The sequence below is a fragment of the Cygnus olor genome, chromosome 2 (assembly GCF_009769625.2).
Source record: "Cygnus olor isolate bCygOlo1 chromosome 2, bCygOlo1.pri.v2, whole genome shotgun sequence".
NCBI classification, from domain to species: domain Eukaryota; kingdom Metazoa; phylum Chordata; class Aves; order Anseriformes; family Anatidae; genus Cygnus; species Cygnus olor.
The window spans coordinates 56,031,094-56,103,182 of record NC_049170.1 but is presented as its reverse complement, the minus strand read 5'-3'; the positions used below and the strand labels follow the sequence as shown (position 1 = coordinate 56,103,182).

General features: G+C 38.7%; 1 protein-coding gene across 1 annotated transcript; it reads left to right on the top strand.

The window, feature by feature from the left end:
* Positions 1–19,713: 19,713 nt before the first annotated feature.
* RAMP3 (receptor activity modifying protein 3) lies at positions 19,714–70,856 on the top strand. The gene is given in 6 exon segments (XM_040548708.1): positions 19,714–19,914; positions 31,086–31,172; positions 37,857–37,886; positions 39,764–39,784; positions 39,787–39,895; positions 69,299–70,856. Coding segments are annotated over 6 exon segments (642 nt in total). The 5' UTR covers positions 19,714–19,775; the 3' UTR covers positions 69,555–70,856.
* Positions 70,857–72,089: the final 1,233 nt, after the last annotated feature.

Sequence of the window (72,089 nt, the reverse complement as noted above, 5' to 3'; positions counted from 1 at the left end):
TGAAAATGCATTGTTTTATTTTTAACTGAGGGAGCCCGGGGAGAGTTTATTGAGGAAGGCTGTAAGGTGGCCATGTTATATTAAAAACTCAGTTGTCATTGTCCCTACATTGATCATGTTTTTGCACTAAAAGTAGAGATTATTTGGGGAACCGCACTCCAGGATTCAAAAGAGGCTTATAAGAAAGGCTTTTTGAATCTTGTAAATGATTTGCTGCATGACTGAAAGCTAGTTATTTGACCTGGTTAGTTAATCTGCCACTAAAATGTACATAATGCTAAACTTCATACATATAATATTAATTTGAAAATCAGTCACTCTATTTATTTAAAGTCTTTTGAAATAGCTGTAGTCTACATGTAATGATCAATTATAAAACACTTGCAAAATTTCTTCTATATCTTCAGCTTGTGAACCTGATTTCTTTGCTATATTTATTTATTTTTAAGGAAATTGTAGCTCTATCTGTAACATGAGTTTTCAGAGCAGAAAATGTATCCTTGCCTTAATTTTATTTTATTTTATTTTATTTTTATTTTATTTTATTTTTATTTTATTTTATTTTTATTTTTATTTTTATTTTTATTTATTTTTATTTTTATTTTTTCTTCATTCAATGTATTATTGTCAGACCTGGAATTCAGTCAAATTTAAGAGTTCTAGGGTACTGGTCATCTATGAATGTACTATTTCCCAACTTATGGAAGTGAATTCTTGCAACTGTGTTTTCTCATGCTTTACAGAGTGATCACTTCATTGCTGTCTAGCATTCTTTCAGAGTTTGAAACACATCTGATATAAATAGAGTACCTTTCTGTTTTAGCCACTGAGTGGTACTAAATGGTTCTGGCATTCATCACCTTGACAGCTATTCTTTTGTTAGTGTAATTAAGTATCAGTTGGACCTGCAGACTCATCACAGGGAACAGTGCTATGTTTACTGTAATATGGATTTTTTAAAATTTATTTATATTTATTTCCTATCATTCAGTCCAAGCGAATTTCCTGTTCCTTAAATTTCCTTATAATTTTGCTTGATTTGATTCTTTCTATTAGATTTGCTGGCAGGTTACATTTACTTTTCAATTTTCTGATGTTTTGCTGATCGCTGTGCTTTTTGTGTAATAGTTATTTCATTCTCTTTCCTTCCCTGCCCTAATTCTTATTTTCACTGTCATCTTTTCAGTTCTCTTACCTGTATGCTTTTCACAGACACCTGATCCACTACATAGGCATGAAGCATATGTACATCAGTTAAACAGAAAAATGTGCTTTACTGTCTAGCAGATGAATAACACAGACCACACACAGAGTGACTTGTTCATGAACAGAAGAATTACAGCTTCTTTGCACTTTGTGAGCCATGTGATCTTGTTGCTTTGAATTCATGTCATTAGTTAATTATAATTATTTATTCTCTGTTTGCAGCACTCTTTGTGGGAAAACCTGTTTCCACCAAAATCAAAATTCCATTGAAGACTAAGTCTAAAAATATATATTTTTTCAAAAGTGCACATTCACTAATAAACACAGGAGTGAAAAAAATAAAAATGAAAGATAAACATTGGCTATTTTTTCCCTATCATTTTGCTAACATTGAAATGCTAAAACTTAACGTCTGCTTAGTAAATAAATTATTGATAGTTCACTTTGAGACAGTGACTAAAACCCCACAACTCCTGGAGATGCTTATTAAACAATTATTCTGTTTTTCTTGTTTTTGTTGATTTCCATATTTTTTTATTTAGTTTGTAGTCATTGGACTAACCTTGGTTTAGTCAATTTTGAAAACTAATCTGTTTTACACTCTGAATCTCTTTCTCTCTTATGTCAATTTATAAGTCACATATAACGGCTTCCCCCCTCCCCCACATAGTAACTTTTATTTCTTCTACGGTTTGCTTTATTTTTATTTTTAAATTTAAGCAGAGCCTTTCTTCAAGCTCTGAACATCTTGGCCTTTATCTTTAGTATTTTTATATTTTTCTGTCAAACTCTTTGTTCAGAGAGTCATCTTGCGTTTTGTTAAATTGTATGTCATAAAAGAAAACTGGAAGTCACCTAGTCCAGTCCCTTCAAACTGTTGTGAAATTATTTCCTACTTAGTATTTTTCAATACTTTTTAAAAAATTCCATTTTTAAATATCAAAAGATACAAAGGTAGTAATTCTTTGTATTAGAAAATTATACCATAGTTTCATAGACCCCTAGCTTATCTTCTTCACACTCAACCATTTTTTTCTCATTCTATTTGCATACTATACTTCTAAACTTGTAAGAATTACAAAAATCCGCTTTTTTTTTTTCAGTGAGTTTAATTTTTTTTCAATGTTTAAACTATAGCCATGCCGCTTGCTACTCATTTTCTTTAGTTCTCTGTGGTCTGTTTTTGTTACTAGTATTAGTCTTTTCTTAGCCTCTGTTCAAGGCTTTGTCGTAGTTGATTGTAATTGATTTGAACAATTCTCTTCCTCTGCAAATGTAATTGCTGTCTCTAATACATCTGTATAATAATCTGTATGGTACTGAAGATGACCACTTTTTACCTAGCAAACCTGCCAATCTCTCATGCTTATTAGAAACTCATTTTTCATTATAGCTAGAGTCTCTTACCCTCTTAGTTTTCTGTCTCCCACAAACTAGGCTGGACAGGACATGATAAGAATGGTCCAGGACAGGAAAGACATGTTAATCCACAAGTTGACACTTTCTTCCCAGTATTAAAGCTAGTCACTGGATTGAAGTGGAATTCTACTGCAATTGAATATATATCTGTTAACATATATTGAGGGCTTCTGTTTTTAAAGACGAATGATTTGTGATCACCTTAGTCAGATTCCAGCGTAGGACATACAACAAATGATATCCTTGCAGCTTTGTCTGTATTATTATTCTTCAGTTTCTAGTCTAAACAAGTTGTGTTTAGTGTAGTTAAATGTCTGTTCTATTCCACTATGGAAGAGATTGGATTTCAGGTTATAGTAAATGATTATCAAATTAAATTGACATAATGGCAACAAAAAATAGTACATATACTGTGTTTTGAGATCCTCGACAATCTGCAAGGAAATGTGAAAGTGCAAAGATAATTATCCATTTCTGTGGGGGACCGAAACCAGAAGAGGGAGCAGAACCTCCGTTCATGTGCAATCTCTTCTCTGTTCTTTGCTGTAAGGTCAGGAATCCAATCTCCAGAATTTATGAAACTGGCATGACTCAGCACCCTCTTGAAAAATACCTTGCCCACACAGCTGCCTTGGGGCTTACCTTGCAGAGCAGCATGTCACAGTGTAGGATGTGGTCCTATCTGGGGTTTTGTGCACCTTTCAATTTGATAAAGAAATTGAGGTATCTGCATCCAATTTGGGGAATGAAACAATTGGGGGAAAAGAAAGAAAGAAAGTTTTTTTTTCATTTTTCTTCTGTGAACTTAAAAAAAAATAAAAATTGAAATTACTGATTTATCAGCCACTTAGCTGGTGGGGCTGTGGAAAAAGACAGCACTTCAGTGCAGGTGGAACACATAAGCCATCAGCCCCCTTCCATTGACAAATTATGATGAAATGGATGAAGACACTGAATTTTGTGACAGTTGTTTCCTCAAAGGACAGGCTTTGAAACCTGTATCTTTGTCAGAAAAGCACATGAGAAAGTGAGGCTTAAATCAGACATCCTGAGAGTGCTTTGATGTTATTGCAAATACTGGGAATGTTCCCTCCTTTTCTCTGAGGCACATTGGATATCTATCCAAGTCTTTGGACAGATGGATCTGATAGCGTTAGAGTCTGTTGAACTTTTCTGGAGTTCAAGGGAAAATACCAAATGCAGAGAGAGAGCAAGAGGCAAGCAGGTTATCCACCGGGAGAGGTGGCAGTGCTACAGCACTGGTGGTGTAGACATGTTGAAGGGATGAGGAAGCGAGCCTAAGTCAGGTGAGGTTACTGTTGATTTTTCTTCTCTAAACTTTTGTACTCAGCTCACTTTAAAAAGAATATGTGAGGGATCCTAGCTGAGCTGGAGCAGAAATGAGGGGAAAAAGAGACCTCAAAAGTTATGGGAGTGCATCTGGATATTTAAAGATCTTTCATCATCAGTGTTGTCCCTGTCATTTATAGTGACTTGCAGTGTCTTTAACAGCTTTAAACCTGCCTATTTCTTCCCATTTCTTGTTATTTACAGATAGTAATTTTCAGCTGTTTTCTGCTTTGGTATTTCTATGTTACCCTATTTCTTGACGTGATTTCTTCACAGATATGAACACCTTCACCTCTAAAATAATAGAGGCAATGGATTTTCATCAAACTCTTGGTATCTTTACTAGGTAAATTATTACCTTTCCCAGCCTTTAAATGCTTTCTGCATGGTGCTTGCATTTTAATCAGTTGACCGCTTGAACACAGGTGTTTCAGCTGTTCACTTCTAAAGCAACGATATTCAATAGCAAACAGAGATCCTGAAATGCTTGTAGGGCTGTCTCTATTCGAAAAGCTAATTTGCTACAGTAGGCAGTTAATTCTGTCTTTCTCTCTTCTCCCTTATATTAATTGTTTAGCACTATAATAACACTTGTAAAAGAAAAGTACATTAAAGATAATTTGTTGTCTGAGATACAGCTGCATTGATGCTACTTAATTATATCCAAGGAAAAGTACCCTTTGAAATTTTTACAAAGCAATCTTAAAATATCTCAAAATAAGATGTTGAGACTTCATGCAGTAACATCACGAGCTTATCAGCAGAGCACTGTTGCTCATTCAGAGCAAAAACTAATTATGTCTTTTTGGATGAACGATGAGTAAATCTCCACCTTGTTTTCAACTTTAAGATATATTCTGAAACCAAAAATATTTGTTTGCACATCTAAAAATGCACATCTGCACTGGATAATAATGAAAAGTAGGTGATAGTAATTTGTTGGTTTTGTTTCTAAATCATTTGTAGATTAAATGCTTTCAGTCAGAATTTTTGTCTTTCTACTTGTCATGGATTTGGCTGGGACAGAGTTAATTTTCTTCATAGAGGCTCACACAATGCTGTGTTTTGGATTTTTGATGAAAAGAGTGGTGATAACACACTGATGATTTTGGTTGTTGCAGAGCAGTGCTTACACAGAGCCAAGGACTTTTTAGCTTCTCATGCTTCCAAGCCAGTGAGGAGACTGGGGTTGCAACAAAAGCTGAGAGGGGACACAGCCAGGACTGCTGACCCAAACTGGCCAAAGAGATATTTCATATCATATGATGATGTGCTCTGCAATAAAAGCTGGAGTAAAGAAGGAGGAAGGGTGTGGGTTGGGGTGCAGGGGACACGACGACATTTGGAGTGATGGCAGAGTCCAATGCTTGTTAGTGGTTGCCTTTGCTTCTGCTGTTTGTTCTACTCCTTATTTCGCTTTGCTGTGCCTGTGGACATTTTGATAACAGCTACTGCCATGAGCCTGGGCTGGCAGACAGCCAGGGCACTGCTGATGTCCCTTTGCTGCTGTACTGGACAGGCTGGAACTCCGGACTGATCTCGAGTCAGAAGGACTGTGACCTGTGGATGTGCCCACGTGGGAGCATGTACATCCCGAAGAAACTCTGGCCATGGATAAGTCCACTCTAGAGCAATTACACCTCGAAGCATCTGTGGCTGCAGAGAAATCCGTGCTGCAGGAGGTACACCTTTCCGTGTCCATGTCTGTCAATATAAGGCCATGAAGAATACCTTGAAACATCTGTGACCCTGGATAGGACCATGACACAGCAGGTGTCTGAAGGGACCTCTGAAGGGACTGTGGCCAATGGAAAAGGCCATGCCAGAGCAGGTACACCTAGAAGGTGTGCACTTCTATGAAGAAAATTAACTCTATCCCAGCCAAAACCATGACACTCCTAGTGCCTCTGCTGTGGACTGTGGCAAATCACTCACTGAGATACTGCCTGCTACTACCTTTTTACTACCTTTTTTCTGTTGTCTCCTTGGACTAAAAACTCTTTTGGGCCTGAGACTGAGATTCAGAATTATTTCAACCCTTCAGAGCTCTTTATTTGTAGGAGTTTTTTAGAGACTGATAGACAACTTAGTTTATGCTTCTTGTGATTTTTTTTAAATTTAATTTAATTTATTTTTTTTTAACATCAGCTAACCTACTCCTGCTGAAGCAGATCAATGTGTTTCACTGATGTTTAGTAAATGATATATTCATTTTTTTTTTCTGCAGTGGATTGGTATTTTATGATAATGTATATAGATGTAGCTGTTCACAGACATGGCATGTATATTGAAGCAAACTGATAAAAATGATTTGCATGAATGTTTTTCATATTATAATACTGCTTTTCAGGCTTAAATTCTGAAATTCTTTCTCACAGTATTTCCACCTAAAGGCAGAAGAATAAGGAAGAGAAGTCTCATGGGAATACACTTCTTGTACAAGTCACAACTCAGCTTTTAACACTCAGAAGATTTAAAACGAGTTTATTCTCTCTGCATGCTTAGTCAAGTTGCAACTCCAAACCTTTCATGGCTTGTTTTCCTTCACAGAATCATAGAATGGCTCAAGTTGGAAGGGACCCTGAAGATCACCTAGTTCCACCCACCCCTGCCATGGGCAGGGATGCCACCCACTAGTTCAGGTTGACCAGGGCCTCATCTAACCTGGTCTTGAACACCTCCAGAGATGGGGCATCCACAACCTCTCTGGGCAACCTGTTCCAGTGCCTCACCACCCTCTGAGTGAAGAACTTCCTCCTAACCTCTAATCTAAATCTCCCCTCTTTCAGTTTAAAACCATTCCCCCTTGTCCTGTCATTATCTGATTGAGCAAAAGTTACTCTCTATCTTTTTATAAGCCCCCTTTAAGTACTGAAAAGCTGCAATAAGGTCACCTCTGAGCCTTCTCTTCTCTGGGATGAACAGCCTCAGGTCTCAGCCTTTCTTCACAGGAGAGGTGCTCCAGCCCCTTGATCATCTTTGTGGTCCTTCTCTGGACCCATTCTAACAGCCCCACAACCTTCTTGTGGTGGGGGTCCCAGACCTGGATGTAGCACTCCAAGTGGGGCCTCACAAGGGCAGAGTAGAAGCGGGCAATCACCTCCCTCAACCTGCTGGCCATGCCTCTGGTGATGCAGCCCAGGATGCAGTTGGCCTTCTGGGCTGCAAGCACACACTGTTGGCTCATGTCAAGCCTTTCATCCATCAAAAACCCCAAGTCCTTCTCTGCAGGGCTGGTCTCAATGAGTTCTTCTCCCAGTCCATACTCATATCCAGGACTGCCCCAACCCAGGTGCAGCACCCTGCACTTGGACTTGTTGAACCTCATTAGGTTCACACAGGCCCACTTCTTAAGCTTGTCCAGGTCCCTTTGGATGGCGTCCCTTCCTTCTGGTGTATTGACTGCACCACTCAGCTTGGTGTCATCTGCAGACTTGCTGAGGGTGCACTTGATCCCACTGTCTATGTTGTTGATAAAGATATTAAATAGTACCGGTCCCAAGACAGACCCCTGAGGGACACCACTCATCACCGGCCTCCACTTGGACAGAGAGCCACTAACTGCATCTCTCTGGGCACGACCTTCAAATCAACCCCTTATCCACTGAATGGTCCACCCATCAAATCCATATCTCTCCAATTTGAAGACCAGGATTTCATGTGGGACTGTGTCAAAGGCCTTAGAGAAGTCCAGGCAGATGACATCAGTTGGTCTTCCCTTGTCAACTGATGCAGTCACTCCATCACAGAAGGCCACCAGATTGGTCAGGCATGATTTGTCCCTGGTGAATCCATGATGGCTGTCTCGGATCACCTCCTTGTCTTGCATGTACCTTGACATTGCTTCCAGGAGGACCTTTTCCATGATCTTGCCAGGCACAGAGGTGAGGGTCACCAGCCTGCAGTTCCCTGCGTCCTCCTTTCCACCCTTTTTAAAAATGGGAGTGATGTTTACTTTTTTCCAGTCACCAGGAACTTCACCTGACTGCCAGGACTTTTCAAATATGATGGAGAGAGGCTTGGCAACTACATCAGCCAATTCCTTCAGGACACGTCATCAGGCTCCATAGACTTGTACTTGTTTAGTTTCATCAGGTGGCCTCGAACTTGCTTGTCACTTACAGTGGGTGGGATTTTGCTCCCCCAGCCTCCATCTACAGGTTCAGGGAAACAAAAGACTTGGGAAGCCTGACTGGCAGTGAAGATTGAGGTAAAGAAGTTGTAGAGTACCTCAGCCTTCTCCATGTCTGTTGTTACATGTTCACCCTTCTCATCCATCAGAGAGGGCATTGATACCATACACTCTCCTCAGCCTTTCTTTTCTGAGCAATATACCTATAAAATCCCCTCCTGTTATTCTTTGGATCCCTTGCCAAGCTCAGTTCCATCTGTGCCTTGGATTTACTGATCCCATCCCTGCACATCCGGACAGCGTCCCTGTACTCTTCCCAGACCACATGTCGCTGCTTCCACTGCCTGTGCATTTAATAGAATCATAGAGTCATAGAATATCTGAGTTGGAAGGGACACACAAGGATCGAGTCCAACTCCTGGGTCCCCATAGGACCACCCAAAAAATCAGACCATGTGTCTGAGAGCATTGTCCAAATGCTTCTTGAACTCTGTGGGGATCGATGCTGTGACCACTTCCCTGGGGAGCCTGTTCCAGTGCCCAGCCACCCTCTCTGTGAAGAACCTTTACCTGATATCCAGCCTGAGCCTTCCCTGTTGCAGCTTCAAGCTGTTCCCTTGGGTCCCATCACTGGTCACCAGGGAGAAGAGATCAGCACCAGCCTCTTTGCTCCCCCTTGTGAGGAAGCTGTAGACCATGATGAGCTCTCCCCTCAGTCTCTTCTTCTCCAGGCTGAAAAATCCAAGTGACTTCAGCAGCTCCTCATACACCTTCCCCTCTAGACCCTTCACCATCTTTGTTGCCTTCCTTTGGACGCTCTCTAACAGCTTTATGTCTTTCTTATACTGTGGCGCCCAAGACCTCACACAGTACTCGAGGTGAGGCCGTGCCAGCGCAGAGCAGAACAGGACAATCTCTTCCCTTGACCGACTAACAATGCCATGCCTGATGCACCGCAGGATATGGTTGGCCCTCCTGGCCACCAAGGCACACTGCTGGCTCATGTTCAGCTTGCTGTTGATCAAAACCCCCATATTCCTTTCTGTGGGGCTGCTCTCCAACATCTTGTCACCCAGTCTGTACATGTAACCAGGGTTGACCCTTCCCAGGTGCAGAATCCAGCACTTGCTCTTGTTAAACTTCATACGTATTGTTGGTGATTGCCCAGCTTTCTATTTGTCCAGATCTCTCTACAAGGCCTCACCACCTTCAACGGAGTATACAGCTCCACCTAATTTGGTATCATCTGTGAACTTGCTCAAAAAACCTTCAAGTCCTTCGTCCAAATCATTTATGAAAACATTGAAGATGACTGGTCCTAAAATGGAGCCCTGGGGAATCCCACTAGTAACAGGTTGCCAGTCTGATGTAACCCCATTTACAAGAACCCTTTGGGCCCAACCCATCAGCCAGATGTTCACTCATCTTATTATTCTTTTATCTAACTGTATCTGGTCATTTTGTCCAGAGGGATACTGTGAGAGACGGTTTTGAAAGCTTTACTGAAATCCAGGAAGATTACATTGACTGGCTTTCTTTGGTCAACTAGCTGGGTGATCTTTTCTAGAAGGAAATTAAGTTTGTTAGACATGACCTTCCCCTAGTGTACCCATGTTGGCTCTGACCAATGACTGTGTTGTCTTTTAGGTGTTTTTCAATAACTCCCAGAATAACCTTCTCCATAATTTTACCGGGCACTGAAGTGAGACTGACAGGCCTGTAGTTTGCCAGGATCTTCCTTCTTGACCTTCTTGAATATTGGGACCACATTTGCCAGCTTCCAGTCAGCTGGGACCTCTCCAGATTCCCAAGACATTAAAAAATAATTGAGAGAGGTCCCACGATGGCATCAGCCAGCTCTGTGAGTATTCTGGGATGAATCCCATCAGGCCCCACTGGGCTTGGATGCACCCAGGTGGAGCAGCAAATCCTGCACAAGTTCAGTTCCTTAATTTGCTTCTTGCACCTCAGTTTGACCATCAGGCCCTTGCTCAGCCATCCAGGTTGTCTCCCCTCGCTGCCCACCTTCTAACACAGAGGGATAGAGAGTTCTTGTGCTCTAAGAAAAACATCCTTAAAGAGTCGCCAGCTCCGTTCAGCTTCCTTGGTTTGATCCATTTAGGTAGTTCAAAGGCACATCCTTTTTTTAGAGGAATTGTTTTTTCTCTTATCAATATAAATATAGCTGCCGTACACAAAATTTATCAAGCAGAGAAGTATTATAAAGAGAATTTAAGAGATTGGTAGCAATATATTTAAATGCTGAGGAGCTTGTATTTTTTCTTTATTGACATAATATTTCAAAATCTATATGTCTAAAGCATATGTTTTAGTTCTTGCTGTTATTGTTTTGGCAGACGAATATAGACAAACAAAATATTTGTATCCCAACATCTCACCAGCTGATAGGCAAAAGCAGTGAATTATAACAATAAAAATATGATGACTTGTAGCTATTTAATACATTATCTTCATATATCAGTGTATGGTATCAATGTAACAATGTTGGCAGGAATGGTAAGAAGAGAGGTGTTTTGAGGAGGTCAGGAAAAGAAATGATACTTGAAAAAAACTCCCTGAAATGTAGCCTGTGCTGAAGAAAGACCTTTGGATCCTTGTTTTTGATATTTGGAGCCTGAGTTCATGTTACAGGGCCAGGTTACTCTAGAAGCTCATGGAGTATTAAAAGGTTTCATGACTGCTCTTTAAAGAGATTGTTGATAATAGCACTGAAATTAGAGCCCATTAATGGATATTTTAGCCAGTGACAAAGGATGCCAGTCCTTAGCCTGGCAGACCAAAACTTATCAGTAATGTCCCTTTACTGATGTTGCAATTATTTCTCTAACACAGAAAACAAAGTGAATTCCATCATCTCCTTTGTCCTATGGCCCAGCTCTCTCCCACCTAGACAGGTCACTATTTCTTGATACTTTACTTCCAGAGTCCACCCTTCCTTTTTGGTAACAACACGGACATTGCATTAGTCAGCTACAAGCTGTTCCTTCATAGCTTCTTACATTTCTTATCTTTGCTTGTTAACATCTCTTACAACAATATTGTTTTTGCTGTTCCCTCGAGCTTGTCTCCTTTTGTCCTGGCTGCAGGTATGCTGTTTCTAGTTGCTATCTTCAGCTCATGCTGAAGACTTATGATACATTAGACTTACACGAACTGCTGTTATGTGAGGGTTTATTTACGCTAATCTGGGATATATATATATATAAATTATAAACCCACAGACATACATGCATACATTGAAATCTTATATATAGTTCACTGATACCATATGGGTAGGTATATATGTATATATGTATTAAGTGTGTGTGTGTGTGTACTTTTTCCGTGGTTGTTTCTAAGAGGTGATTATGATCATTTTCGTACGATGAGTGTGGGCAGAAGGAAAGCTGTGTTAATGTGAAAACAATGTTTTTCACTATAATAAGAACAGCTCTGTTCTGACAAACTCTAAAAATTCTCATTTCAGATGAGAAGCACGCTGGGGCTTTCTTCTGCGCCTGCTGTAACATCCACAATAACAAATCAGCTAACTTCCCTTTTCCCTCCTTCTACAAACCACTCAACAAACAAGGCTTATGGGAGACAGACCAGCAGTCATTCTTCATTTAAAGGATGTGAAAAAACTTGCCGGGGTGATTTGTCATGAAGTGTATATTCTGCCTCTGTCAGGTAACTAAATCTTTACTCCCTATACAGTACCCTTTGCTTAAGTGATATCTAGCTGAGGTTTTAAAAACTGTTCTACCCTGCTGAGTCAGTTACTTTTTTTTTTTTCAATTGTCGTGGGGAAAACCTTCTCATTCCATGTGGTTTAAACCAAATCAAGATCAAAGTGCTACATTGATCTGTCAATAACATGAAATTAAGCAGCAATCAGTGAACTATTGCTCTCAGGATCAATATTAGTAATACAATAGGTAACCTTCCAAACTGGACATATTAATGTCAGTAAACATCAACAAATTTCTAAACATCCTTTATAACAAATGCAAAATGGATTTCTTAAATGCTAGTCCCATGCTAGAGATCTAATAACTGTTGCCCTTCACTGCGCTATGCTGAGACCTAAAAGGTGTCCATTGCATCTTCAGTGTACTTTGGTACATGAGACAGACTGATAGCTGCATCTAGATTTTTATCTACTGATGTCCACCACATATAACTGTGCTTTTTAAGGAGTTTTCAGAGGCTATAGTGAGGTTTGACCAATTCCTGTATTGGGATGTCATGCTCTAGGGTAGTTCAGAAATAGGTGTTTGATCCCTGGTTCCTGCGTATTAGCACAGAACAAACTCTGAATTTACTTGCTGAACTCAAGGGAGAAGGGGAAAATACTCTGGCTTTAAAATCACTCCATTGTTTTAAACAACTGATCACTAAACTTTTATTTTTAATTTTAATTTTTATTTTTATTTTATTTTTATTTTTTAATGTTTGCACAGTAGAGGGAGCTGGAAGTTTTAAAGATATATTCAGTGTGTTGTTGCCTGTAAAGATAAGACATGTGGGTGGAATAATGCATGAGGTTTTAACAGTGCAGCTCAGGAAGGTGATGGACATTTATTCCGAGCCATTAAGTGAAGCGAGTCAGAGGATTGTGAGTTAGCGGCATTAATGGCCTTAAATGGCAGCACTACTACGAGTAGAGGCAACATGCTGCTCAACCATATGATTTGCAGCTGATTTTATTAAACTACAGCTTGCCTTGCTGCTGTTGATGTTCACAAATATTTATTTAATGGAACAATTTAAATGAAAGACATGTACATATATGAGAAAATTTTCAGTTACATTTTTATGATTTGAAATCCAGATTTTTTTTTTTTTTCCGTCATCTTGTATTTTAGTTTCTGTCAGGCTGGTTTCAGTACAGCCTCAGATTTGGTCTGTCAGAGCTGCCATTATAAAGCCACATGTACTTACTCGCTCCTGAGTCTGTTTCCTTGAAAATGATCCAGGTTAACCTCTCATTTTCCTGCCTCTGTAGGATTAAACTATCTATGCTAAACCCATTTTGACAAAACTGGGCAAGGGAGAAGCTGTATGTTTAGCTGTGCTGCTAGATCTGGAAGAAAGTATAAACCAGTCTTATCTCCTGCCTTCCCAGATCTACAGGCACCTCATATGCTCTAATAAAAAGTACCTTGCTCAATGTTTATTTCCAACACATTCAGGAATGATCAGGAATGATCAAAGAACAAGTAGTCAAGTTTTCTTCATTGTAATTTCTTAGGAGTCTCTAAACAGATGCAGAGGAGTATGGGGAGACTTCCCTGCTCTGCTGAGGACAGAATTTCTTTCAAGTAATTTGGCTGTATCCCAGCTTCTTTACTAATTACAGAGAGGGCCAGCTCAATCTGCTTCTTCTCAGGGTGCATCTGCTGTGTGGCACTACACCTGTGCTGGGTGAGTAGGCAGAGCAGGTGGAGGATAGAGACCTCATAATACAGCTTAGGCACATCACGCTGCATCTGGCCAAAGCCATTGTGATCTTTGTGGGTGTGAGTGCTTGTGGCACTACCAGTTGGAGGAGCCTTGTTTTCCTTCATGACCTCTGTCTGTTTAAGGATTAGAGATGCATAGGGGAAATGTAAGTGTATAAAGGTGTTGGCAAAAGGTAGAGAGGGGAGTATTTTGAAGGAGTTTTCAAATAAGGACGAGTTTGAAAAATGAATTTAAGCAGCAGGATTTTCTTAATGTGAGCAGGTGAACTCGTGGCTTAAATTACTTTGAATTCAATTAGCAGGGGATACAATAGAACAAGAACTCTAGCAGCATGGACAGACAGACATTAAGTAATAGGAGAGGGCAGCATGAAAATAATCAAACCTTTGGTACGTGAACTTAAATGGGACCACAAAGTTAACTATATCAACGGCTGGGGTGTGTGAAAGACAGTGATGATGACAGTGCTCACCCAAGTGGCAGAATGAGGCTTGGGGGATGAACAGCATGCTGGAACAGCTCTGAAGAGCTGCCTCTTGACCAAGTCACCTCACAACTAGCAGTGGGATGTCTCAAAGGAGACATTAGGATGATGGTGTGAGAGGCAGCATTAGGCAGAGAGGAAGAGGTCAAGATCGAAGCAGCAGATTGGAGACTAAGTTATCCAGAGACTGTGGGAAACAACAGGGAGCCAAGGAGACTGAGGAGAGAAAAAGGCTGACTGGAAGATGATAGAGTGACGTTTGAGAAACAGACGGAAAACTAGACAACAGTTATGAACAGATAGAGCTGTCAGGATCCTGAATTCATTAACAGGCCTTAATGAACCTTGCCCAGGACCCACACATCCCCTCCTCCAGCCTTGGGGCTGGGAGCACACCTCTCTGGCTCAGGCTGAAGTGCCCCATCCTGCCCTGAGCCCCACGGCTGGTGGGCCTGGCCCAGGCCTGCCTCTGGCCCCATCTCTTGGCTGGCTTCCTTGGCCAGGTCCTGGACACAGCTGGGGCTGTGCCGGAAGCGTGGACTGGGAGGGTGACACACTTGGTGGTGTAGGAGGTGGTAGAGTGCAACAGGGCAGAGCAGTAAGAAGTGCCGTTGGAAAAATAGTGGGAGCAGCATTTTGGAAACAGAAATTATCATTTTTCTGTCGGATTTCTGTATTTTGTTAGCTGTGTTATTAGAATAGATTGCTGTATAGTCTATTATTTAATCATCGTAAGTCACTCATTCTTCTGTTTCTTTGCAGGTGAGTACAAGAGTGACAGTTTATGCTGTTACCACAGGGTGTCTCTCCCTGGTAAAGTTTGATATCCTATCTCTTATGACCCATATGATCTCTGGTCCAATAATTACTTTCTCTTTTTTTAGTTGAGATAACTCACTTCAAAGGATTTCTTTGATTAAATGTATCCATTAATATTATCTCTAGAATAAAAAAGGAAATGTGCTTCTTTGCATAAATCTTCTCAGTTACTGCTTAGACAGCATATTTTTCTATAGCCCTCTAAGGAAGATAAGCGTCTTTTGAAGTTTAGTTTGAATGGAAGCCCTTCTATTAATTAATGAATATTTGATAGGTTCCAGAATTAATTAATTGAAGAAAGTAAACATCTATGGTATTACTGCAGGAAAATATATGCACATTTCTTACACAGACTGATTTAATGTAAATCCATGGAACCGTTCACCTGAGGAACGGTATCATTCTTGGGCTTTCTGAACCCATCTCACAAACTATCACAATGCTACCCAAAATGCTGATTTTGTATTTAGTAAAGTAGACAAACTAAAGAAATGTTGTTCAGGAAATCTTGATTTTTGTTCATTTTAGTAATTTCTTCTAGGAAAGAAAGAAATGTTAAATGAATGTTAAAGGAAATCCTTTAAGAGACGGAATTGCTATCTCAACCCATGAAAACAGCTTTCTTTATGAGATCAATTGTAGACACTTATTCAGAGTTAGATTACCAATGTTATGAAGAGCAGATGAAACAAAGGTGATCCAGATAGAGGAACAGCTGGAATGTGGGCAGAAGACAGGGCAAGTTAAAAATATTTGGGAGTAATACTGCCTTTAAAAGTAGTTGCCTGATTTATGGTGTGCACTAATAGATACTTTTGGTTAAATATTTATGCTTTTTTTTCTCCCACAGGCACTTTAAGGACTTTTGGGAAAGTATAATTATATTTTGTTCTGGGGTATTCTGTCTGGGTTTTCTTTGATATGTGCATTTGTTTTAACCTTAGGGATGACTGAGGCAAATGACAGACTTGCAACAGCAGTGCAAAAAAACACCTTGCATGTGTTCAACATTGCTTGACATCACTGTGAACTTTAAATCTTGGCTCTTGGTCTTGGAAGATTTCATGTTTTCTGATACCTCTTACTTCCCCTAGCACAAGGCTGTACTTTCCCCTTGTGGCTCTTCTACACTGGGATTTACTTCAATTGTTCCAGTGACCCTAGCCAACATCAAGCCATAAATTCCACGTGACATCATTGAGCTGCAACTGATTAATCAGCCAGCTGATATACTAGATGGAGATGCTGTGTGTGCATGTGTCCTGTTGGTACAACACCTGCTCTGCCTATCATCCACTTACTCACATCCTTCCTCTGATTTAAAAATCTCAGGAGACAATGGCAAGGATAGCTTTCCTTTGGAATATTTTACTTCCAAAATTTTTTTTTTTTGTTATTGCATGAAGACAGTTAACATGCTAGAAACCTAATAAAATAATTGTGTGTTCTGATTTCTTAGAAATAAGGTTCAAATTTTCAAGGTTCAAGGCTGTCATGTAATAGCTGGATTTGTAAAATAAAATGGTCGTAGAGATGCTAGATAGTCACAGCTCAGCACCTCTGAAATTGAGTGCATTTTGAAATATGTATTGATTGGCTAGGTACTTAACTATGAACTACGCTCAAATGACAGAACACATTCACATGTGTCTTAAAAAATGTGACTTTTTAGAATACTGTCAAAGTAAGTTTGCTTTTCTAATCCACATCTGCTTTTATGAAAAAAAAAAAAATGAAGATCCTTACACACAAAAATGTCCTTTTCTTCCCCTTCAGATCAGGTCATATAAGCATAAAGAGTTTCTGCTCATCAAATTTGACTGACTTAAAATAAATTTACCTTTTCTATGCACTGTGGTTTTCCATTCATAGGGAGAGGCCTTTTTAACAATGTCTGTTGGCATATTCATACATTTCCTATATTGGTGGTAAAAATACAAAAGAAAACATAGGTGTGAAATTGTGCAAATGGAATACAGAGGAGGAAATTATTTTAACGACCTGCTGGTGCCTGTTGTTTTTTTAAACTGGTGGAGTAGGAAAGTCACATTCCTAGGAGCAGAGAACGGGAGAGCAAGATTACCTACATTAGTTGAGAAACACAGATGAAGTAAACCTGCTCTTTCAGTCCTCACGCCAGTGAGCAATTCTAATAAAATATGGCTTTAAAATCTTAATGCAAAAATGTTGTGTTAGAAGAGTACAAAAAAACTTTCCAGTCTGTAACCCAACGAGGTATTTCTTCACACAGGCAAGTGAGACTTGAGGCTACAGAGAAAGGTGATGCTTTTCATAGTGTAATATCTCCAGCTTTTTATGTTTTATTTTCTAAGCATTTTTTTTTTTTTGTTGGATCAGTTCAGGCTCTGGAGCATGAGAGTTTACTGCTGTATGTAATGCTGCCCTGAATACCCTTGCGCTTACAATAACAATGGTCCTATATGGCTTGGCTCCTTCTATCTTTTTTGTCTTGGACTCCTTGGCAACCTTCAGTGCTGAAAAAACTAGCTACCTGTCTATTGCTTTTTTTTTTTTTTTTTTTTTTTTAACTGCAGGGTACATGAAAAAGGGTGACCTGCATAGGTGGTGTTTTGGGACACTAGGACAAACTATGGTTTTGAGGTTATTGCAACTGCATATTGTTGGGGTGGGGTTCAGAGCTAAGCACAGCAGAGGGAATTTGTAGTGTTTCTTATTTGAATTGGATTTCTACTGGCACAGACACATGATGTTAGTAAGGTAGATTTGCAGAATAAGAGTTCACAACCTTTCTGAAGTAAACTTGTTGGCATTACTCAGCTGAGGGGGAGAGACAGTCTTAATGAAAACCTTTAAATGTCTTAAGTTGCCTCTTACCAATGGTTCTAACCCATTGACACTTTTGTTCACGGGTACACCTGTGTATCACACATACTTGCTTTAGTTCATGTTGCTGAAGATATCACCTAGGATACTTGGCCTGGTATATACTACAACCTGACTGTCTCTAAATTAGTGCATTTTCCTATATATTTTAGCTATTTTTCTACCTTGAATATTTGCACCTTCATTCAGTCTGCTGCAAGCATAAAATGAGAAGTGCTTGCTGAACCTTGCTAGCTGAAAGCAGTAACTTTCACTTGTAAAATTTTTAGATTTCTCATCTGAAGCATATGAGGTTGATGAATACAGATTAGAAGAAAAATTAGTGGTGTTATTTCCATATCCTATGTGACAGAAATATTGGCAGTATGCTGTATATTGTAAAATATATTGTTGAATACACAATGCTGCAAATTAAGCACATGTCATAACGCTCTTGAAGATCAGTCCAAATTCCTGAAAATACTGATTGTAACTTCAGATATTGCCTGTAACTGACTTTATAAGGGGAACCAAGATCATAGTGATAGGAAGGATGCTATACTAGGTCTGTGGTGTGAGGAGCTTCGTGCTTGTCACTGTGCTGCGCTCTGTACTTCCTCTGCTCTCGCAGCTTGCAAGTGCTCCTGGCAAAGCACAAGTGGCAGCCCCTGTGCAGAAGGATGATCTCCTTGAGCTATGGGTAATTTATGGCTTATGGCATTTTACAAGATTTCATTTCAGTTAAGAGGAAAAAGTGACACACAAATAGAAGGTTTATTATAACTGATGCACTTAAATGTCTGCAGAGCTATTTCAGCACCTTGGAATCACAGCCTTCTCTGTGGCTTCCCAGGTTTTCCATTTTCTTCAGCCTAGATAAACTCATCAATAAGAGTAACTCTCAGTTTGTGTATTCAGTAGCTTGCACTTGGATGCACGTGCAATGTATAGTTCTGCCGTTTTTGGGGTCCCACTCTCCAAATGCATTTGAAAGCACTGTTCTAGGCAAGTGCTTGAAGTTTTCGGGAGTGAAATGACTGACATAGGTGCTTTTCTATGTTCTTGTGCACAGCATGAAAATCTTTCTGAAATTTAAAGTTTTTCTGTGCATTTGACCTTTAACAATGACCGTGATTTAATGTTCCACTGAAAGGCAGTTACTGAGGTGAACCGTTCCTTGTGCCTAGAAACACAGTGACTTTTTTATTTGTACCTAGCAGTACAAATATTTTTAGCTAAGAAAAGGTTTCTTTAGCAGCTTCTCAATCTGTTGTTTCTTGCTGGAGATGGTAAATTACTAGAGAGAGGAGAGAACTCAAAGAATAAAGCCTTTAAGTATTGATGAAAAGGAGGAGCCTTACCATCCTCCCTCTGTATAGTGCCACACAGAGATGAAATAGAAACAGAAAAATAAGCGTTTTTGTAGAGCTCCTGGCCACTCTGGCTCTGTGTGGGGTTAGGCTAGCTCTCTGCCCATGTTCAACCGTAAATATTAAGCAAGTTAACATGTTGGTGCTGCGTAGGCCAAACTGCAAGGGCTGTGGGTGGACTAAGGCAGGTGGCCTCCAGCCCCTTGTGCTTTCAGCCAGGCTGTGGTGGCAGGAGAGGAAAGGCTGTTCCAGCTCCCCGGAGCAGTGGAGTAGGTGTCCCCGATCTCCACCCCCGCCCCCCGACACTGAGGGGCTGGGTGTGTGTGGGGAGAGACATTCCCCACGGGCAGGAGGGTGTCTCCTCCACCTTTGGCTCAGGGGGGTGGGAATGGTATTCCTGTGCTTGTCGTGGCTTTGGGAGGTCCTGGAGGCACAGACACGTACCCGCGCACACATGCACGCGTGTGCACGCAGAGGCACACGCGCACACTCATGCACATACCCCCACGCCCCACTCTTACGCACATACAGGGACTCCTCTCCCTGCCTCCACCCGGCGCATCCCACCGGTGCAGCCCAGCCCAGCCCGGCCTCGGAGCCGCCCCCCCGCTGCCGGCAGCCCCCCGGGGGCGGGGAAGCTGCTCCGCGCCCGCCCGCGCCGCCGCCCGGGGCTGGCCGCCGCGGCATGACAAGGAGCCGCCCGCGGGGGGCTGCGGCTGCCGAGCGGTCGCCCCATGCGGCTTCTGTCCCCCCGCCGACAAGCCGAGCCGGGATGGAGGCGCCCGGCTGCTGCCGCCGGCATCTTCCCGTCCTGCTGCTGTGCGGTGAGTCGGGGGGGCCGGGCCGGGGCGCCCCGGGGCTGGGCGCTGGATGCTCCGGGACGCAGCAGCCCCGCGGGGGGCGGTGGGGACCGGCCGAGCATCCGCACGGCGCGGGGGTGAAGCTCGGAAAAGGGGCTGGAGCATCTCCTGGGGAGGGAGAGAAGGAAGGGTCGCCTGCCGCAAGGCTCTGCGGGGGCCGAGGGTGCTGAGTGCGGTGCGGGAGAGCGCTCCCCGCCGCGGAGCGGGGTGGGCTGGGGTAGAGCGCAGCATCTGCTCCGCTGGTCTCGCAAACAGCTTCCCCCTGAGAGACGGACCCGACTTGGTCAGCCCCGCGGAGCCCGAATCCGACCCTGGGGGAGGCAGGTTTGGTCGCGGGAGAAGGGGAAAGTTTGCAGCTGCCGATGAAGGGGGTGCTGTTGTTAGAGCACTGAGTTACAAATGGGCATTGGTTAGAAGTGTAGATAGCCTTCAGCTCTTTTGCTTAATGTAAGATTAACTTTATTGCTAGAAACGCTTGTGTAGTGCTTTTTTTTTTTTTTTTTTTTTTTGTTCCATCAGGTATCCAGTATAGCTAGTGTTTGGACTCCCAGATATAGTGTGTTGCAGTCAAGTCAAAAGCTGCTGGGAGAAGGCATTTCTGACCTTCCCTCTACAATAAACCCAGAGATGAGGTTAATTTCCCACAAGTCACAGATAGTGGAGAAGAAAATCAGACCTTCTAGATTTAGAAGGGTTATCTGAGGACTTTATAACTTTGCTCACTAACTTCACACTCCTACCAAAGAACAAAGCTAGTAAACACTGGACAGCTTTCTATAAAAAGACCCACAAATAAATGAGTAGTTGTATTGATAGTGTTCAGTAGCATTGTCTTACATGTTCTGTCAAAAGAATTACAGGTCAAATACATAAATTTTCTGATCTCTGTGGCTTGAGAATTGCTAAAATCTTATATTGATCACTCATTTTATTTTTCTTTACTTCTCATCTGAAAAGGAATTAAAAAAATGGCTAACACCTGCCTTGACAGATGAAGATTTATGCAGTCTTGAAGTTAGGGAACCAAGTAGTAATTTTATTTATTTATTTTTTGACTGTGGAGACATCCTGATGTTTCTGTGACTTTTACAAAACAAAATTACTTACTGAAGATTATTTTCAGAGAATGAGTGGAGTGAGGGACAATATCCCTGTAGCTCAGAAAGCTAGCAGACATTTTTTACCAGAAACACAGGTAAATCAATTGCGCTAGACATTTTTGTCTGTGCTAGTTGCTTTCTTAAAAGCATAACAGCAAAGAAATGAGTTTAAGTATATCTGTTAACTGATAATACATCACTTTTGCTTTAAGTTGGAAAGGATAGATATAACCAAAAACTAAATTAAATCAGAGTAATTTCCTGGTAGAAGAGCCTTTTGGGAGCCTTGAAAGTTTTATGACATAACATGAGGAAAGCTTCTAATAAGGAAAGCCTTAACAGCTTGAAAACTAAACTTCAAGCAATGCAAACATGCTTTTAATATCAGTTATTTCAAAAGGTTTTTATTTTGCTTTCCTCCTCATTTTCTAATGGCTTCTTTTGATTAACCAGAGACCCATGAACTCTCTGGAAGGTGAAGAGTCTCCAGTGTTAGCTCTCACTGAATTCTGTAGGGAGCTTGTCTTGGTAGGGACTGGGACCTTCTCCCAACTCAGTACACTGCTTTCTGAGTGTCTTTCCGTCTGTGGCTCTGAAAACATTATCACTATATAGAATCATCGGCTGTGTTGTCTTTCCTTGCAAAGATGGCAAAAACAGGCAGTGTGTTTGCTTCTCAGAAGCTCAGAAAATACAGGAGAAGTTGGGTTTGCAGTGGTGTGTGTATGTGTCTGCTGGTGGGAAGGAATCTGTGAACTGAGGTGGCTGGCACAGGAGCACGTAATTGATAGTTTCCCATGAGAGTGTAGATGCTTAGAAGGTATCTGTGGATTGCAGGATCTGGGGACCTGGGAAATAATCATATTTAAAAGAATCCAGTAGGATATTATGATATTCCACTTCTATGTATGGAAGCTAAGGCAAGGAAACTTAAGGGCTTGACCAAGACATTTAACAGACTAAGTAGGCTTTTTATACAAGTAGTTGTTGTTTTGACATCCCTGTCCAAAACTTTGCTCCTTCATCGTTTGCATAATGTCCATATTTCAGTGGTGTTATTTGTATATGAGTTGAAAGATGCTATCAGAATAAAGCTGGAAATTTTTCTAAATTCTAGAGGAATCTTTCTCAGTATGTGTATATATACAGCATGTGTATGTATACATACAGAGAGATTACAATACTTATCAGGAATAGTTTCCTATGCAGATTTCCAAGATTGTATATAGTTGTTCACATTCCATAATCCTGTTTCTCAGCAGAAGCTTAACATCTTGGCAAGAGGTGAACAACCGGACGGTTAGAAAGCTGGGAACAGAGACTGACTTCAGACGCCTGTTCTTACTATTTTTTTTAAAGACCATATCTCATCCTGTAAACAATCCTGGAAAAAAAAATATATTAAAATCTGAATTTTGTAAGGTCCTAAGTTCCCCTTGCCTGGAACACAGTGTCCATAACTCCTAGGAAGTTTGGACTCTGATGGGGGGGAACACAAATGGGAAACAATTTTGCTAGGTTAAAGATTGAAAACCAAATCAACGTGTGTGTTTGTGCGTGTGTGTATTATTTCTTTATAAATCTATCATGCTGTTCTGCAGCTGCAAAGGGTGGGATGAAAAAAGGGAAAACCAGTGTGGGAGTGCTGAATTTAGTAGATCCAGGCGGGTGTGCGTGTAAAACAAATAAACCTTTGCAAGGCAGAACATCTGCTTTTGAAACAGAACAGAAGGTTATAAAAAAAATACTTCTCTACCAAAATAAATACTTCATTTTCTAAATATATGATTTTCAACACCAGATGAACAGGAAGATCAGCAGACCCCATCAACATCATCTGAAAGCAAAGCATTAAGCGTATAAGCAACCTGTATTCCAACTTGTTGTTGGATCCATATGTTCTTCCCACTGTCCTTCACCCTTTCTGTTTCTCCTGATCCCTTTTCTTGGGAAAGTGTTGTCCTTTCACTGAGGTCTGCATGGACAACGGGAGACAGGTTCATGCTATGTGCACTTGACAGCAGTATTTACTGTTTGAGTTCAGTTATCTAAAGTTTCTGGGGGTGGACTGTAGGTGGTAGCACAGAGCATCAAATGCCATTTCCAACTCTCGGTCCCAGAAGCCAGTAGGGATGATACCAAAGGGTTTGAAGGTAACTCCAGATTGAATTTGGGTTGGAAGGAAGTGCGCTCTCTCAACCCAATTTACACCAATCTAAGTGAGATCCAATCCTGAGAACCGTTAAGGTAGTAAACACTTCCTCTTGAATTCGTAAGATTTCCCTGCCTAAATACTAGTTCAGTTTCTAAATAGCTTTGAGGTCTGAGGCCCTAGATTTTAGGTTTGTTTTAGCCATATCTGCAAGACAAACTATGAGAGGCTGCAAACTGAAGCTAGAATTCTTTACTGAGATAGGCAGGTAGCACTATAGGTGAAGATACACAAGAACCATGAGATTTCAAGAAAAGGGTCATGAGCAAGAACAGATCACCTCAAGGAGAACTGTGGGAGGTTTTGCCAATTAAGTTGTATTTAAACATTGCAGCAGCACCTGTTTTTTTTTTTTTTTTTTTTTTTTTTTTTTTTTTCCAGTTTCTCCTACCTCTCCATTGATAAGAGATGATTCATGGCTTGGGTTAGAGTCAAATGAATCAAATTTCAGTTTTTCCAACTCAGGAAAGAAACAAAGTGAGGGTGTCCTTTAGAAAAAACATTTGCTACCATCTGTGTCTTTGCTGTTGAAATTAGTGCTTGAGAGAGAGGTACAAAGAAAGCAAAGCGTGTTTTCATTTAAGGCTCATAAAGAGATTAATTTTCACAAACATAATGAAGCCTGTTTTAATTCAACCTTTTTATTTTAGCAAAAGCTGTTGCATGAAACATCCTATTTCAGAATAGAGGTATATTATTTTGTGTTTTATGAAAACAGCCTGTACTTTTTTTCTAAAATAGTCTTGTATTGAGATAACTGGAAAATAAATGAGAAAAAAAGACATTATTTTGGAGTGGCTGTATGCGTAGAACAACCTAAAAATCTGCCTGAAGCTTTTGGGTCATTTGGGAGGAAGATATGTGGGTATGAGTATGAGGAAAGAAGTGAGTAGAAAGCAAAAAAGGAAGTCTTCATTTCCAGAAATTTTTAGGTTTGATCTGTGTTCATATTTATGCTTCCCTGAGGCCAGACTGAAGAGAGGAAGCAGTTTGGTTCCTCTCAAAGGGCTTTAAAAGAAAGTGTAATGGTGCTGTTTAAAATGATCTGAAGGCTAGAGAGGGTCCCTGCCTTTATCTTGAGAGCAGCTTGACATGACCTACTATATTGGCTTGAACAAGGGGCATGTCTGCATAACAGCTGGTGGCCTATATTTAGCCCTGGAATAGAGAATTTTATCTGTGTGAAGCAGACGGCCAGATTTATGGCCTTTTGCAGAAAGGATTTGTTTGCTCCACCTATGCTCCAAGTGAGACTCTGATCTGAAGATGATAATGTGATAGGCCCTGCTGAGGCCATAGCACAGCATTGGGCTGACAAAGGCACATCTTGTTTGCATCTAACCAGATTAAGCTGAGTAAGCAAAGGACTATGCAGAAGCACCGCACCCTACAATAAAGCATCTGTTTTATTACTTTCACACCCTAATAAATGTGACTAATTTGCCCTTATTTTGGAGAGCATGATATGGGGAAAAATTCTTCAGGCAGTGTGAGAGGAAATACTGTAATTTACATCAGCCAATAATGACTGTCACTTTTCGTAGTAACTCAGAGTTTTGTTTCCAAATGTTGTAAGTGACCAATTTCTTTTGTTCCTCTGTGTGCAGAGAGATTAATGCTAAAGACTGTAACGTTTAGAAAATATTCTTGCACTTTTGATTTTTCAAAAATGCTTAGTTCGAGATGTGACAGGATATGCTACGCTTGGTCTGTGTGGCCCTCCTGCCTTCAATGTCAAGGAAAAGAGAGTTCACAGCTGTTGGGTGTTGTGAACAGACTGGAAGATACTTGGACAGAAATAACACTTTGTAGAAGCCATTCAAGTGTTCATTAATAGGACAGAAAATCTGGGTTTTCACCAAGGCTTAAGCTCTTGAACTTTAGGTTAGAGAGTACTGGGACAGAAGAGGCTTAGAAATTGTTGGATTTGATCCGTAGTCCTCCCTGTTGCTCACCCCCCTGTGCCTCTTTGTGCACTGGAGAACATCATCGTGGCTGTGAGGAAGATGTCCTCACAGATGTGGTAATAGAGAGGCTATGTGGATGCCCACAGTCAGTCTCATAGAAGAGACTCCACTGTCTGTGGGGTACCTGGACACATTCTGCAGTTTAGAAGTGAAGGGGACCCTTTGTTTGGAGGGTATCTCAACCTTGCCATCTGGTTTTGCTGCCTGGTAGCTGCTTGGGGCTGTGGAGCTAATTTCTTCATGTTTGTGTTTGGCAAGTCACTGCAGGTGTTGCACAGTCCTTCCATGCCTCATGAGTTCATGAGCTGTTCCAGCTTTACTCCCAGCAGATCTCCACATATCAAGAACATAACTTGTCTAATATAATGTTAGAAGAGATTTAAATGTTTAGCTATGTTTACTACGTACAGCATTAAGTTCACATCTTCAAGTGAAATATGAAAAAAATAAAACATGTTGGTTTTCAATTCAAAGACTCTGAGAGCTGGAATTTCCATGGAGTCATTGGTTGTAATGCAGTACGTATGAAATCTCCTATATTTCTGTTTTAGAAAAGCACATCAGTATATAGTTTTGTTATAAGCTAAGTATCACAAAACAAACAAACAAAAACCTCACACACAAAGTAAACTGAAACTTAGTACTTACTGTATCATATTAAAAAGTCATTGAAATACCTCCTTCCTTGTTTTTGATCACTGGACCTAGGCTGGATTTGCATTCCGGCAACTCAGCCTTTGTCATTAGGTTAATGATGCTGCTGAACATATTTCCAGGAGGTTGTTCGGAATAGGAAGTGTTATGCCATAAAATACTTAGCGATGCACAGTGAAGTAGAGCTAGTATTGATGCAGTAACGATGGGTCCAGTTTCTTTTTACTAGCTGTAATGTAAACCAGAAACACCAAAGGAAGTCAGAGCAATTTGAAGGAAAGGTGAAAGGAAAATTAAGCTCCACAAACTATTTGTGTTTTCTTGTCTTTCTGCATTTCAAGATATTAGAAAGAAATCTTAATGCTCTTCATGCATTAAATTATATATTTTTAATAAAAGGAAAAATCTGTGTGGTAGAGTAATATTTTAAATCTGGCATTATTCAGTGGGTTTTAATTAAAGGAGGCTTCAACTCTATCCTTTTCTTGCTTTCTGTCAGGGCAGTACGGGACACATAGACTGCCTAAAGGATGTTTGTTATACTTGTCTTCTGGAGATTTGGGCTGTTGTGTGCTTAGACATTGTTTGGTTTCCTTTTCCTCTGAGCTACTTCATACTTTATCATGTAATGAATTATAAAAAACCTTGCCAAAGAAATAAATATTGGCAGAAACAAAAAAATAAACATCTCCCATAGGAAGTGGGAATTCTCCATCACTTGCAATCTTGAAATCTACAACTGGAATATTTTTGAAGAATATGTTTCATTTGAGCAGAAGTTATTGGCTTGGTGTATAAATTATTGGAAGAAGCTCTTCCCTACTTTCTTGTACTGATTTCTTACATGACTCAAAAATGAGGATAATTTTCCTCAGACTTCAGGGAAAAAACAACTTCACCTCAATATGAGACCAAAGGAGGGGAAAATTTCAGACCAAGAAGAATGTTTCTGAGACTGTGAAAACAGGCAGACTTAGATAAACTGTTTTGCAGCTTCACTGATGGTTTGTGCTTAAGAAACTCTTATGGTGTATGGTTCAATAGAGAATAACAAATATTGGTCAGATTATGTCTACGCTTTCATTTTAGTTCCCTTTTTTGGGATGAAAGATATGAATACACATTGAAGTGACAGGAATTGTATGAAGCACTCTTTTCTGTAAGTGAGGGTGAATTAAAACACTTCACTTACCCCTAGTACAGCAGCAAAGAGTTATAGAAACACTCTTATAGTGATGCAGGGAGGCTGGTTTTGTGCAAAACTAAGCAGTCGGCTCAAGTGCCACTAATTAAATTCCCAGTTACGAAACCAAAGTCTTAGCAGTCACACAGTACAGTTAGCTCCGATGCTTTTTGGAATAGCAAGACATATATATTTTTTTGCATCTGAATTTATGCAGATGTTTATTTGTGCAGTCCCCAAAATGAGCTTTTGTTTTATTCTTAAATTACGGAAGAAATTCTTAATTATTTACGGTGTCAAAGTTTGAGAAAAAGGCTATGCAAATGAGGTTTGGATAATGAAACAATAGGGTTGCTGTGCATCAGGGAACTCTGGATGATGGATCAACCATCACAGAGCTCAGAAATGTGTAAATTTGAGAATCTCAGGAGCCTGCTGTTCAAGGTCGGTTGTGTTCAGTGTTTTAACCTGACTCCATAAATAATTTCTTCAGTCCCTAGCAATTCTTTTACCTTAGGGGACCCAGTGGGAGAAATACTTTTTGGTATTTTTCCCTACAGTGTTTACCCGTGATAGGTCCTGAGGGAATGGCATGAAGCTGTGCTGGGGAGGTTCATATTGGATATCAGGAAAAGGTTCTTCACTGAGAGTGATCAGGCACTGGAACATGCTCCCTAGGGAAGTAGCACACCAAGCCTGCTGGAGTTCAAGAAGTATTTCAACAATTCTCTCAGACGTATGGTTTGATTTTTGGATTTGAACTTGATGATCCTTGGGGGTGCCTTCCAACTTGGGTTATGGTATGATTCTAGAGTTCTACAAGCTCTGGAGCACTCATAGACTACTTTGTCTCCTTAAGAAAACAACCTCACACTTGAATGGTCAACCCAACTTACTCTTTCATGGTAGGCGTAGAATTCAGTGAAAATGTGACTCTATTGAAGCTATGTTGGTAAAATGACACAACATGGTAAGTAACAGTATGAGGAGAGGAGTGCGTGTAGCATCAAGACAAGGTGGATTTGCATGGTGGGGTTTTTAGTTGTCTGGTCAGAATGTGAAAAAACATTTTCCCAGGCCTTCTGTGTTGGCAGTATCTTCATTTAAATGTTCTGTCTGTCAAGGGAAGAAGAAACTTTTAATGTCTTCAAGTATCTCACGGTTTTAAAGACTTCCTCAGGAGGGAGTGTGCCGTGACCCTCGTCTGTGAAACTTACATGGGTCATTTCCCCTTCACAAGGTTATTTAAAAGAAAATAAAAGAAAAAGTCACTTAACCTCTCTTGGGCTATTCTAGAGAAGCAGATTAGAGTCCTTATTTGCCTTGAGGGACTGGTGTTACATCATTCACAGGTGGATAGGCTAAAGTCAGTATGGTGCTGACCTTACGTTTCCTTATTATAGGGAAACTTTATGTTCCATCACATTTTCTTTTGTCTTTTCCTGCCTCTTCAGCTAATGACAGGCGGCTGAGTTGCAATAATGAGTACCCATTACATCAAATACATGCTTCAAGGGTGATCAGATGCTAGTGTCAGACAGGTCCTGGATATGCATACTGCCTTTGGTGGATATCACTGTTCTCAGACTGGGAGAGTGTCTCTCCACTGTAGTTGCAGGTTGGATGGCTTTTTTGGGGAGTAAATCTGAACTGTGTTGCCTCATTTATTGATGTACCTTTTCTATTAATTACACAGCAGACACATTTCACCGCTAGCTCAGGCAGAGAGGGATTGTCATGTACTTCAGTTGCTCTGGCAACATTATCTGAGAGAAGGGGATGGCTGTGTGACAGGTTCTGGCACAGGACTGCTGTTGGGGTGACACTGTACTCAGTGTGATATTGATTTCTGTTTCTGGCTTTGGACAAATTTCCAGTTCCATCATTATTTTCATAGTTGATGTGAAATGGAGATTGCAGTAGCAGTTCCTCACAAGGCTATAATGAACTTGAAGTGCAGACATCTAGGGGGGAAAACAAGGTTTTCACCTCCTCTTGCTAAAAGCATATTTATCTTTGATCATAAATTATTAAGAGCTATGATTTGGTTGGTGAAGGGATTATAAATCTGTGTGACTAACACTGTATCCCAAGACCCCAAAGATTAGGTCTCACAGAAGTTTAGATGAAAATGAGCCCAAGGCTTTTGCAAGGCCTGTAGATACATCCTGAATAGCATTCCTTCCTAACTACCCTAGGAACAGGGGGCAGAAGTGAATACAACCAGAGATGGTTTGGATTTGTTAGGAAAAGCTGTTCTTATCATTTCTGCAGGCAGTAGGCTATAGCACTTCATGAGGAGCATCGTCCTCTGGAACCTTCTTCTGGCCACCATACATTAGGTCATGGTCCCTGTAATGTTGCTGATTATCATGTTTAAACATTTTAAACAGTTTCTAATGCCATGAATTTATTTCTACTATGGAAACAAATATACTGTTTTTATTCTTCTTCAGTTTTTCCCCTCCGGGAGGATCTTGAGTTAGGGTTTCCTTCAAGGAGCACATTGATTTATACCACTCTATTAAAACAGTGTGAAGAGAATTTACTTCAAGCGAACAGTTCTGCTTTTGGAATATTTAGTTCATCTACTGTCTGAAGATCAGTGGTTGTAAAAAAATACCATTTTATCAGTTACACAGTGCTTCATCAAAAACATCATAATTGGACAGGAAAGAGTTGAAGAAAACATTTGGCATTTCACGTTGAGCCACATGACTTCCATGTAATGCAGATCTAAATATTTGGATGATTGCTAAAAAGTCTCTCTCCTAAGTCTGTTGTTGAACTGGTATGCTTTATTTAAATTAAACTATTTATTTAAATACCGCACACTGGCTATATATTTATTTAAATAAAGAAAGCACACTGGTTTCAAGCAAAATAGTAGAAAACCCATCGAGCAACTCTGGAAGTAGAAGTAGGCTGTTCAGAAAGTGTCAAGTACAATTTATATGCTGGCAGCAGTGCTTTAAGCACTTTACAAAGGAATGTGAAAGACATTTGTTTTTCTGCTCTGAAAAATTCACAATTGAAGTATGAGTTCAGAATAATTGGCACGTTTCTTTGTAGTCACTGGAAAGCTGGGGAACTGAACCAACATGAGACTGAACAGTTGATGCCCTCAGTAACGTTCCCTGTTGATTTGCACTGATGAAATGAAAAAGCTTAAATTGCTTCCTTTCATGCTTTTCTTGCTCTGCAGGAAGAAGACTCTAATGTCCAAAATTGTTAACTGTCTGAAATTACTTTACCAATTCAAAGGCAATAACATAACGCCTCAAACCACGATAAAGTGCAGCACTGAACTGCACATTTAGTTTTAAATATTACATTTCTTTGACTAATGTCTTCCACGCAGTTGACACAAGAAAAGAAATATAAAGTATTAAAAAGGTTTCAGCATCAAAGCAAGGAATAATGCAAAGCTGACTTCTGTGTTAGCCTTCATCACTGGGTAACTTCCTGGACATAGAGAAACTTCTTTAAATTTCCAGGTCGTACCCTAGCCAAAACCAGCTGCATCAGTTAATTGTATCTCTTCTGCCTACATTCCTTTAACAGACCTGGTAAACTGTTAACCTGGATTAAAAAAGAAGAAAAAACAAAACAAAACAAAAAAAGAACTGAAAAACAGAACTATTTGTCCCACACGAGATCTCCCACTCACTGTCAGCACTGAGAAAATTCCTGAGCTTTCGTTTTGAGTTCAGCCCAGTAAAAATCTTTTCATATGTGCCACATTGCATGCTCACATCCCCTAGTTAGCCCAGTGTTGCTTCCCAAAACCAGATTGCTTTGTAGTGTGTTACTGACATGTAGGAGGAGTCACAGAGAGCTGGGATGATATTATACTTTACTGATGCACCAACAGATTGATCTACCCTGTTTACCTTGCACCTGCATGTCCACGTGCTGATACAGGCATGTTTCTTTTGGGGACAATTTTGAATGCAAGTTTGACACTTTTTTTTTTTTTCCAAGCACTATATTTATTGCAAGCTTCTGTTTATTTCCAGCATCCTTCCTGTGTGTTGGATTCCTGTCATTGCTTGGCTCCATGAACTTCAGTTGCCTCATTTCCTCTGCTGCTTTTACACTATATGGTGATGTTCCTGTGTCCTGTCCTTGTCCACCCTCCCTGTCCTGGTCCTTTTATAAGGAGAAGTGTCAAAAGTACAGTTAGTAACTGAGAACAAAAGGTAACCTTCTGAGTCATATATACTGTAGTGAGGATTATTTAAAGATTGGCAGGTGGGACTTCAGTTTTTGTACCAATAGCATTATTTTTCCTTTTGTACTTTTACTACACCTCCTAGACTTGAAACAATGCAGACATACATGTTAGTTTCCTCTTAAAGGGTGGGCCACCTGAGAAGATGTGGTTCATTTTACTGTATGTGCTTACATTTCACTGTATAGTAGATAGAGATACCCAGCTGGACCACTTTTTGAATGATGATGGTGAAACAAGTGAACAAGTTCAATTGCAGTTGCCTTGCAGGGTGGTGAGACCTGGCATGCGCTGTCAGGGAGCAGGAGAGCAGGGCTGGCCCTGGGTGGTGGAGCAGGGGGCTGCAGGTGGTGCAGAGCTGTTGGGAAGGCCCTCGCTCAGGGTCAAGTGAAGTGAAGGCTCTGGGAATATCTTTGACTTGCTTATGTCCTTGCGTAACAGAGCAGAAAAAAAAATACATAGGGAGATGCAAACATTTTGAAATTCTAACATCCTAAGGGGGGAAGTATTCTTCTAATTAGCTTAACCAGGTGGTAGATTAATACATGACATATCTATGTATTTTAAAAGGTTAGGTTTGCTTTTACAGCCTTTTCCTAACACGTGTTCTTACCTGTAACTTCCTGTTGTTTGTTTCTTGTGCTGTAGGGTTTGAATCACATTCATTAAGACTGGGTAGAAGGCTGGACTTTGCTTGCCACTTGCTCATGTGCTTGTCAGGACTGTCAGGCATTATAAGTCCCCTGAACAGCCTCACCAGGTCCCCCTGAACCCTGTATTGGTCTGGGGGGCCGCATTCACTGATGTGCACCACAGGTGGTCTGGCCCTAGCACACGTTCTGGCTTGCTGGCAAGCAAGCCTGTATGCATTCCTGTATGCATTGTGAACCTAAGTATGACTCACCTTGTCTCCCATTCTGCCTCTGGCACTATTTCCTCATTTATGTCCATGCTCCCTGTTTGTCCTCTGCCATGCTGGGGCTGTTGGCGCAGCACATTATCCACTCACAGCTCTGCCCTCCTGGTTCAGGCTGGGGGGGCAGCATCCCATTGGCAAGGGTATGACCTGCACCATGGTCACCCCAACTTGTCCCTCTCACACAGCCCCACTCCTGCTGATCCCTGATAAATGCCCTGCCAATGCTGTGCATAATCAGCCTGGCAATTGTGAGTGGTCCCTGTGCTTTGCCTGAGAGCTCACATCAGAATGGACAGCCCTCAAGAATTTTTGCTTTCCTGAGTGTGTTTCAGGCTTTTTTCTTAGAAGAAGTTTATGCTTTGCACATCTATGTATAAATTTAATGCTATATTATCACTGTTTACCTCTGTTGAGGGTTTACATCCTGGTGGGATTAGCTGGAATAAGAACTGGGCTCAGAGAAGTGATTCACATTTAAAAAAATAACCCAGAGCTGGCAAGTTTGTGGGAGTATGAAGTAGGCCTAAAAGGACAGTAGGATAAAGACTTAGATCCTTAAGGATGGGCTGCAGCATGGAGAAGGACCAGTCAGATGCCTAAGGCACTTGAGCAAGGTGTATGGTGTGTTCCTGGGAGCTATATGACCTTATGCTTTCACAGCCCTTTGTGAAGCTAAAGCTGTAAGACTCCTTCTCTTTGAGCTGTAGTCAGTGGCATAGCAGGTTTAGCCAGATCTGTTTCAGCAACTCGATTATCATGTTTGCTTTTGCTTTGGGTAGATGGATAGTCAGCATAGCCAGAGTCAGATCCTTAGCGAACCGAGATGATTGAAACTCAATGAGCGTGTCTTACATGCTAACTAAGGATCATCCCGTTTTCTCCCAACAGCTGGTGCAGCAAACCTTAGCTTGTAGCTGGAGGCACAGAAACGATAAGTTCTTTCATGTTTCTCTTGCTGTCAGGACATGTTCTGCTCTAGGGAGCTCCATGACCATATTCTAACTAAGTGTACTTCTGCCCTTCCTTCCAGAACTGTGCTTGAGCTGGCATTACAAGCCTGCGTGCTCTACACAATGCAAAATTGGAATAGAGGACGTATGTTCATCTGCCTTTAGGAAATGCTACTGTTGATAGTTGGCTGAAGGTAGGTATGGAGGTTATACAGGGAAGTATATTTGACGAAATATATTGAAGGTTTGTCTTACAGTCCCTCTTATCCAAAGATTGTAATTGGGAAACTTTTTTTTTTTTTCTCGCCAAGACACGCCATCACCACAGAAAAGTTGTGGTAAAGTGAGGGGTGAGATAACAGTGGATCCAAAGTTTACTCAGATGTGAGCTGGCTCCTTCTGTCAGCCGGAATCCCAGGAGGGCTCAGGTGCAGGGTCATCATAAGCTTTCCCATCAAGTTTTCAGGACTGCTCAGCCTCTTCATAATCTGAGGTGTCCTGAACACATACATTTGAAAAATTCTCCCATTCAGGGCTTGTAGAGAGCTCTTTGGAAGGCAGACACATGACATTTATGTTAGCTTATCTTTTCCTTCTGTATTTATTACAGACTCTAGTGCAGTGAAGTTCTTGAGCTCATAAATGCCCATGACAACAGATAAAGGAATCCTACCCAAGCTGTAGCCAGTATTTTTGTGGTGTAATAGGGTACTTGCTGATATTGTGTCAGAGCATAGGTGAAGTTATTTCCACATGAATTTTTTATTAGATTAGCTACCTTAAAGTGTCTGTGCATTCCTGCAAGAAAACGTGTAACAGCATAACTTTGGGTTTAAATAAAAGATTGTTGAATTTACTGGCTATGCAACAGGTAACTTTATGTAACATTGAAATAAATACCTGGAAGAACTTTGGTACAGTTCTGTAAGGTTGATTTGCTCAGTATTTAAAATTAGATTTATAAAATAAATGTGAGTAATGAGATTTGATCAGTATGAGAAAATTATATTAATAGAATTTTCAAGTCTCTTCTGCATCTCAAACAACTTACAGGTGCGTGATTGTAGCAACAGATGTCATTTCAAACTGTGCTTTTAATTGCTGTTATGAATTGTGTGTCAGAGCAGTTCTTACACAGTAATGTGCTGCTATCAATAAAACTTCAGATTCTGGAGAAAGGTAGATGATTGTTTAGTGGGTAACATCCAATATTGGTCTGATGTCCAGAAATGTAGTTTTAAATTATATGATGGTGACTGTCAGGATCCTCTTTAAAAAGAGGTATAGAAGTAAGTGGGGTATTGACTTGAGGTTCAACTTGAAGTCATTTATTTTTTATTTTTTATTTTTTGCGAAAAACGTGATGGAGAAGAAATACATTTATGGATCAGACCACAGAAATTTCAAAAATTTCAAAATTGTATCCCAGACACCATATGCGTAGGATTACACTGCTGTAATTGCTGGTGAAAAACTGCACAGCGGTCAGATAAAACAAGAATTACTTCACGTGTATTTTGAAGAAGTATTGGAGCCTCTCAAAAATAGTACTATCTGTCTTGTCAGTAATTGCAGCATTCACAAGAAATGTTAAGGCAAGGGAAAATAATATTCTGACATTTCCTTCTTATATACTCATACAAGGTCTTCAAAATTATTATTACAAAGTGGTTAGTGGAACATGCAGTAGGATGTACACACAGCAATCCAAAGGTTGTTTCTGATCTATGAAATAGTTGTCATGTAAAGGCTATAAGTCTCTGAGAAAAAATAGCAATGAATAATAACAGTATATTAGAAAAATAAACATAAAGAAGTATTTATCCATCTCACAGCAAATTAAGTTTCTATACTTGAAACATTATAGACCAGTTTCCCTCTTATGTATCCTAATGGTGAATTTACATATTGCTGTGAATCCCATTCTGACTTTCTTTTTTAATGTAAAATGGTGTCTGTTTACAGAAGGATAGTATAGATAATAAGAGGCTGCAATATAGGTCTAGGATTTTTTTTTTTTTTAATGTACAAGAATTTGAAGTAGATTGCTAATAAAAGCTTGTTATATTTTTTGGTTTTCTTATTTTCTACTACTTTATCATAGTTTGCTTATCTTTTTCTTATGAAAGGCTCTTCAAACCTATTTTTCCTCATCTGTACTTTGCTGGTGTTTTCCTTCACCTCTTTCTCTGGCTCCAAGTTGATGGTCTTGTAGTATGATTCCACTAACACTAGGGGCAATCATACTTTCTATTACAGTATGGAGAAAATAGAAGAAGGCCATTGCTGTGATCTATTATTGACATGATTTAACATGCAGGCAACTAGTACAGTTAAACTGAACGTCCTTTTTGTTGGTTCAGGTAGGAGTGTATGGGGATGTATTTTGGCAACTGTTTATTTTGGGATTATGGCAACATCTTCTAGCAGCTGTGACCCACTCGTTTTCCCATGTGTTATGAGATATGACATCAGTCTTTCAAGAAATAAACTGAACTTCACCATTCCTAAAAAGGGCTGCCTGAAGGGTCATGTTTTTTGTGAAAATTTTCACAACCAACAAAATGTAGTCTACTGATTGAATCTTTTTATGAGTTGAATATCTGAGAGCAAAGAAAACAATGAGGCTTGAGCACAATAGCATGTGCCAGTGTTTGTTGTTGTTTTACCCTTATCTGAGTCTATGTGGACTCCTTTGGTTTAGTGTACGTGTGAAACATCCTGTGCTACTCTGTTTTGGTCAGATCAGAAAGAGCAAAAAGCAAGTTCTTCGGTGACCAGGGGAATCTGTGATGAGACCACAAATCTGTGAGCCTTTATTCTGTACTTGGTTTATCACAGCTTCCCTGCATAACACTGGAGAAGTCACTCAACCTCTTGTTTATAAAACACGGACACATTTTCCCTTACTGGTTTTCTCTCATTGTAAATTGTGTTTCATTTACCTCACCAAGGTATTGTGAGGATCACTGCAGCAATAACTATGAAGGATTTAGATATCAATGGTCGGAAATAATAGAGTAAGAATTGCAGGTGCAGTCTGTGGTCATCAAGGGGACCATGTATGGTCATCTAGGTTATTTCCTAAAAAACAGGTGGGTTTGGCTTCCTCATAGAGTGTGCGCTTTAAATTTGATCTTCAGTTTTCTAGACTTGATAAAGCACATTTTCAAGTACAGACTAAAGAAAAAACTATGCAGGGAATCAAGTATATTACTAGTATAATAACTAATACCCTTGGGGAAAAAAAAAAACAAACGGGCCTTATTTATGAAAGAGATACAGCCATCAGAGTGTATAATAATGTTTCATCTGTGTGTTTAGATGCAAAAAAAAAATTCTAATACATGGATTCCTGCTCTTCACAGTTTCAGTACATTCTGGTTCATTGGTAACTAATGCAGAGATTATTGCTTGTCTGGAATAAAAATATATTCCTGGTAAGGACCTAAATTTTTCTCAGATGTATGTATGTAACAATTCACTTTTAACAGTAGAGAGCTTGGCATATTTCAGTGAAGGCAAAGAATCAATATGATTGGAACTGATATTCTGTGACATATATCTTGGTTTATTTTATTGGAGTTACATGCTGGTTCTGAAAAAGGAGCAGGAGGCAACCATCTGTGTGAAATTATTCATTGCATTTCTGATGTAAGGTTAACACTATAAATATTTGCCAGCATTTTTTTTTTTTTTCCATAGGAGATCAAAATAATTGAAGCCACATCCCTCTTAGCTATGTTTGTGAAATTCAAAGTGTGGCTGGTGCTGTGCTAACACAGTGGGCTTCTGTTAATTTCATCCATCTGGATGTAGTGCAAATTGCTGATCAGAAGACTCCTTTTGTTGGCATAGTCTGTGTTTCCTTTTGGATGCTCTTCTGACATACCTGGGTTAACATGACATCTGCATGAGATGCTTAGGGATTTTGAACTTTTTTTTTTTTTTTTTTTTTCAAAATGCATGGCTCCTTTGTGTAAAAGGTGGAGACCATGAAACACAAGATTACATGTTCCCAAAGGGAACACATTTATGATTGAGGATTCCTGATGAGGGTGGGTGAGGCACTGGAACAGATTGCCCAGAGAAGCTGTGGATACCCCATCCCTGGAAGTTTTCAAGGCCAGGTTGGATGGGCTTTGGACAACCTGATCTAGTGGGAGGTGTCCCTGCCCAGGACAGGGGTAGTGAAACTTTGATATTTAAGGTCCCTTCCACCCCAACCTATTCCTATGATTCTGTGCTTGCTTAATTTTAATAACGAAGGGATTTTGCGTACTTTACAGTTTAGAATGTGCAGTTGACCTACATTTCAAGTAGATGTGTTAGCTTCTCCAGCTCTTTCATGTCAGCAGTCTCAAGAAACTAAAAAATGTTGCTGTTCCTAATCCTTTACATTGGAAATTACAGGAAAGAGTGGTATAGGACAGACCCATAACAAGTCTGCATGACTCTCCCATTTAAAGGATAGATAAAAAGCAATTTAAAACATAATGTTCTCTAAGTGTTCATTTTCCTTTCAAACTTACTCTTTAATAAACCAAAACTAATGTTCAAATTAACATTTTGAATATTCTGATATTCTGTTGAACTATAAATTATGTTCAAGTTTGCTTGTATCTGCATTAATTCTTTAGATGATAGAATGAGCTATCTAACTGATCTCTCTCTTTCCCCCTTCTAGTTAATGGTCTAATGACGCTTGGATTAGCAGGTGAGGGATTAGCAGGTGAGCTTTACTTCTAAAATTCAAAGCTTACAAATTTCTATTTGTCAGTGACAGCCATTTGAGAAGCACTTCCATTTTATCTCATTTCAATTATTCAACCGTCAAGCATTTTTTATCGTTGGTCTTGTCCACTGGCTGTATGACAGGGAGTGTTTCAGTATTCTGTAAAGGTCAGTCTCAGTAGAGATGGTAAAACTGTAAAATTATTCATAATTTTGAATCCCTTTGGCCAGGGATTTAGACAGGCTAGTATGTTGTCATATTGTTACTGTCAAATGTCTCTATCAGAACTTTTCTTACAACCCTGCAAAATACTGAAGTTCTAAAGAGAGCCAACCAAAAATACCAAGGCTATGGAAAATTCATTTTAAAACACTCCATTGAGAAGGAGCTGGAGTAAATTGTCAGTGTACATTATGTAATGGAGAAGAAACTTGTATTCTGTTTGATTTATAGGATTATAAATCAAGCGATAGTTGGCAGTTTAGATTGCCCTGCCAGGAAAGTCTGCATTGCCTAACTTTTGTCCAAGCATCAATGCAGGATTTAAGTTGTCAGACATAAAACTATCATATCTGGTTTTGAATTCTGTCCAGCTTAACATTCATCTGCACATCTAGCATTGCAAAGTACAATTTATAACTGCTGCAGATTGCCAGATGTATTTGTGGGAATGCTTAAATAAAAAGGTTCATAGTATCATGTTAACTTCCAGAGGATAAAATTACACTCGCCTTATTTCACATTGTCACCATTTTTGTCGCTATTGATTAGTAGTAGATCTGATTTTTGTCTGACATTGACAAAGGCTTTGTGTCAGCCGTGAGAGCTATGCCAGTCACATGTGCTGAAGGAGGTATGGGCAAATGTAAAGGGTTTATTCAGATAGTCCCAATTAGTAATCTGTACACCTGGAGAAGTTTGTGGCCAGCGTGAAACTGTAGGCTTAGGCTCTCAGGTTTAGATAGGCTGTCTAGTTATGAGTGTGCTGTTGTTTGAAAGCTTGTTTTCATGCTTCCAACAGATATGATAGCTGTCTCTTGATTTGCACCTGGAATTAGTGAGTTGGTGACTTCACCATCTGAAGTACTCTGTGATAGCTTGAGTTAAATCAAAAGGCACTCCTGTCTGGGCTCTGAAGGAGCCATCATTTTCATGACTGGGACACGTAACATGCACTTGAGGCTGTTTTACAGTCACACATCCCATTTGAATGGAGATGTTCAAGTTTCTGATTGACAGGTTAGTCTTGATATGAAGTATGAAACCAACCATCTAGTCGCAGTAATTTTGGACTAAATAGTAAGCAACAGTACACTGTTGAGAGTGAGGGCTGTGTCTGACTTCTCTTTAAGTGAAGACTTGCATACTTCACCTGACTGTGTTTGGCCAACACAACATAAAAATTAGAACATAATTAGAAAAGAGGGAGAAGTTGGGAGAAACTTTGATTATCATTGTGAAATTTCCTGACAGCCTTAAGTTACTAGTATTTGTTATTTATGTAACAACTGTGAATGAAGTAACTGAAGCTGAGGAAAGAGATAATGAAAATGAAAACCATAAAGCAGTACTTGGTTGTCAAGTAGGCAGCAAGTAAGATTCCTTTTTCATGGAAGAAGGTAGGATTTCAGGTCCTCTGGAGCAGCAGAGGATGAAGTAGGAAAAAGCCACCAATTCTCTTCAGGAATGATGGGATCCTACTTTCAAAGTAACTAATACAAGGAAAAGAAGTGGAATGTTAGGTTTAGTTTCCAACAGAAAGAGGCAAGCAGAATTATGTGAAGGAGTTTGCAAATTATGTGTTCGTGCTTCTTCTATTTCAATATTTGACATTTAAGGTGCTTTCTTATCTTACCTAGGTGCACATCAACAGACTAAAGTCGCAATGAATCTCTCATGTTAGAAAAGTTGCCTGCCTGTGGAAAATTCTTTGAAGAGATGATGAAGAAAGTGGACTCCAAAAAATGGTGCAACCTGACAGAATTTATCATGTAAGAGTTAGTTTGAGTTTGATAGTTCTCACTATAGAACAATATTTGTCCTTAAGAACAAACAAACAAAAAACCCTGATGATCTCAAATACTTAGAACAGTGAACAACATAATACCTAATAAGGATGTGCAAGTTCTCTAAAACGGAATAGTTTGGACATCTCTATTTTATTCCTCACATATACCAGGCTAGGCTTACCAAATTTGGGCAGTTCTTTTCAGGAAAAAGTTCTACTCAACATAAATGATATTGAAGTCAGTGAAAGGTGTTTTTGTCTTAGCCATTCACTTGCCTTCATGTTATCATTCAGTTATGACAACAGTGAAAATTCATGATAATGCTTCATGAAGAAATAATTCCACTAACACTCCTTTCTTCAGCTTTTCATGTCAGAGGACCTTTCACAACAATTTATGTTTGGTTCTGGATAGCTTATCAAATAATGGAAGCCAGGATTTATCGTTATCCCTAACGCATGTAAAATATTCGTGTTCCAGATAAATTAAAATCCTCCTGTATTTGGTTCCCACTTGCATAGGGCTAAGCTGTAGCTCCTAAGCCCCTGCAATGTGGCTACATGAACACAGGTAGACCCATTTAACTCGAGTGTGCATAATAGAACACATTAATGAAAACTAACCAGTGAGTTAATCAACACTAGCTGTATTATTTTTACCTCAGGCAGTTTGTTTTATATTTACTTTATATTTCATTACATTTTAGACAATGTTACTTAAATCCATGTTTTTTTTTTTTTCTTTTAAATTACTAAAGCAATGTACTTTTAAAATCATGCAAGCCTGTTTTCCTCTGTGCAGTTCCCTCTTCTGATTTCCTTCTCAGTAAGATGACAATAACATTTCTTCGTACACCAATTCAGAAATCCGCCTCTTGTATGAAGCTATCCTGTCCAAATATAAATGATGTGTTATATTGAAACTGCTGCAGTTTGTTTCTATGCCTGCCAGACAGCGTGAAGAGTGAGTGTATTTTGTTTGAGTGACCATAGTACTGCAAGACTGACAGCAGTGAGGTTATCTTATCTCTATTTCTGTTTTGTAGTGCTGGAGCTATTTAGACATCCCTCTACAAAGCTGCACACTTCAAACTCTACTCTGGAGGAAACTCACAGGGCTTGTGTAATTTGTGGCATTTTTGGCTTTGTGGAGCATCTGCTCTTTGATGCATGTCTGCTCATGCATAATGCTTGGTTTTCGGAAGTGCTGAGTACCCTTTACACCAACTGAAATCAGAGGAAACTGCAGGCTGTTCAGCACTTCAGAAAACGAGATTCAAATGAATTAGCTCTGGTGTGATACAAGATAGCCTAAAGCAGAACATCTTACTGATTTTGAAACAGCACTGGTGCTGTTTTGGGTGCTGCTCTCGAGGCAGGGTAGTCGCAAGGCAGCTGCTGCCGCATCTGCCCCAGGTACATTCTTATCTCATATGGTCTCTGATCTTTTCTCCTATTTAGTATCACCTCATGTGTATTATGCAAGATTTTAACCAACTGATAGACATGGTAGATAATGAAATGTACTTCAGTGCTATGTGCAGTTCCCTATGTTTCCCTACAACTGATATCCATGTTGAGATGTTCCACCTGTTGACAGTATTTCATAATTTAATCTTACAACTTAGATGTTTTCCCTTAGGACTTTTATTTGCACATGGTGGGTGACTTTACAACCTTTCAGGCTTTTAACGGTAAAGTCTTAAAGCTCATGGCATTGGAGTGAAAGATACATTCATGAATTTCCCCTCTAACTGTGGGAAAAAGCACCAGGAGGTAAGGGAAGTAAGCCCTTCTTGTCCAGCTAGCAAAAATTGCATTGAAATCTGACAAAGGCATCTGTATACAAAGAAAAAGTCTTGCAATACAGGTACTGCAAGTACAAATACCTCTATGTTATAGAGCAATAACTTTAATTTTGCAACTCACAGAATTATAGAATGAGTTGGGTTGTACTCATCTAAGTAAAAAAGTAATTTTACTTATTTTGAAGGAAACACTGGTAGTTTGCCCTGTTTGATCTCCTTTACAAATGTATTATAATCATGAAACTGAGTTCTTTGGTGATATCTGTTCATATTGGTAAGTATCCTTAACTAATGGGATTAATTGCAGGAGAGAGTGATACTTATAGGAGTCAAAGTAGTAGACTGCCTTTGTTAATGCAGGTGAAAAAGCAGGCAGCTTTTTACACACCTTGTGCTAAAATTTCTTCAAGAGTTTAAGTATTCTGGTGCAAGATTTTCCAAGGTTTGGAGGTGATTGATGTTTCTGAATTCTCCTGAAATTCAATTAGTTAAGAACCCTTTGATAGGGTTAAAAATGCCTTTCTTCTTTGTGATAGTGCTTCCCCTTTGGTGTTATTTTCATTGCCTGTACGAGAAAATTCCTGCTGTTATTTTTCCTGAAATTACCTGTCAGTCTGAAGCTTTCCCCATTTTTCCTCATATGCAGCACTGGAAGAAGAATGCCATCAATTAATCTGCATTATTTCACTGCTTGGCCAAACAGTTATGAGAGAGATTTCAGTGACTTCAATTTGCTGTCACTTAATTTTACTGCAAGATTTTCTGACAGCTCTGTTACTTATTTCCCAATTTCATTCTTAACAAACTTGTGTTCTTTAAAAACCACACTTTTGGCTAGTTTTAAGCAGACGATGCTGTCATGTATGGCAACTGGTACTGGAAAACAAAATGGGACTTTTAATCTCTGAAGCTGATCCTGATCTTGCTGAAAATGTATAGCAATCACATATCAACTACAAAATATAAAGATACCAAGTAACATTTTACAGAAGCACTGTCTGGTAAAATTTTCCCCATCAGTTTTCCTATTTTTCTGTGAGGATTCATACAGAAATTAGGACACACATTCTCTGGGCCAGATTGTCAAAAGTTTTTGAAATCTTAGATATATTAAGGGTCCAAGTGGGGTTTTCAAATATTTTCAAATTGTTTAGACACATGGGTTTCAGTGGTTCATGTTTGGACACTGGAATATGAAGGGCAACCAGAAAATAGAAAAGTAACCCCCCCGCCCCTTTATTTAAAAAAAAAAAGAAAAAAAGAAAAAAAAGAAAAAAAAAAGGCTGGAGACCTTCACTGACAAAAGGGAAGGGGATCAGTCATTCACAGTTTTGTTGGTGCTTTTATGTTATTCAGAAATAGCTCTGAAGATAAAACATGACTAGGTAGTTAAAATGGCAGGGAATTATAGTATGCAACTGAACAATCTGGTTGATTGATTGGCTGCTGTGGTAACAAACGCTATACAAACGTAGGAAATACAGATCTAAATGGCATGTCAACGCTAAAAACTTTAGTACCAATTTATACTGAAAAGTGACGTATATAAAGAGCTTTGATTAATTAGAAGCTTTTACTTAGTGTATGATATCAAGCTTTGCTAGATTAATACGTGCTATTGGTTAATCCTGCACTGCATTTCTTAAAGACAAAGAGTTGTACTACTTTTTTTCACACAGACGCATCCAGTAACTTGATTCAAAGAACATTCACTAAAAAAAACTGTCCAAAATAAATGGTATTGTAGCAGTCCTGTCACCTTTCCTGATTTTACATCATTATCATCTCTAGAAATTAAGTATTTTTAGTGATAGTGATAGGGCTAATGGCATTTACATACTCATGTCATTTACATAGTCCTTTTGTTTACAGATCACCAGGCACCTCTGTTCAGAAGTATGTGGATTTCCCATTGATTTGGGCTTGTTATTTTTTTTCTGCAATTAAAAGACTAAGATACAGAGAAATAAATAATCAAGGGGTCACTCCTGGAAAAGTGAAGATGGCCACAATGTAGCTATTTAGGCATAAGCCATCTCCTTTCTCTAATTCAGCTGTTAGAGTTATGTTCATTTTATTGAGCTGCCAGAAGCATCCCTCTTTAGGCAAAAGATGCACATTGTGTTTTGGAGACACTGAGAAGCAAATGTCACTAAAGAGTGCAATCCTATAACCATCGTTTAAGCAAATGTATTGGGAAATAAAAAAGAGGGCAGGATGCTGCATGATTCTGGACAGTGAAAGATACAGTGAAGAGAGTATCCTGATGTTTCCCATTAGAGCTGACCAATTTCTCCGATGTAATTAGGGACAGTGGTGACAGATGAGTCCAGAAAATGATCTTCCTTCAAAGAAATTCCTTTCAGCAAAGACAAATGGATGCCTTCTTGTTTTGTATGTGTCTTTTGCTGCACAGTCACTCATCTTGTATCCTTACACATTTTGTCACTCCAACAATCCTCTCTTAAACTGAATTTCCAGAGAAGCATGGCAACTTGGAGTTCTAAGGAGCACATCCCAAAACTAATTTCTCATGGATAAAAAGAAAACTATGGAGTGCTTTTTTTTCCAGCTGAAACAATAAATGAAATAACAATTCATAAGTTAATATCCAAAAGACAGTGTTGTTATGAAATTCCCAGTGTTTGAATCTGCTGACCGTTTCCTGAGGGGACAGAGCAGCCTCAGTAACATTTATTTGGTATTGGACTGAAATTGAGAAATAAAGGATTTGATTGTTATCTGTATTCTCTGTGTTAGTCATGTGTCATCTATTTCAGTGTAGGGCATTCTGTTATTTGAAGCCTATATTACTGTTGCAACAATCATCTTGTTGCAACAGTCACATACCTGTTTCCCTGGGAGCTCCCAGCCAATCATTCTTTGTTTGCCAGTAGTGGATTAAAAGGCTAGGAATGAAACAGCAATTTATGTTTTGGAAGAGAGTTCTGACAGAGTAGTATATGTAAGGAGAATCTTTTTTTTTTTTTTTTAATAAATTATAAATATTTTTATTTTTATTTTTTATTTGTTATTTCAGCAAAATAATTAATTGCAACAGACTTGTTCTTGCTGTTCCTATGTTTCTTTTGACCCAATCATGTCTGTCTATGACCTAGAGAGCCCCTCAGTTTTGCTGAGATATGGCACTGCTTTAGGGCACCTGGAAGGTGTTACAATTCAGATTTTTTCCAAAGTTTTAAATTTGAGTCCTTAGCAGAAGAGGAGAGGGAAAAATCTGTCTTTAGCTACATGTCTAGAGCTGACACATTGCAAGTAAACGTGTACCTGATGGAATTCTATGCTTTGGCATGAGCATGGTCTGAGGTCCATCCCCGCCCTGATCAATTGTTTTCTTTCCAATACAGCCTCAGTGTAGTTTTCTGAGAACCCTTTACATCAAAAATGAATTGCATAAACAGAAGCAATAGGCTTCATTCCCACTGAAATTTACTAAGAAGATCCACCCATGTTCTGTACAGATGTTTAAGATTTGAAAAAGGAATTAAGGAAAAAAATATGTATATGACTAGAGCCAAATTTGATCTAATCTTCTGAAAAAATAATCCTAAAGCTGTTGCTCAATTTTAAAGTTAACATAAATTTTGCCTGTTCAAGTATGACCTAACTAAGCTAATTATAGAAGTGACTAGTTTGCAAAGAAACATAGTCAAATATTAAAAGAAAGCCAGTTGACATTAATATCAATGAGAAAACAAACTGTAGAAGGAAACGGGATGATATTATATGCCCCCAGTTCTTAAATCTTTGAGTTAATAACCTTTCTTGACTGAAGTGGGGCAAAAGCCCTCCAAACTGAGACATTTTCTTGGTCAGTTGTGAAGGTTTTCTTCATCTTTCGTATTGACTGCTGCAAGAAGTCTCATCCAGATGCTGACTGGTGATCACATCCAGCTGCTCACGTCAAAACATCTGTAGAAGAGGAATATCATGTGAAAATCTTAGAAAATCACTGGGTTTGTTCTGCAGCTAAGGTGAGGGACTGATTCAAGTGAGATAATTCTTTTCACAATAGCATATCTCATACTTAGAAAGTGGATACCTTAGGCTCGTTCTTTTCAGCATTATAACAGAAACATAAATTCTGGATTTCTGCATTTGTATTTCTCACATAAAAGATGGAAAAGAACAAAAATGATTGGTAAAGCAGGAGTATACTGTAAGTAAAGACCAACTTTTTGAAACACTGAGTGCACGTCTTTGGTGTGAGTGCAGGCTCTTGCTCCGGTATAGACCTGGTCACCTACATACCTACATCTTAACACTGGCAGGGCACCCCTGAATGAGAAGAGCCAGTTATTAGGAAACACTGGCTGCGGGGTCCTGAGGTGGAGGTGGGACTTCCTGGAGCTGAACCTTAGAGCATCCAGCACGTGTGTGATTTTAGATCCAGAATAGTACTGATTTAAAGAGAGTACCACTCTTCCTCAGTTGTGACGTTTAGGGCTATGTGTGCATTTTTGTGTCAGGATTTATATGTCAGTAGACACGTTAATACAGTGGTTATGGTTTAATTTAGACAAATTCATGCTAAAATGCTGCAAATCACAAATGTGCTTGCATAGCAAAAGTTCACTGTATTGTTGCTGGGTCCCTGGATCATCTTCTGCAATGTTTTTGAGTAACATTCTATATGTCTGAAAAGAATTATCTTATTTCCCTGAAGATTTATTGGGAAGAGAACCAAAATTCCTTATTTAGCCTGCTGTAAACCTTCCCAGTTTTGTCATCCCAGATTTCATAGAAGAAAATACTCTTCATCAGCTTAGTGTCTCTGTGGAGGAAGGTTAAAGAAGCCTGCAGTTTATGTGACCTCTTATTATATGTAGTTTATTTACCTTTAAATGTTTTGTGCTCTGGTATAGAAAGGAGTGTTGTGATACAGTGTTATTTTCTTTTTTAGTAGGGTGGTCTTCCTTCAGGCTTCCTCTATAGACATAGTTGCTGCTTTTTTTTTTTTTTTTGAGCTCTCAGTGAAATGCAGATAACAATGATATTTCATCTGTTCTCCCTGTGTATTTCTTTTTTGCCTCTTTAGATATCAAAACTTAAAATATTTTATATGAAAAAATCCTTCTAAAACCTCCTAGAGGTCATGGCAGCAGAGGCAAAACCAGGCTGGTAGTAATTGCCCCCAATAACCTTTTATGTTCCTTCTGGGACTCATGCCTTTCTTATCAAAAGCGAAGAAAGCAGTTTATGAATTATAGAATCATTAAGGTTGGAAAAGACCTCCAAGATCCTCTGGTCCAACTGTCCCCCTACTACCAATGCCACCCACTAAGCCATGTCCCTAAGTATCGCATCCAACCTTTCCTTAAACACCCCCAGGGATGGTGATGCCACCACCTCCCTGGGCAACCCGTTCCATTGTATGAGTACTCTTTCTGAGAAGAAATTTCTCCTAATTTCTGACCTGAACCTCCCCTGGCACAACTTGAGGCCATACCCTATAGTCCTATCACTAGTTACTTGTGAGAAGAGGCTGGCCCGCAGCTCCCCACAACTTCCTTTCAGTAGTTGTAGAAAGCAATAAGGTCTCCCCTGAGCCTCCTCTTCTCCAGACTAAACAACCCCAGTTCCCTCAGTCACTCCTTATAGGACTTGTGTTCCAGGCTCTTCACCAGCTTCGTAGCCCTTCTCTGGACACACACCAGGGCCTCGATGTCTTTCTTGTAGTGAGGGGCCAAAACTGAACACAGTACTTGAAGTGCAGCCTCACCAGAGCAGAGTACAGGGGGACGATCACCTCCCTTGTCCTTCTAGCTACACTATTCCTGACACAAGCCAGGATGCCATTGGCCTTCTTGGCCACCTGGGCACACAAGGCCACACGCAAATTAGTTAGGTACTGACAAGTAAAATAATGGAAAGGGCTATCACATCTGAGCAGTTGTGTTGCTGTCTTGCTGGTAGCTGACAATTTTTCATTGCAAAAATAGTAATCTATTATTTAAAAATGGGAAATAAAAAAGACCTACAGTTTCTCAGTAGACTGCCAGATGCGGGTCTGTGCTGAAAATGTGTGTGTTCACCTACTGTTTTTGGTCAGCTCTAAATGTGAAGGTAATGCAAAGTCACGGCTTTTCCCTGAATGAGGCTATATTAGAACATCTTTAAGAGGAACTGCATTTCACGTGAATCTCCATTACTTCCATATAAAAGATATTTGCTTTGTTTGTATCGTGTAGATGAGGGTATATCCTGATGAATGTGAATAAAGTGGTTAGTTTGAATTCAGAGACCAGGATTCCTTATTAGGCAAGAATATTATTACTGCATAACTGTTTTCCTCCTGATAGATGCAGTGGCTGAAATATGGTTTCTTAACACAGTTATAAATTCCTTCACTACATAGGAGAGGGAAAGACTGTTTATACAAGTCATGGCTGTGAAAATGAATCTAGGTTTGATAATTCCAGATGAGAGGTTTTTCCTCTCTTTAGTATAAAGTTATGGCAATGTGCTCCTATATGAGTCTGCTGTGGCCACCTTACAAGGTGATGAAGAGCATTCAAAAACATCAGTTTTTTAATGAACTATTCCAAGTATGACTTCTGAATTTTAAGAATTTAATAAGGAAACTGGCATTTATGAATGCTGTGAAAACCTTGCAGATGGTTTTGCTTATAAATCCAAAGCCATGGCTGGGCTGCAGCATACTGTAGAAACAGCAATAAAATCATAGAATCTGGTTGTAAAAGGCCTTCATGATCATCAAGTTAAACCTTCAACTGATTCCCATCACTAACATCCACACGTCTTTTAAATACCTCCAGATATGGGGACTCCACCACTTCCCTGGGCAACCCATTCCAATGCTTGCACACCCTTTCTGTGGAGAAGTTCCTCCAAGACTATATTACACACTAGCAAAGTGTTTTTTTTTTTTTTTTTCATCTGATGTGATTTCTTGGGTTTTCCAGTTCTGGACACTGAAAATCTTACTTTTTGCAAAGAAAACCTCTTTGAAGAGCTTCTTTGAAACAGGTAAATGGTTTGAATGAAACAGTATAAGGACAAATTGACCATTTTTTTGGGAGGCTGCACAAACTTCCAAGAGTTCAGATTTGATTAACCAAAATAATCTTATTTGTTACATATATACCACAATATATGTTACAATTGCAGTCTACAAAAGCTTCAGTTCAGGGATACCACTACTGAGGAATGGATAGAAGAGAAAATGATTGGATTTTTTTTTTTTTTCATCCAGGATAACTATTTCTTTCTTGTTAAACCACTGGAAACTCTAGGTCTGCAACTGAGATAATTATGATGACTATTATGCCAAAGTGGTGTGCTTTTGCTGCCCATTCTCCATCTCTATCAAGGTTGTTAAGAGCTGAGACCTTCCTGTTCATCATTTTGCGGAGACTTTTGCAAACCTTTGTGAAAGGTTTAACAACCTATTAAGAAAAGAAAGGGATATTCTGTGGCTGCTACTATGTACAGAAGAAAAAAAAAAAAGGACATTTTAATTACCAATAGTTGAAAACTCATCAACTTTTAATGTCAGATTTCAAGTTTTCAGTTTCAGTTTTTCAAGTGCTTTTTTCAACAGGTTTTGACATTGGTTATGTTTATTTTCCATGAGTCAGTGTTTTAAAAAAAGAGAGAATGAAATCTGGCACTTGTCATTTACCAAAAGGTCACCAGTATAAATATTGGTAATTTCTTCTTAAAGTTAGCAAGGCTGCTGTGACTTAAATTGATCTGATCATATAATTCTGTGATTCTGTACTTGTCCCACCTTGTGCATGCAAGTTACCAGCCATTAGTCAGATGCATCCACTGTGGCACAGATCAATCTGAGTCACAGTAGCCTTGCTAAAATATTGTAACTGGTGGTCTTAACTTCACCACTGTTAAAAACTCTGTCAGAACAATGCTTACTTTACCAAATCATTTAACAAATAGTTTAATATATAAGAACATAATGATCCTAATGATTAAAGTCACTTGCAAGAAATAAGCAATTTAGAAGTGATGTTGGAAACCAATCCCCACTTAAATCTTATGATTGTCAGCTGATATGTCCTTTCAACATCGTTCAACATCGTTCATGCTATATTTGAATTTTATTGTGACAAGATCATAGAATCATAGAATAGTTTGGTTTGGAAGGGACCTTAAAGATCATCATCTAATTCCAACTCCCTGCCATGTGCAGGGACATCTCCCCACTAGACCAGGTTGCTCAAAGCCCCATCCAGCCTGGCCTTAAACACTTCCAGGGATGGGGCATCCACAACTTCTCTGGGCAATCTGTTCCAGTGCCTCACCACCCTCCGAGTAAAGATTTTGTTCCTAATATCTAATCTACATCTACCCTCTTTTAGTTTAAAACTGTTACCTCTTGTCCTGTTACTGTAGTCCCTGCTAAAAAGTTGCTCTGCATCTTTTTTATATGTCCCCTTTAAGCACTCCAAGGCCGCAATAAGGTCTCCCTGGAGCCTTCTCTTCTTTAGGCTAAACAGCTCCAGCTCCCTCAGCCTGTCTTCATAGGAGAGGTGCTCCAGCTCTTTAATCATCTTTATGGCCCTCCTCTGGACCCATTCAAACAGGTCCATGTCTTATGCTGTGGGCCCCGGAACTGAATTCAGTACTCCAGCTGGGGTCTCAAAAGGGCAGAGCAGAAGGGGAGATTAACCTCCCTTGATCTGATATATATATATATATATTTTTTTTTTTCTGTGCGTCCCAGGATATGATTGGCATTCTGGGCTGCAAGCTCATGTTCAGTTTTTTGTTCACGGATACCCCTGAGTCCTTCTCCACAGGGTTGCTCTCAATCCACTCATTGCCGAGCCTATATTCATATTTGGAATTGACTTGACCCAGGTGCAGGACTTTGCACTTGGCCTTGTTAAACTTCATGAGGTTCATATGGGACAGCTTCTTCAGGCTGTCAAAATCCCTCTGGATGGCATCCCTTCATTCTAACATGTCGACAGTACCACTCGGGTTGGTTTCATCTACAAACTTACGTGGCTGCACTCAATTCCACTGTCCATGTCATCTACAAAGATGTTGAATAATACAGGTCCCAGTACAGACCCTTGAGGCACACCAGTCATCCCTGGTCTCTACCTGGACATCAGGATGTTGTCCACAGAGTTTTGAATGTGACCATCTAGCCAATTTCTTATCCACCGAGTGGTCCATCCATCAAATCCATGTCACTCCATTTTGTAGACAAGGATGTTGTGTGGGCAGTATCAAAAGCCTTACACATATCCAGGTAGATAGCAAAAATGTTGAATACCTCAACCTTCTCTGTGTCAGTTGTAGACAGTAATCAGTAACAGAAAACTATCTGCATAGATCTTTTTATTAAAGATATAAGCAATTATATTTCAATATAAGCAATTTGTAAAAATTTTGTCTAAAGTTATTTCATGGTAAAATAATGTGGCATAACCGATAGACTGGTATCATTTATTCAATACAAATGTAATTCACAGCATGTTTTTAGAGGCAATGAATATGCAGAAGAAGATAAATATGTTATGAAAATGAATACTTGATACAAACGTTTGTGGTTCTTCTGTTTTCTTTTGCAAGACAGTTTCTACATTCTTGTTTTTCAAATGGATCCACCATGAATAATAGCAATAAGATTAACTCAGCAGAGGCAAAATCTGGATTTTCTTGCTTCAAGCTAGATGTGGTATTAGTCATGTGGTAATCTGTTGACAGCACAACGAGGTATGAATTAGCAGTATCCATTTATTCTGTATTCAGGGTCTTGTTTCAATTACAGAATTTTATTATATAACGATACTTAAAAAAAAAAAAAAAAAGTATTGTACATAGTTAATTGACAAGGTTCTGTTTTTTCTGTTCACCCTTGCAAAATGGTATGTAATTCAATGTTGGAAAGTAGTTCCAAGACAAGAAATGCTGTGTTCTGCACTCTTAAAGAGATCAGTCACCTTTTCCAGCCTATTGAATAATTTGCAAAGGGCAAATAGATGTGTTACTAGCTCCATTGATTATCTTGATGACAATGTATAAAATGACTATAGTCACTAGGAAAAATGATACCCAAGAGATACAGTAGCTTTGTAAAACTGAAAAAGAAATTCTTCTATGGTAATAGCTGAGTATATAAGGGGTGGAAAGAACAAAAGTTTCCAAGGCATAGTGGATAGGTGAACAGTTAAAAGCACCATTCTTTTCAGCTTCCAAGAAACCAATGTTTTACATTTCTCTGGGGTATACAGATCTCCTTCACACATTTCTGCTGAAGTTACCCATTTCATATTAAGGTGATTATCATTTTGTGAACTGTCCATGGGCAGATAGCAATTTTAAAGAAAATGTTTGTTATTCAAACCTGGAAGTGAAACCACTGTTTCATTAATTTTCTAGATAGTAGCAGTAATAGTACTCTACTATGAATAGTAGATTTGAAGTTTAAGATCTGTAATCTTAAGATCTTAGTTGCCTGACTTTTGACTCTATTATTTATGGTACGATTTGAGCAGAAAAAAACTGCCACTCTCCTCCCAAAACAAATGCACTTTGTAATTAGAGGAATTTTATCTGTATGTATAAAACCCATATGTTTTTCTTAAAAATCAGAAAAAATCTATATTCTTATAGTGCTCAAAAAAATCAAGTAAGGAGGGGTATAGAAATTATGATGGAAAGTTCTGCTTAGAAGCAGATTAATTATTTTTGTATTTAGTTTATTTTTCACCATACACACATGCAGCAGAGGGTATTTCCTAGAGTCTTAGGCCTGGTTGAACTGTGATTTGTGTTTTACAGCTGGATATCATCAAATGTTTCTCTCCCCTGATTCCACTTTAAGATATGATGCTCTGGAGTTACAAAAGGCGTGTGCTACTTTGGACTAAGTGAAATCTAATAACAGCTTCTACTCAGCAGATGACACTTTAAAAATGGAATCTGAAGCAGTTGTTTGTAAATGAAAGCTGAAATGAAAGTGGAGGGCTCCCATGCCTTTTGTTCCTTCTTTCCCTGTGATTTTTTTTCTCTTGGTCAGAAAAATGACTAAATTCACAGGTGCTTTTTTGAATATCTGTCTGGAGGGCCAGCTGTGTAGTGCTGATCTGGATTAGAGCCACATTTTTTCTACTTTTGAGTCAGTTTCATTCATCTACATGGAAAGAAAAGCCTAGAGCTGTTGCAATGATATGAGGAGTGTGCTGAGAATTACTAGCTCAGAGCAATACTACTGGGTGGGGAACTGGCTCTTTCCTCATGACTTTGGCTCCTCCACAAATGTTGGAGGACTGTATTGGACCTGAATGAGTGTTCATTTTGTAAACATTGGTGGAATACTCATTATAGTATGATTGCTGGAGTTGGAACATTTTGAGAAGAGTGGTGTAAAATAAGCCCTTATTTTCAGCAGACTTTATGAAGTGAATTATTAAAGTTACTGATGTGTTTAGGAGAAAGCAGAATTGCATCAGCAGATGTCTGATGCTAGGGACTGACCTGCATACCTGCATGCAGTTAGTGCATTTGCAATCAGGTTGATTGGAGGGATAATTGTGCAAACAAATGGTGACTGATTGTAATATCTCTGGGAAGGAGGTAAGCTTGGGTAGGTACAAGGAAAGCATATTGTTTGGATGTTTCTCTGTCATTGATGGTGGCATATTTGACCATAATTCTTGAATAACTAGCTTTTTGGTGATTCTCTTGATTCAGGTGTGGGATTCATCTATCCAGTGTACTAGTTGTCCTAGACTTACTTCCTAGCTAATAGAAGCATAAGGAAGACATCTTAAAAGAGATCATGTACGCCATGCCCTACAATTATTCCAATGTCTCCACTGACTATAAGGGCATCCCGCTTTATAAGTGTGTGGAAGTTTGTTTTGAAATCTAACCTGACAAGAAATAGTGTGAATGTGTCTTCAAGTGGTGTTAGTAGCTTGGATCACGGACGTTGTCAAATTAGCAAGATCTTTTTCTCCTTCATTTTATTTTCTCTTTCTTTCTTTCCTTCCCATGAGCAAAGTTGTACAATATTTGCTTTTAAGCAAGTTTCAGTGCAGGACCAGCAGAGAAGATGAGCCCACTGCTTCTCAGGCTTCTCATCGCCTTCATGCTTGGGCTTTTGAAGGAGGATACACACTAGAAAACAATAATGATATTCTTAGTGAGACTGAAGGGAGAGGCAAAGCTGGTGGGAAAGAAGAAATTATTGGTCTTCATCTGCTTTTGTCTTTACCTTGACATATTATGAAATAATCTGAGTTGTATCGAAATAGCTGTTTTTAATAGAGAAAAAGCAGATGAGGCAGCTGAGAATGTGCATCTGTGATTTTTGGCACTGAGAAGTATTTATTAGATGGTCTGATTACCTGGGTCCGAATTCTGGTGTACTTCCTGGTTCCTTTGATAGGTTCTAATACAAGGATTAAAATTTTAGATGTAAAATTTTAAATACTGATGAGTATATTGACACAAAAACACGATTGAAATTCTTTACTATGAGGGTGGTGAGGCACTGGAACAGCTTGCACAGAGAAGCTGTGGATGCCCCATCCATGGAAGTGTTAATGGCCAGGTTGGATGGGGCTTTAGGCAACCTGATCTCGTGGGAGGTGTCCCTGCCCATGTCAGGGAGGTTGGAATTAGATGATGTTTAAAATCCTTTCCAACCCAAACCATTCTGTGATTCTATGATTCTAAGATGTATTTGAATGCCTGTGCTGGAAACATGTCATCTCCTTTCATGAGAAACCCAAGAAGGTGAAAGGAGTTCAATAATTAACCAAGGTGACAATAGTTTTGAAACTTGATCTTTGAAACTTGGTTTTAAAGTCTTCATTTAATTTACAGAAGCACAAGCTTGAATTGTTTGACTCCAAGGGGTAGATATGCAATGCTTCATGCTACTTGTAGTGAACTGACGTCTGACATGTATGTTTGTGGTCTGGGAAGCAGTACAAGTTTTTAAGACCAGGGTGTTCCCTAGCATGTTATCTGGCCAATTGTATTCTTACATAAAGGATATTTCAGTTGTGCTAGTTGGAATTGTCACACATTAACCCTGTTAATTTCAGAACTATACCTCACTTCTTTCTTTCCTTTCCTCCCTTTTCTAGTTTTTGTACTTTACATATGGGTGTGTCTTGTGGATATACGTTTTTGGAAAGTTAAAAAAAAATCTAAAGAAAATGCTCTGAATTCAGATACTACTTTGAGGGGAAAAATTATATTGAAGATATCATGTTTTTACATAAAAAGTGTTGCCAAGTTTGCACCAGACAATAAGAGGGTGAGACACTAAGAAATAGTGGACAAGATATTTGATGAGCACTGAAAACACAGGCATCAATTCTTGACAGAGTTTTTTGGTATCCATCCAAAACGCATAAGTTAGAGATCAGCGTAAGGGACTAGTCATACTGAAGTAGCCACTCAGCATTTCATGGGTATTGAAAAGCAAACTAAAAAAGAAGACAAAGAGTCATATAAAAATGTATATCTTTGGAAGTAAACTCTATGTGGGTCTGTAAAGATTCTGATGTTTTGTCTTGTTAGCATGTCAGAGTTGCAGGTGTGCATGTGTTAGCAGATCATCTGAGCAAAAAAGCTGTTTTCTAGTAGCAGGCTGTTCATCTTTCTTGAGGTATTGTTCCTTGGCAGAAGAACTTTGCTGCTGGGTTTGTCCAGCAGCAGGTAACACAGTTTTGTCTCTCGGAATTCAGAGGTTGGAGACTGTTAGTGAACGAAGAGGTGCCTGCAGCAGTTCAGTTCCCTATAACTTGTTCTATGTACTCGTTGTAATTCCTGTTCATTAGAGATGTGTCTATCAAAATTGTAGCATATGATACCTTGAATTAAGTAAGAATTCAAAGTAATGTCCTTACTGCTAAACTGTAAATGTGTTGTTTGTATGCACTGAAGATATTTTCCGTGGGTAAAAATTTCCCATTGTAGAAACAGCAAAAAACAGAACACTGATTTTTAGAAAGAACTGTCCTTAAGTAATGTTTCTTTTCCTCAAAAACATGCTATGTCACAGAGGTTTGGAAGTACTCAGTGCTTTTACAAAATGTAGGCTTTAACTGTGTTCAGAGTCAGAGAGATTAAGTTTCAAATTAATACTCTAATATGAATTACACAGATTTTGGGGGAAAGTTTTTTTATCTTCTTTTCTTAAAGAAGAATCAGTGCTGAACAGTATTGAATTGTTCAGTATAATATTCTTGTATCAAGATAACTGTCCTCACTTAGGATGTTTAATACAATTAAATTCCCTGAGCCACCATTCAGCTACGTAGTGCTTTTGTATAATTTCTCCTTTCCAATATTGTGTGAAGCTGGAGTTTTGTTCTCTACTGACTGTTATCAAGTGAATACCAGTTTGTGCATGGAAAATTCACAGCTACTTGTTTTTGCTTTTTTTTTTTTTTTTTTTAATTTTGGCAGCTGCATGTGGGAGCTAGGAGGTAAAGATAATGATGATCAGGAAATAAGTGATGAGTGTTAGTTTGTCTGTGATTGTGGTAGGGGTGTTTAAAGACGCAATGTCACCATCTGACTTGTAAACTTTATGCAACCAAGGTTTTCTACATACAGGAAGGGCTTTGCTCAGTCAAAATACTCCAGGAAGGAAGACATATATTTTGTAACAATATGAACTCAAATATAGCTTTCCTGAACATTGTTCAGTGTCTTTTAGTTTTGTTGTCTCTGACCTTGCTTACTTGAAGATATCAAGGATTATGTCAAGCAATCTTCCTTCTGTTGTTAGTTTTCATTTACATTCAGCTTTGTTTTTCTTGAAAGAAACTGGGGGAGCAGTAGCAGTCTTGGAACAATGAAGCTCAGTAATCCCTTAGACTTGGTGATACTGTTTTGAATATAAATGGAATGGGACTTGATCAACAAGGGTGCTTACCACTTGTCTAGATAATGTGAGTCTTGCTCTTTTTAATTACCAAGCAGTGCCAAAACCACGACTCACTTTGCAGAAGCATAAAAATACATTTACTAATAAGAATGGATGTTCCCTATTGGCTACTGTTCTTCAAATGATCTCTTCGTTATTCAAATGAGATCAAACAGGTTTTCATCTCATCCATATGAGTTATTGCTTTTGGAGTAAACTAGGAAACTATGCTTTCCTAGAAAAGGACAAGAAAAAGAAAAAGGAGTCTTGCAGTGGATGTGTCCACATAGAAGCTTCATCACCAGATGGGATGTAATGTCAGCTCAACTGACTTCCTTTAAACCACATATATTGCTAATGATACTAGTCAACTCCATAGAAGAATACAGTTGAGCAAAGCTGTCTGCAAAAATGAGGTACATTAACTTGTTCTGAGGTGCATGTAGGTAAAGCTAAACCATGTCTAATATTCAGGCTGGCTAATAGAAAGTTACAGTGTTGTAATTGTGTTGCACTGTTAGTTTAGTGGCTCAAGTATAAACAGATCTACATACTGAAAAAGCATCTTTTTATTTATGAGTCATTTGGTATAGGAATAATGGTTATGGACTCATGTTGTATAATTATAAATACTGGGAAAGTTGCTGTGGTACAGTTATCAAAGTTCTTTCCAGCAAATAATTATTGAGAAACTATTATCTTGCTGCTTAGCCAGATTTATACTGTTTAGTCCCTTGTCACTTTATTAATGATATTAAAGGTAGGAGTTTTTTGATATTATGTAGGCCATATACATGGAGGTTTTTTTACTGCCATTCCCACTAGAATACCACTTCCTTTATCTGGGTCTGGGTCTGGAACTGATGATTTAAATTGCAATAAAACATTATGGCTGAGGAATTCCACTCTAGGCCTGTGATTTAGCTGTAATTTTGTTTATTTCTTTCTGCTATTGAATTTGAGGGTGAGGATTTTTTAGTGTGTTCAGTGATTTGGCTGGAGGAGGAGCTCTGTTACTGGGGGAATGCTACATTTCATTAGACCTAAGTTTAGCAGAACATGGCTATGGTTTTGCAGTGACCACTCCCACATTACTTTGCCAGTAAAGCAGTTAATTAAAAATGGCCATGCTCATCTCGATTTTCATCTCCATTTGAAAAAGTTAGATTGTCGGTAGCAAGATTAATATGATTGGTGTGGGATTAATTCTCGAAGGATTAGGGCTAATTCATTTTTGCTTAGTTTAATTAACAGAGAGTTATTTATTTATTTATTTATTTTTTTCCCATGCTTTTTTTTTTAATATTATAGATAATAATCAATCTTAGAGAAGGTCTCTTTGTGTTTTTGTATGCATTTGTTTTACTGTTGAGGATTAGTTTTTCAACTGACTAGTTATGCAACTAGAGATGTAGTTATTCAACAGAGATTCTAGCCAGGGCCCCGGGCAAAACTACAAACTCTGCTGCTGTTCATGCAGGTTTCTGTCTTTTAAACTGTACCCATTCATCATTTTGCTTGCTGTAAAACTAGCAGCACAGTATGTCTTTCCAAAAGCAAAATTTCTGCATTATGGAGAAAAAAAAAAAAAAGCCAATAGTACTTGGAGAGAGTAGAAAGCAGCATCAATTAGTAGTATCCACCACAACAGCAGTTCATGTAATCTTAGGACAAACAGGCTTGCAAAACAGGTCTTGTGATAAGTCTGACAGATGTTTTGAAAATACTGAAGAACCTTTCTAGCCATGAGCAATATATGTTTAGATGTACAAAAACTGCTTTTTATATGTTAAGAATCATGTTCCCTTTTTTGGTACCTGAAGAGGTGGCAGGTGGTCACAGATGAGTTTGTGGTGACAAGACTCCATGGGTGATGGCAAACATTCTGCAAAAGTATTGCCAGGAGCAAAAATTTGTATCTAAAACTGGAGTCAATGTCCTGAGCTTACTCTGAAAGATCAGCTTCTTTAGGGCACATAAATGCTATTGGGTCTTTTAAGAACATTCCCGATTCCATGTACATCAGAAACACTTGAGATTTCTTTTGGTGTAGCTGAGCTTAACTGGACTATAGACAAATGGAATTATTTCCTGATGTTCTGTTCTGTTATGAAATGTATGTTTTTTCCAAACATCAAAGATCTTTTATGAGATTATTGTTTTAATGAGAAATTATGGAAGGGAGAAACAACATGTGTGAAACTCAAGTTTAAAGTAGTTGCAAAAGTATTATGAATCCTTAAATCTGTTTTACTGTTTTATCACATTTACTGACTTGTTTGCAGCATATCTCAAAAGTATGATTTCAAGTTGTTAGGATATGCAAGTCGATGTAACATAAATTTCCTGTAGTGAGCTTTGCTGGAATTGTGCAAAACTTAAAATTGGCAAGTGACTTGCTGAATCTAGGCAGGGTTTTGATCATTGGGTGAAAAATACAAACTCAATACATTTGCAGGGAAATGAAGCAAGATCAAAGCAAGATGTAATGAGTCCCACCTCCATTTTGTGTCTGATTTCTGTTGTTGTGGTTCACTTGCTGTGCAATGCTCCAGAAGCTTTCTTTGTTGATAGCCCTTTATCAGGGCTCTGTTGAAGCTTGTCTGGGGGCTCATCTGGCCTGTGTGCTGAGGTCTGCTTTTTGTGGAAACAAAGTGAGATAGGAAGTATATAACTTTGCAGAATTAATTTAAAAGTAAATATTCTTTAGCCTGGGAACTGTTATGCAATCTTCAGCAACATGGATGTAAAGGGAACTTACATCCATGAACTCTCAGGGAACAGAGCCTCTTGCATTTGCTCAGGACTGAGGTACAGTGTATCTTGCATACCAGGTAAATATTGTGAATTAAAGATGGTGGTTCATATAGTCCTTATTTGCAAGCAAGCAGATTCAGGTCTCAGTCACTGATGGATCTCTTTCATACTGTTGCACTTTTATGTATGTCCTGAGAAAAATGATTAGGTGTAACTTTGTACTTTGCTTTCTGTCCATGAGTTCACCATGGACAGCGTTGTCCTTTCCTATGCATATCAGTCAGACACAGAGGAAAGAACAGAAGGAAGTTCAGGACATCCTTCCTTTCCCCCCTGTCAGATTGTAGCAGACCTGGTGCTCTGTTATCTGAGTAATTGCAAAGACTGAAGACTGAGCTTTTCTAGAGCTCCACTTCCGCTGAAAAACAGGCCACTTTCTGGCAACTGCCTGGTTTCTTGAGGAATTAAGTCACATGTAGTCATGTTCTGTGTGTGTCAGTGTGCCAGTTTCTCTTAGTAGCTGTTGAGCCCCTTAACTGACTTTAACAACATTTGGAAGAGAAAAGGTAATCTTAAGACATGAAGTTCCTACAAGTTTCACAAAAGTGGGCAGCTACATAAAAGAGATTGCTTTCACTGAGGGAAGTGTTTTAGGAGGAGCTTAGTTAGTGGGAATTTCACAAGGAGAGAGTCGTTTAGTACCCCAGTTGCTGTTACAGGAGAATAATTAAAGTTTGTTTTTCATTAGGCAGGAACCAGAAACCTTGACCCCTTGGGCCTTCATAGTTTCCTTACTTACCTTTTAAAAGTGTCAATAAATAATGCTGTCTTCATGCATCTTGTCTGCAGTGGTGAGTCTCTCAAATGAGTATCAACTATACTATACAGAAACTATATAGAAAACTATATAACTATATAGAAACTATATAGAAAACCTGTCCTGTCATATTAAAAGCTTAAAATGGACTTCAAAATTGAGTGGAAGATGAATGTTCCTCTTTTTTTTTTATTTGTTTTTTTTTTTTTTTTTTCCTTATGGAGATGCAGATGCAGATTTATCGGCAAGGATAGGGTATTTGGTATTTAGCCCCTCAAATGCACAGTCTGACATGGCTTGTGTTCTTGCACCCCATGGGAAGTCATTGCTTCTCCCCTGTCTGTGTCAGAGTGTGATTCCCTGTGAGGAAATAACCAGTAACGGGAGCAGCCTCACCAGTTTATGTAGGTATAGTCTCTGTTCTTGCCTTGATTTCTGAGTTGGATTTGGGTACTTCAGGCTCTCCAGATTTTTACAGTCCTAGTAAGCAGCTTGGATTGTATCTAGGGCCTGGGAGACCCATGGTCTATCTCCATTTCTGCCATGAACTACTTTGCTGCAGGCAAATTGTGGATCCGTATTATAATTGAGTTTTGTCATCTATAAGACAAAGAGAACATTTGCTTCCTGTGTAAATAAATGAGTGAAAGGTATTGGATGAAGCATAGGCATTATTAGCCATACTATTTTTTTTTTCATATAACCATTAGTAAAAAAAATAGAAACCATTTAAATGTTTGGACGTTTCAGTGCAAAAGTCGGTGTCTGAGATAGAAGTATTAAATGGTTTTTTTTTTTTTTTTTTTTTTTTTTTGTGTTACAATCCCATATTTAGAAACCAGTTGATTTATTTTAGCTAGCATTTCATAACTGCTCTCTGATTTTGAAACCAAAACTATACAGTCAACCAAAATGGTTTTATTTGCTTACTCATTTTTTCAGTACTATCTGGTCTCTCACTGTCACTGCAGGGATGCTTACTTGTGTGGCTTTTTGAATGAAGAAGTTGTGAAGTGATGCTGAAAATATGCCACATTTTTCTGGCTGTTTTACAGCAGAAAATATAAAGGGATGGCTTTCTTTTCTTTGCTTAACCTATTACCTACAGTTGAAGCAGCACAGCAAACAGAATTGAGAATGAGAAACATATACAGTTACTGTAGCTTAATTTTAACACTTGCATGGCAATCTAACACAGGGATTGTTGTTATGTACTTGGGAAGTTTTTGGACTTCTAAACTGAGTGCAACTATTTGCATATGACTCATATGGTCCCTATTAAGGTAGTCATTAGAGACTGCATTGTCTCTTAGTGCACAGTGTTTTTGTGAGGTTAGACAATGCTACTTTAGCGTCATTTTACAGAGGGACAAAGAAGGAACAGAGATGTATAACTGAAGAGCCCATGCAGACTGTGTTGGCAGCACCTCCCTTTCTTGAGTGTCTGCAGGGCAAGCCACCACAGTTCCTCATGGTGGTCCGGCGTGGTGCTGCATGGTGCAGTGGCTCAGAAACTGATTCCTGAAAAGTACAGATCATGGTGCTGGAGTGGGAGGAGTACAACAGAGCATAGAAAACCTGTTATCTCTGCAAAGTTAAACCACCCTTGCTTTTTGGTAATATGACCTGAATTCCCAAATAATTTTGTAATGATTGTAGCTGCAGTTCAGGTACAGACACTTTAGTAGTACCAAGAGAAGAGGGAAAAAACAGGACTTGCATATACTTCACAGGGAATTCATGTGTATCAAGTCATCTGTTTACTGCAGAATAACACACACAATTTCAGGAGTTTTTAGTGACTATAGGGATTTCAACAGTGTTAAAAATCTGTCTTTAAACAACTTACTGTAGTTCACATAATGGCTCATGTCCCTCCAGATACAGACTACATGCTTTAACTCTGCTCACAACATAAAATGAATGACAAATGACCCTTCCTTTCCCTCTTGCTGTTCCCTCTGTTTTCCATCAAATGTCAGTGTTACTACAGTATCTGCTGGTGTTGCATCAGGGCACAGAACAGGCATCAGACTTCCTAAAATAGTACTGGACCCAGTCTTCAGTCCTGTTTGCAATGTTACATGTTAAGTTCATTCTGAATTGAGTTAGCATGGCTGCTGCTGCAAATCTGAGGACATCTGTTTACTGAGGAGTTTTTTAGCAAACACTTTGGTATGTCTCGGGAGTTTACACAGAAATGAACTGCTAGGTGTAACTAGGTTTTTATCAGCTGCTATATCACCAAAGCTGTAATTCAACTTTATGTGGTTTAAAATCAGTGACTCACAAATGATCCTATTCTTACAGTAACATAAAATTCTAAGCCAGAAATGTAGTGTCCAGTGTGCATGTTAATATTAATATAGCAGCTTAATATCTGTTGCATTGAACTGGTGAAGGGAATTGCCTCAACTTGGCAAATTCCAATAGTACCCATGTTCACCACGGTGATAACTGCCATTAATGTTTGCAAAAATCAAGAAGCATTTTTTCCAGCAGAATGTATTAGAAGATTGTTTAGCTTTCCATGGCCTCTGAAGTTCAGTTGTATCTATACGCGTATAAATGTATACATGCATAAAATCTCATTGCCAGCAGAATTTTGTTGTAATGGACATGAAAAGTATACATTTTTTAAGTTCCTCCTGTAAATACTGAGCACACTAAAATAGTTTGTATTTGTTCATTGCTACATACATATTTCCTCTGAAAGCTAGCTCTAGAAGGATTTATTTGGAGTAGATTTGCCTTCTTCATTTTAGCCCTTGTCCCTGAAGAGTTCATGATTAAGTAATGTGCTCTGACATAACTCATTGCTTATGGAATAGGATAGTAAATAAAGGTTTTGACAAACTGTATTAAAGCCATAGTTCTTGAGCCAGATCACTGCATAGAGCAGAGTGACACTGCAATGTTGTAATAATTTCTAAGGATTAAACGAAGCTCTTTATCTGGAAGATACAGTACACAAATAAATCTTTGCAAGCCAGTTTGCAAAGCATTTTGGTGTTTGAATCCCATGATGCCAGTTCCATGCGCTGCTCTTGAATCCTACATTTTCCCTTGCCCTGCCCAGTGCCTTCCCTTTATCTCTGTTTCTCTCTCTGCCACAGAGGTAGGAATTCATGAGGTGACTGACAGCGTCTGAGAACCAGTGTGGAATCTTCAGTGTATTAAGTACATCTTTTTTCACACATTGTCACTGATGGCGATGGCTACTTGGGTCGTGAGGTGCATTTAAGATGTTGGATACATATGGTTAAGTTTTTGCAGGATTAGGATTTCCACCCACCTAGTGTTTCGAATTTGTCTAATACACAGGAGTTATGGGACTGGCTCCTGTTGCCATTGCATAACATTGGTTTCAGGGAATGCTCCCTCTCTAAACTGGTTTTCCCCCAAAATGGATTATGTTTACAACTAAGTAATTGTTAAAATATAGCTCAGGAGTGGTGGAAGGCAAAGTCCACTTCCTAGTAGTAGCTTCTGCGTTAGTAAAATTCCAATGCTACTAAATTTCTGATTTTTATAGTGTAGTACCTGGTGTCAGGCTATATTTTCCTCCCTGTTCTAGAATTGCTTAATACAGTAGCTTCTATTGCCTATTGGAGATTAATATTATGTATATAAACTATTGTTTGAATCTACAGTTACTCTTTACATTTATCTTTTCTTGCTATATTTTTTAGGAAATTAACAAACATTTAATAATAGTTATGTATTTGGGGGTTTTCTGTTAGATTTATTCAGCCATTTTTCATTTTCTGGCCAGCTGTTGATTTGAAGCCAAGAACGGAGATCTGTAATTATTTGAAAGGACATCATGTATTTATTATTTTCAAGCCAAGTGAGTAAATCTGTCCATTATTCAGTGGCACGAGTGTAAACTATACTTTATGATGTCGTTAAACCAGCAAGATTTTTTTTTCCACATTCATTTCCTTCCTTACATTTTGTGGTGTACTATTTTCTTTTGGCTGAATTCTGTAATAGAAATGCACAACAGCAAATCTGAGTAGGAAGTGCAAGTGTTTCTGTGAGAACACTCCTCTTGGCACATGTCTTAGTAAAGGAATGGTGAGATACAGTAACAAATCTGTTTGATATGTTAAATGAAAAAAGCTCAGAAGCATTCCACCGTATTTGTAGGTTCATAGCTGATAATACTAAGGCTTTCTTTTAAATGTAATGGTGAAACCTCAGCAGATAATTATCTTAAGGTTTGGAATATTATTTGAAATTCATCCAGACAGTTACACCTTTAAATTATATAAAATCTGACTAGATATCATACAAGATGTTTGGGGGGAGGGGCGTTGTTGTTGTTTCGTATCTTCTGCCTCCACTTCAACTGGAAATGCTGTAAGAAGAGCCTTTCTCATTGTATATTATTTATAATTATTATTTCAGCATTTCTCATTCCAGTCTGGATGGAGGTTATGACAAGGATGATCATTCAGTCTGAACTGTAATGAAGCATGTAATTATGTCTAAGGAAATTTCTTGGTTGAATCTTTAAAAAAATAAGAAGATGCTTAAGACATCTTTATTTACTGAAATGTGCCACATAATTAGTAGTACCCTGGAACAGTGATTCTAAATTCTTAATCAGGATTGTGGAGTAGCAGAAATAAGCGCCCCTGAAGTATTTATTTCCTGATTTATGCCAAGACTTATTTATGCTACATAGAATTTCCCTCTATTTTCTGAATACTCAGTAGACTCAAAATAACAAAAAATAACTCATATTGTGTGTACCTGGCTGTTTGAAAGCAAGACCTTTCCATCGTTGTATTATATCACTAATAATGCAGCTAATTTATGTAAAACTGGATAGTGTAACTGAGATGATTCTTGTTTGTTTGTTTGTTTTTTCTTAATTCCTGATCCATCTCATTAAGCAATAGCAAAACATCCCTGTCTGCATGTGTGCAAAGTCTCAGGGGTGGTCTGTCCGTGAGTGCTGGATAGGGGGCATTCTCTTACTGGAACTGCCAGTGGTCTACTGCCAGTGGCCTTCAAAAGCCTTCTTCTGAATAACATGATATATGGTACTCTGCAGTATAAGAACTGTTTGGGATTTCTTGAAAGAACAATTTTTCACTGGAAAGTGCTTGTTTGTGGAAGCTCTTAGTGAAGCAATCTATTTGGTTTCTTGGCCTCATTGTTAATAGAAATATGGAGGAGGGAGTTGTATTTTTTTGTGTTTGTAAATCAATCATCTCTGTGGTTTTTCTGTGCAGGGAGCTTGAGGAAAAGGGAGAAAGAAATCACTGTTTTCCTCCCTAGGGATGTGGGAAAATGTAGATAAGATTCAAACCCTCCACTTTGAGTGCAGTTCCCTGAGTGGTAGGTGACTACATACCGTGAGATGGGTGAGATGCGATACATCCAGATGTCTATTTAAATAGTGTGAATGGGCGATCCATGAAGCACTGTCCCATTAAGGCACATGTGTGCGTTAGTGTCCCTGATAATAAATAACCATTGTCCAGGTTCTTGGTTCTAAGTATATATATATCTTGGTTATAAATATATATATATATTTGCAAAAAACTAACCACGTGATTTTTACTATCTGTTTAAGTAGAAACATAAAGTACTGGGGAAAAAGTATTTTCACTCTGAAAATTATAGTATTGTTCTAGAATATTTTAAATATTTTAGACAGTTGTGTTACAGCTCAGAGAGTGCTTCAAAGAGCATTTAAGTGTTTTTTTTTTTTTAGTTCTTTGAAAGTGAATACTTTAAATAATATGCATTATGACCAAGTAGTTGGTTCCTTAATAAAATTTACAGTGATTCTCCTGAGCATACCAGTGGAAAGCATATCTTTATATGAATTACAGTGCTCAGACTATGCTTAGTTTTTGTCCTTAAGTAGTAGCCTAGTAAACTGAGATGAAACTCATGGCTATATTCATTTTTCAACCCACTAGTCACAAAGCTTGTGATATGGCTCCCAGTGAATATACCTTTTCTGAGTATTAACTAATGAAGGTCTTTGTAGCTAGCCTAAAAGAGATCAAAATGTGGCTCAGCACAGAGAATAATAATGTTCCCACACGTCCTTATAATCTGAGATGTGAAGTATTGGAGCTTGTACTACTGTACTGCTTTCCAATTACTTGTTCTGGGAATAAGTAGAAAATTGCATTTTTCTTTTCCTTTCACAAAGTGTGTAATTTTTATGCATTTGTGTTGAAGTACCTCATCAGGCCAGGATTTCATTGTGACAGGCATTTTATTTTACAGAAGGAAAGTTTTTCCTACTCTAGCCTTTACAATTTGAATAAAGGGCATTACATAAAGCATAAGACAATGAAGCATAGGAAAATAAAATTTGCATTAAATATTTATTAAACACTACCTCCTCTCAAAAACAAACAAACAAGCAAAAAACCCACTTGCAAACCAATTGATCAACTACAAAACGCCCATGCTATTGTAATTAGAATTCAGTTGCTCCCTTCTAAAGCAGCTGTTACACAGTACCATGCAGAGAATTTTTTGTTAAAATGTGAGCTTTCTGTTGCAGTGTATAAACTCTGAATTGCTAAATTGCACCAACATTTGAGTGAATTGAGCTTTACCGTCAGACACATAGTTCTCAAACAGCTGAATTTTTGTCTTATTTACATTCTACAATTGAAAGGAAAAAGAGTTACAATGCAGGTAACCTTTTTGTTTTAAGAGAGAGTGTTAAGAGAAAGTTGTGAGGAATTCAAACTATTAAGATAATGTTTATATTCTATTTTGTCTCTTAGGGAATCAGTCTTTCAATATAATATAACTCCCTAATTATTTTTATCTGGCCTTTTGGCACCATTTAACCAGATTTTTCTGGCTATGTTTGGGCTTGAAGAGCAAAATCAGTGGGAAATATTTTTGATTACACCACCTAACATTTAAGAAAAAACAAACCACAAAAAAAAAACAACAACCAACCAAAAACCAACAACCAAACAAAGAATTTGTGGAAGAATAGTGAACTTCCTATACGACTTTATGACCATCCAGGGGAAAAAAAAAAAAAAAAAAAAAAAGGCATAATGAAATCTTTCACTTTAGGGTCCATTTCTGTGAAGTCTGCAGGTTACCTGGATTTGTTGTTTTTGTTACTCTGCACAAGCAGACAGGCAAACTGAGGTGGCTGCGGCAGCAAGGAGCTGGAGCAGCTTTGGTGGAACAGGCTTGCTTGCGAGAGCATGGCACAGAACAGGGCTGGAACAGAGCCTAGTGCTCTCTGGAGCCCTGCCAGGTATCTGTGCTAGACAGAACATTGACCTGTCTGGGCAACTCGATGCTAGCTCTGCCATGTCGGCATTGTAGTCCGTCAATCCTTGTAGACATGCCCTTAGAAGTATTTTATTTCAGGTCCTCTGGGACTGTCTCTTCCATACTCAGCTAGACATCTTTAGATTCTAATTTAGTCCAAGAACAAAGAGAATGGATGCAATGGGGTCACATGGAAGAATGGCACTAATAAAATAACAAACAGCTAATATTTGTGTTTTATTTTTAGCTTATTTCCTGTTTTTCTTTTTGGCCGTGGCTGCTGACCTTGTCACAAAAGCTTCCTTTCTAGTTGCTTTGCTTAAAAATATACATACATTGTGTCTGTATGCATCTGCATGACAGAGTATCAAGTTGTGGACTTGTGAGATTATCCCAGTATAACCTCAAATTCCCCAAGAATGAAAATGGGGCTGCAGAAGAAACTTCTTGGGAGGCCTCTTTTCCTTCTCTGAGAACGTTACTGTGCAGCCTGTATTCCCAGCCTGTGCTCTTGTAGCAGGGGCAGGCAGACTCCTTTCTCCTGAGAGACAGGAGTCTTCAGTCTTGACCCAGACACTGAATCTCTCCCCTCCACTACTTCATAGCAAAGGATTGAGTCAACATCTGTCCCTGGTGATACTTAATGTAAGAAAGAGTCATTCATCACAAGTTACCTTATTTAAGCATACTGAAAGGGAGGGTAGGGCTTTCAAATAATAATACAGAATGCTGTCCCTTGAGGTATCATGTGGTTTCTTGTTCTTTCCTTTCTATTTTTTCTTTCCCTTTGAAGTGAGTTTACTGAGTCACATAAGACTGAAAGATATATATAAAAATGCAACAGACAATAATTCAGCTTCCTTATTTCTTCCCCTATTCATGTACTGACAAGAAGTTCTTCATCTTCTTAATTTCTGACCTATTCCCCCATACCCCATTTGCTTCCTGATTTTTTTTTGGCTTACACCAGAAAACCCATCCAGTTACTCATTAGGGCTTATTGTTTGTTTTTATTATTATTATTATTTTTTTATTATTATTATGAGGGGGAGCCAATTCTCATAAATATGAGTTATCCTTGTACAAATAAGTTTCAGCACATGCTGTGTTGAAAAAAAAAAATTGTCATTACAAGGGTTTCCCAATCTTTCATGAGTATTGAGAATATACGTAAATAGGAATGATTTTTTTTTTCCCTGTTGGGCATTTGTTGGAGTTGAGAAGGTTGTCAAAGATCAAGGCTGTCAAAAGTTGACTTTTTTTGTGTTTATCTTCCCATTGTCTTCTTGCTGCCTTGGGTGCAACAGAACTGAAATTATTACACAGTAATGTATGCTGTGGCTCAATTCCAACATCATATCATCATTGTTGCCACAAACTCACGTCCAATGATGGGTGAGGCACAAATTATGCATATTTTGCTCAAAAAGTCCTGTTCATGCCACATTTGTGTGCAAGTTTTTTAATGATGCTGTAGATGTCTCTACTGAGGGGTTCTAATTCTGCAGTGCCTAAATGACTTTAGGAGGTCCTGGCTGTAGTAACTGTACCCAAAAGACAGGGTTTTGACCACTGTCTATCCAGAAGCTCAGCATTTCATATGAAATCTCTTGGTTGTATGAGTACAAGTGAGTCAGTTCTCCCTCTGACTCATTATGTTGTGTTCGATATCCACAGATTCCATTACAGTTCCTTCAGCAGAATATCTACATGGTAGACCAACCTTACAGATCACACCCATTTTTGGTTTCTGTAAGTATAATATACATATGTGTTCTATTTAAACTTCTCTTCATTTTGTTCTTTTCCTAGGTATTATGATATCTTTACCCAGTGCACAGAACACGAAGCCTTCTATGCAAGTTGCTTTTGGCCAAACCCCCTTGTAGAGGGCTTTATCACTAGAATTCATAAACAATTCTTTTCAAACTGTACTTCAGAAGAGGTTATCTGGGAAGATCCACCAGATGAAATTCTCATAACTCTGATCTTGATCCCAGTCATGTTAACATGTGCCATGATAACACTGGTAGTATGGTGCAGTAAGAGAAGTGATATCCTGGCGTAAGTTGTTCCCTCGGGCTTTCTTTTTCCCATTTCCTTCTTCCAAAAAAAAAACAAAAAACTAAGAAAGGAGGACAAAAAGAGAAATTCAACATAAAGATTTCAGATCCGCAAAAATGGAACCTGTGAGATGCTGAGATAGAGGCAGTGCTTCTGTGAACAAACAGCTGCTTTCTTCTGCCAAAAATAGTGCTGCTGACCTTGGCCATTGGTGTTGCTGGTGCAAAGCTCTCTACTACCATCGGGTGTCATCATCTTGGAATTCACAGGCAATTCTCAGAAACGGGAGTCTCTGAGCAAATGGACCCCTTAGCTGCAAGAGAGAAAAAAGTTACTTTCCCATGGGTAAACCTGTTTGGTAAACTAAGTTTTGCAAAACTGTATGTAAGTGTATGTACACACAGTATAACATTAACTATGGGGGAGGTGATATCTCTTGAGTTTTCATTCAGGACAGTTGAGGTTTTCATCTGTGAACCTTGTGATTTGGATGGAAGATCATTAGCAAAGGAACTGAACGTGGATATGTAAACAAGTGGCAACTTTTCTGGAGGATAGTTACAAACATCATTATCAAGAACTGGAAATATTGTCTTGGCAAATGGAATAATTTATGTGTCCAGTGACTATTCACACAGGAGAAAAGTCATGCCACATTATAAAATAGCTTAGGAAATGCCTTTGAGCGTGGTTAGTTGGAATTGCATGGCTTACAAACTCTGGGAAGGATACAGTTCTTACTTACAGAAAAACCGCGAGAGTATATTGGTTGGTTATAAGTGCACTAAGGAAGAAACTTTGATATACCAGACTCTTTATTTTTCACTTTTATAATTATTATTCTATTGTTCTATATGACTTGTGTTCACTGTAAACTCCCTGTTCTCACTTCAGTTTGTGCAAGTGACATCCTACAAATAAACACAAAGGTGTGATGTTGATTGAGGTGCCTTTCAGAGGATGATTTTGTACATAAAGCATTTTTCATCCCATGAAGAGTGTGGAAATTGAAATATGAACATCAAAAGAAGTATAAGCATAGCTTGGAATAGACATAGGAGGAAAGAGAAGAAAAATCCACTAAAAAGTTGTATCATATAAAGTTATTCCTATGTAACAATTTAAATAAATATGTCCAAAATAAAACAAATTCTGTGTTTGTATTATAAACCTTTCTTTTCTGTCATTTCACAGAATGGCTTCCAGTCAAAAGCTCTTCTGTTATAAGTGACCAAGATCTGTTACAAGTAACTGTTTGTTTTGCTATACCTTATACAGATAAATAAAATATAGTTTGAATGGAAAAGTAATGGTCTTTTATATCTACTCTAGTTAGATTTTCTCCTTTAAGATTCTGGCCTGGTGTTTGAAGTCTATCTGTACGTGGAGTGTTTTCCAGGTCTGAATCAAATTAAAAGTGCTCCCTTTATAAAATCGTTCATGTGTAAATACATAAAGAACACCTGTAGCTGTATTGTTTTGTTTTCACATCCTTTCACAAGAGTTGAACACACTGGGTTGTTTTTCCATTACCCTGTGTGGTAGAATGATTCATTTCATAAGGTGTTTCCTGTGTATTTTTCTCTTTTTTTTTTTTTTTTTTTTTTTCATTCTCTGTAAGCTAATAGAAAATTGCTCGTTGTAAAAGAAAAGTGAAATATATACTAAGGATTATCTTTTACTTTTCAACTTAACTGTTGTTTTATGTGTTAAAAAGTTCTTGTCCTCCAAAACCAGTGGTGAACAAAAGAAAAACCAAAACAAAAGAGCATTCATTTGAACCAAAAGATTCATCAACCATTTTGTGTGGCCAGGACCAAATAATTTTAGTTTTGCTTGCATGGAGTTTCATTTAATTCATTTCATTTTAAATCTAAAGAAGTTTAAAAGCAAAACAGTTATTTGGAAACCACGTGGCAAAAATTCTTACTTTTTTCAGAAACATGTTCATTTCAATATGATTGCCTTATTTCCTGCAAGTTCTTGTCCAGTTCTGGCTCATCTGAAATCACGTTCAACTGATCAGCTAGTCACCTGATAGGTATGAACCGGTCTAATTCATTATAAAACAGATTGGTATAGGAAATAATTGGAGAAGAAACTGTCACATTGATGACATCTTACTGCTAGGTGTGCATTATGATCTTTAAACAAATGCCATGTTTAAATGTATTTTGTTTAATTTAAAAATAAAACCTAGAGTGAAGGTTTCAAAGTGTGTAAGAAATGTAAGATTTAAAGAACAGTGGATTTTCCTTCATGTGCATGTGCTGGGGTAGGGGAAGGATTCTACATCTGCTCTGCACTTTGGATATGAAAATGTAATCAGTGTGTGTATGTGCGCGCGTGCATGTCTTCCTCATACTAAGTAGGATCTTGCATTATTTTTTCAATACATTTGATAGAAGGGCAGATAAGTTGAAACATTGCATGGGAAAAGACATCACTAATTTAGTGCAGCCTCGGTGGTTAAATCTGTAGAAACACTTCTTGTGTTTGTAAAGAAAAAAGCAACCACAGAGTCCAGTTTTTAACCACT